Source organism: Schistocerca cancellata, chromosome 8 (genome assembly GCF_023864275.1).
Source record: "Schistocerca cancellata isolate TAMUIC-IGC-003103 chromosome 8, iqSchCanc2.1, whole genome shotgun sequence".
Taxonomy (NCBI): Eukaryota; Metazoa; Arthropoda; class Insecta; order Orthoptera; family Acrididae; genus Schistocerca; species Schistocerca cancellata.
In genome coordinates, this window is record NC_064633.1 from 347,522,486 (window position 1) to 347,594,574 (window position 72,089).

General features: G+C 41.2%; 1 protein-coding gene across 1 annotated transcript; it reads left to right on the forward strand.

Moving 5' to 3' along the window:
- Positions 1-2,166: 2,166 nt before the first annotated feature.
- LOC126095568 (uncharacterized) lies at positions 2,167-46,563 on the forward strand. Its single transcript, XM_049910345.1, has 4 exons — positions 2,167-2,202; positions 7,473-7,598; positions 29,143-29,537; positions 45,822-46,563. Exons 1-4 carry the CDS (start codon positions 2,167-2,169, stop codon positions 46,561-46,563), a joined length of 1,299 nt encoding a protein of 432 aa, XP_049766302.1.
- The last annotated feature ends 25,526 nt before the right edge of the window (positions 46,564-72,089 follow it).

The following is a 72,089-nucleotide window of genomic DNA, read 5'->3' on the forward strand; positions in this document are numbered from 1 at the left end:
TGCGCATCAAAAACGTGTAGATGCTGATCATTTTATTAAAAGGATTACATATGTGAATAAGTTTTTGAGTTCACAAAACATGGCACTTCGTGGAAAGATTAAAAAATTATATGATCAGAACAATGGCAATTTTTTTTGAAATGCATTGGAATTGGTAGGAAAATTCAATCAACTATTACCAAAAACATAAGACTTGTGTTGAATGAGACAAGTCTCACGACTGTGATGACATATCTCGGAGACTAAATAGAAAATGAAATATTTCCTGTACTTGCAACCCAAATCCAAAACCACATTTCGAAATTATGCCTAACCAACAAACGGTTTCCAGTTATACTTTACTGTATTCCTGATTATTCACATGTCGAAAAAATTAGTGTTATTATTGGAGTCATTAATCTCAACAAAAAATTACGACACTTGGAAATAAGGGAGCACTTCTTAGCTTTTGTCCAACTTTTGATGCTACTGGCGCCGGTTTTGACTTCTTTTATTACAGAAGAACTACCAAAACACAATTCTTATGCACATAATATAAGTGGACAGGTGTATGACAATGATTCACACATGTGTGGTAAAAACTATAGTTTGCAGAAGCGATTGTTGAAGCTAAATCCTACCATTTTAACTTTAAAAACCATTTTCTGGGACATTATAGACAAGTAGATAGATCTGTAAGAACGTTGCATAATAATTCACCACAGATTTATGATGCTTTATGCGAAATAACCAACATTTATTGTTTTGATCAAAACAAAATATGATACACAATGTCCAACAGACAAAATATGTACATTGTCATCTATCTGCTCAATTTATGTATAAAATGATATATTGAGAGATGTAAACTTTGTAAGTGAAATTTTTGAGTCTCTTAATGTGAACGTAGAGGTGGCATTGGATGCTTTAACAGATTTTTTAAAAAATTTGGTCAGCTGTCGAACTGATGATATTTAGAAACAGCTGTAAATAATGCCAAAGAAACTGCTGCCCCATAAAAAGTTTGTAGACCCCATAAGGTATGAAGTTTGTAGACCCCGTTTTGATTTTGAACATAACGACCAGGCACTTCATATGTACTTGAAAACCTCTTTCAAGGTTAATGTCAATATTTACACTTTAGACCAGGCTCTAATGTCAGTAAAAGAAAGATTTGATTTGTTATTTAGTCACAACAACGTTTTTAGTTTTCTGTTTAAACTCAGCGATGTTCAAGATAAAAGCCAGCTTATGATTAATTGAAAGACTTTCTAGGAATGCTGAGTTGGTAGATGTAGATGCTAAAGATTTGTGGGAAGAAATTTTGTCATGTCAGTCTCTTTTTAAAGAATTAGACAATAACATGACAAAAATTCTGAAATTTGTACGTCAAACTAATTTAACAGTCATATACCCCAATCTCACAGTTTTATTACGTATTTTAATAACGGTGACTGTCACAGTAGCAAGCGCAGAAAAATCGTTTTCATAATTAAAATTACTAGAAAATTACTTGCGCTCAACAATTTGTCAGGAAAGATTATCCAACATGGCTGTAATATCGATAGAATTGAAGATTTCAGATAACATAAATACAACATTATGAAGGACTTTCAGAAAGAAAATCTAGTAGGGTTGATATTGTATAACTGTGTTGTGTTCTGATTTTGTAACAGCGTGACATTTTTCAATCTTACCTTTTACTTATTTTAAATATTAAAATCTAGATACGCAGTGATAAACCACAAAGGTAAAAACGCGAGAAATATAGTAAGAAATATTTTGCTACTCACACATAAGAATACAACTTTTTATTTTTTATATTAAAAAGTAGTTGAAATAAGTAATATTTGTCATGATCTTATTAATATGTAACATTGTGAAACATTATGGCTAAAAAACCCAACACACAAAAAATAAAATCCTACATCTGTTACAATTTGTATTTAAAATATGTTCGTAAGTACACCTCTGTGTATAAAAGGCAGTGTACTGACTGACTGACTGTCTTATCCTCGTCCAGCCCAAACCGTTAAGTATAGAAACTTGACATTACAAGAAGGTGTGAAACTTATACTGTAGGCGTCGTTTAACTATCGCCCGTAGTTCTACGCTTGAAGCTGCCAGTGGTCCATCAACTGGCGGAGGGAAGAGAGAGATACTTCAAAGTCGAAAACGAGATGGGCAATGTTTATTGGTAGACTTCATGAAAACTACAATCAGGTGAGAAGATCGTTAGTAGTTTATAATTTGTTCAACTACATTAGCTGCTGACAGCATGAAGCCTTACAAGTTAAAGAGAGATCTTGAAACCAAACATCCTGAATTAACGGGAAAACGAAAACAATTTTTGTCAGTAATCAAATGTTTTATTGTCTCCCCACAAGAATTCTGCTAAAACTACGAATATGACTTCTAAGGCCCTTTTAGTCTCTTAACAGATTTAGCATAGGATTGCTAAATGCAAGAAACCACACACGGTTGCAGAAACTCTGGTTTTAATAGCAGTGATTGATTCATTTGCTCAAAAGTTGAAAAGTATTCCAATGCCTAATTAAACAATGCTTAGAAGAATTTTAGACTTCTGATGATGCACTCGGGCAGTTAATCAATAAAATGCGTAACAACTGCTTCGCACTTCAAGTCGACGAAGCGACTGATATTCATTAAATGATAAAAGATACTCATTTGATTGCTTACGCTCGTTTCGTTAATGAGTTTAACGTTGGAGAGTAATTGCTTTTCTGTGAGCTGATACTGAAAACAACTACAGCTCGAAGACTTTTTGGCATGATCAATACTTTTTTTAAATGTTCAAATGTGTGTGAATTCCTAAGGGACCAGACTGCTGAGGTCATCGGTCCCACTACTTTTCTTAATCAAAACGGAACATCATACAATAAGTGCATTGGAGTATACACAGATGGATTTCGCTCAGTGACTGGAATTCGTGGTGGATTGCAAGCGAGAGTTGAAGCAGTAGCTCGTGATGCAGCACGGACTCACTGCATAATACATCGTGAGGTTCTGCCCGCTAAAGAACTTAGCCCACTCCTTCATGAAATGCTGCAAACGGTTATAGAAACAGTTAATATTATAGCACCCTACGCATCAGCCGCCACGCGCTCGCGCGATGTGCAGTGCTATGTAATGACGGTGTAGTGTCGTATGTGAATAGGAAGTGAATCGCTATCGAGTAGTTCCTCACTTGGCCACCAGGACCGTTGCGTTGCACGTGCAATTCGTTTCTCCAACCCCACGTTTACTCTTACATTTAAAATAGATTTTCTGTTGTTCTATTCGACAACTCTCTGACGCCGTGCTACGAAGTTATCCAACGTCCTTTCTTATTACAAACTGTAATTCTGTAAGGAAGCTAACGCTTCAATTGAATCCTTGAGCTGTAAGTGGAGAGTAGCCTAATGTGTTGAAATTAATAAAACCTGTTTTTCTGTTCATGAATTTATTATTGCTACTTAAAGAACACTCCAAAGGATCGGGCAGCATTTCCCCTGTAAGGTCAGACAATATTACTAAGGAAAACACTATGAATTCAACACTCTTTAAATTGCTATGTGAGGAGATAGGTGGTGAACACACTTACTTGATCTTTTTTAGTAGTACTCGATGGCCTTCAAGGGATAAAGAACTAAAAGGAATATTTGAACTGAAGGATGAGGAATTCTGTGTCTTAAACGAGAAAAGATACTATCTAGCAGACTGCTTCAGCGACGGTTATTTTCTATTGAAAATGGCTCATCTGACTTATATTTTCGAGAAACCAAATATTAAGTGATAAGGACACTTCACTTAAGGTAATCAGGCAACTGTACTATCTTGGAATAAAAAAGTTCATAAAGCATTCGAGCTGTGACAAAACCGAATGCAATGTAGAATGCTAGATATGTTTCCCACTCTAGTGTCACTATTAGAGGACACGGATAATCCGATATTCCCAACGAAGATAAAAGCCTGCCTTCTACATCACCTTGAGACACTAAAAGTTCATTTCGAAAAGTATTTCAAAAACGATTTTCATACATTCCGTTGTATTAGAAATCCATTCAGAAATTCTCCAGGACTGTCACGTCTAAATATAAAAGAGCGAGTACAGGATACTGATCTCACTTGTGATACTTCGTTGACAGTAAATTTAATGAAGTGTTTTTATTAGAGTTTTAGATACGTGTTGGCAAAGAATTCCCAAAGATGAGCCAGACTGCAAGGAAGATCCTTATTCCTTCCGCAACAACATACTCGTGTGAGAGTGGCTTTTCAGCTTTGGTAGTTATTAGGTCGAATTACCGTTCAAAGCTAAATGTAAGCCAAGAAATTCGAGTGGCTCTTTCTCCTATTACACCATGTGTTAAGAAACTTCCGTCTCAAAACCAGGTTCATCCAACACACTGAACTTTGTGATGTAAATTTTTAAGCAGCTTTTGATCCTTGTTCGCTGAATTGTAACCATTGTTCATTTCATAGTTCCTGGAGAAATGAAAACATAATAAAGATTGACAGTTTGTTCCGTATCTTCCGTATAATAATTCATGTAGTTTTGGTTGCTGTTGCGTAAAATCCTTCTGAACTCAATTTGGTAAAACAGAGAATAAGGCAAAGGAAATATGGAAAAATTATTTTTGTTGATAAATTAGGCAGGCGGGCCTGATACTATTTTTCCTCATGAAGGGGACCCCAGAGGAAAAACGTTTGAGGCTACAGGTCTTTGCGCAACTGAATAAAACCAATTTTATCATGCCATACGCGTTATGCTGAAATTTTTTTGAAAAGTATCATCAGTAGCATCCAGTATATTCATTTTTATGGGTGTAGTGTTTTGCTTTGTGTACTAGACACTGTTGTTTCAAGTTAGAAAGAATTTTTACATTTTCTGATTTTAAATAACGTAATGATAGTCCAAATTTTATCTTACAAGATTTGTGATTGCTGCTCTACATGTGTGCTTGCTTTGCTAGTCTTTACTGCTATTCTTCTGCATCCAGACTTCGAATTTCACTGCACAGTACTGAGAATATGAACACACCTTATCTTCTGTTCCTTCTTGAATTTTGTTGCAAAATAGTAACTGTTGTTCCAATTGTCGAATGGGTGTGATATTTGTTCTTTGTATATGTATAAATGTGTGTGTGTGCGTTGCTTTCGTTCGTTGCACGTATTGGCATCTTTTCCTCGCTATGTATGAGCATTGTGTTCTGAGTATAAATGTGTCGTCTGTTGTATTTATTCGTATGTGTTGTTGGTCATAGTGCAATTGAGAACAGAGAATTTAGCCCTGGAGCCGACGCTTAGCCTGCTGCCAGCCAATAGCATTAGTGAAACTGCTGAGCTGAATAATCGTATCCAAACATCGCATAGTGATTTCCAATGTCAGGAGGCTTTCAGTATGCGTCCTAACATGAATTTACCCTGAAGAGCGAAAGCAACTGGTACACCTGCCTAATACAGTGTAGGGCCCCCTGGAGCACGCAGAAGTGTGGCAACACGACGTGGCATGAACTTGATTAATGTGTATTGCAGTGCTGGAGGGAACTGACACCATGAATCCTGCAGGGCTGCCCACAAATCCGTAAGAGTACGAGGGGATGAAGATTACTTCTGAACAGTACGTTGCAAGGCATCCCAGATATGCTCAACAGTGTTCATATCTGGGGAGTTTGGTGGTCAGCAGAAGTGTTTAAACTCAGAAGATTGTTCCTGGAGCCACTCAGTACCTATTCCGGAGGTGTGGGGTGTCGCTTTATCCTGCTGAAATGTCCCAAGTCCGTGGGAATGAACAACGGGCATGAATGGATGCAGGTGATCAGACACGATGCTTACGTACGTTTAACTTGTCAAAGTCGTGTCTAGAGGTATCAGGGGTCCCACATCAGTCCAACCGCACACGCCCCATACCACTACAGAGCCTCCAACAGCTTGAACAGTCCCCTGCTGACATGCAGGATCCATGGATTCATGAAGCTGTGTCCATTCCAGTACACGTCCATCCGCTCAAAAATGGTTGAAATGGCTCTGAGCACTATGAAACTTCATATCTGACGTCATCAGTCCCCTAAAACTTAGAACTACTTAAGCCTAACTAACCTAAGGACATCACACACATCAATGCCCGAGGCAGGATTCGAACCTGCGACCGTAGCGGTCACGCGGTTACAAACTGAAGCGCCTAGAACCGCTCGGCCACAAGGGTCGGCTCTCCATCCACTCAACACAATATGAAACGAGACACATCCGACCAGGTAACATGTTTCCAGTCATCAACAGTCCAATGTCGGTGCTGACGGGCCCAGGTTAGGCGTAAGGCTTTGTGTCGTGCAGTCATCAAGGGTACACGAGTGGTCCGGCTCCGAAAGCCCATATCAATGATGTTTCGTTGAATGGTTCGCAAGCTGATACTTGTTGATGCTGCAACATTGAAATCTGCGGCAATTTGCGGAAGGGTTGCACTTCCGTCACGTTGATCGATTGTCCTCAGTCGTCATTGATCCCGTTATTCCTGGATGTTTTTCCAGCCGCCACGATGTCGGAGATTTGATGTTTTACGGGATTCCTGATATTCACGGTACACTCGTGAAATGGTCGTACGGGAAAAACCCCATTTCATTGCTACCTCAGAAATGCTGTGTCCCATCGCTCGTGCGCCCACGTTTAAACTCACTTAAATGTTGATAACCTGCCACTGTAGCAGCAGTAACCGATCTAAGAACTGCGCCAGACACTTGCTGTCTTATATAGGCGTTGTAGACCACAGCGCCATATTCTGCCTGTTTACGTATCTCTGTATTTGAATACGCTTGCCTATACCAGTTTCTTTGGCGCTCCAGTGTATAATTTCCAAGTTTTCGGTCGAGTACAATCCATAATTTTGTTCTAAGCCATGGTTAGACGTTTTCTAACAGTTCTAGTAATGAGAAATTCATGAACAGTTTTATTCATATACGAACAGAAGGTAAAGGCAACGACAGACACCTCTCATGTGTCATGTCAAACGGTGTCCTTATACAATTAGCTTTCACTCTGTCTTTCCCATTTGTTGGTCAGTGGCGCAGTTCGTAGAATGTTTACACAGCTACATCGTTTGACTTTTGACGTTCACCACTACTCTACTGGCGCTCGAGCACTACAGAGAATTTAATATATGGTTCATGAGACTGGATTCAATGTCCTACCTTGTTTACTGCTCAATATTCTCTGGATCAGAATTCGTTTATCGTAGTGGGTGAACTGACTTCCTTGGCGAACACCCGAAGCTCGCAACATGCTGGAGTTTTCTCTCTATTGAGGACGGCGCGCTATGCTGTGTTTGCTGGCAGCTCTTTGAGAGTGGGTGCTCGCTGTATTGCAGGCTGGTGGCGGCGCTGCTGGCGGCGTGGGTGTGCGCGGCTGCCGGCGCCGGCCGCTGCCCGCCGGGCTGCCGCTGCTCGCCGGACGGGCTGTCCGCGTCCTGCGCCGACCTGCTGGCGGACCGCCTGCCCCAGGGGCTGGCGCCCACGCTCTCCACGCTCGACGTCTCCCACCACCGGCTGCGCGCCATCGACGGCCGCACCTTCGCCGACCTGCCGCAGCTGCAGACGCTCGACGTTTCGCGCGGACGCATCACGCAGGTACCTCGCCTTAAAACCTCACTGTTCACACTTATTTGTCCATGTCTGACAGAATCGTTACCATTCCCTATCTCATTCCTCCATACAATAGCACATTTCATTAAGGGGGGGGGGGGGGAGGGGGGTAGGACGTCAAACGGGCCGACTTGGAGCAGGAGAGGCACCACAGGACATTTTAATTTCCACTGTCTATACTTTTACAAATAAATTCATAAAACTTTGTCAGCATGACCAGGAAGCATTCGGGATTCACACTCATAGCAGTGGAAGCTCAAACACATAACAAAATAAACTTTTTTACATGTGTAATTTCATCATTTTTTCGCTTACTATTGGCTGCATTTGTTGTTATAGGTACATTGTTCTTCACAAGTAAGAGAGATTCTTTGATGAATTTTGCACAGCATACAAACCATACTTACAGGTGTATGAAACTCTAGAATTTTCCAAATCTATTAAAAACTGTGGTAAAAACTGAGATAATAACTACAAAATTTAATTTTTTTCTAAACATAAAGGTTAATACGTAACAGCTCATTCATTTTTTCATAAATTAAATAGATTCTAGAGTTTCAGACACCTGTAAGTATGGTTTGTATGCTGTGCAAAATTCATCGAACAGTTTCTCTTACTTATGAAGAAAAGTGTACGTATAGCAACAAATGCAGCCAATAGTAAGTGAAAAAATGATGAAATTTCACATGTAAAAAAAAAATTTGTTCTGTTTTTGAACTTCCGCTGCTACGAGTGTGAATTCTGAATCCTTCCTGGTCATGCTGACAAAGTTTTATGAATTTACTTGTAAAAGTATAGACAGTGGAAATTAAAATGTCCTGTGGTGCCTCTCCTGCTCCAAGTCGGCCCGTTTGACGTCCTACCCCCCTTTACTTACGAACCACCCTCGTGCCGAGACTTACAGATTTGCGAAAACTAAGGACTGATCTTTCCTACACAGGACATGTTTCCCACCGTGTATAAACTCTAGTGATTGATCGATAAGAGGATATGGAACAAAAAAGGTCTAATGAACTTATGACCAGATATCCATAGTTTCCTTGCAAGAGAACGTTTATTCAGTCATAATTTGTTACAGAGACTGCGGTCTAATTCACGCTGTACCATGCAGCCATAGTTACACTATGCATGGTTTCCTCCTAGAGGATGGTACTGTTCCTCAAACGTCATGCCCTAGCAACCTTTCCTGCCGTAGTAATTCGTAATGTTATGTCTGAGTCATTTCTCTTGCTGACACACCTTGTAGTGGATGTGATATAGCGTTGTACACAGTGGTTCAGTAACCCAATCGAAAGTATGCCGACATGGTGTTTACTTAATGGAAAGGCAAATGACAACAGGCGGCGGTTAGCAAGGTTGTATCAGCAGACCTATCGCCGCCGAAGACAACCCCAGCATTTAATGTTTGCATCAGTGTTTCGCCGTTTCAGACAGGGTTGTTTCAGTAAGCAGAAAATCCCGAAGGACATACCCGAAATGTTCGCAGCACAAGACCTGGAGGAAAATGTGGCTAACACTGTGGAAGGCGACCACCGTGTCAGTATGATGCAGTTGGCCAGACAGTGCAGGGTAAGCCAGACGACCGTGTGGAACATTGCCATGACGTCTGTTATTACCCTTATCGCTTACACTTTGTGGAGGGCTTACCAGCGACAGACTTTCCACATCGGGAACAGTTTTATCACTGGTTTCTTCACCAGACAACCACGATATCAATGTAGACAAGTGTAATGCGCTGCGAATACACAGAAAGATAGATCCTTTATCATTTAGCTACAGAATAGCAGGTCAGCAACTGGAAACAGTTAATACCATAAATTATCTGGGAGTACGCATTAGGAGTGATTTAAAATGGAATGATCATATAATGTTGATCGTCGGTAAAGCAGATGCCAGACTGAGATTCATTGGAAGAATCCTAAGGAAATGCAATCCGAAAACAAAGGAAGTAGGTTACAGTACGCTTGTTCGCCCACTGCTTCAATACTGCTCAGCAGTGTGGGATCCGTACCAGATAGGGTTGATACAAGACATAGAGAAGATCCAACGGAGAGCAGCGCGCTTCGTTAGAGGATAATTTAGTAATCGCGAAAGCGTTACGGAGATGATAGATAAACTCCAGTGGAAGACTCTGCAGGAGAGACGCTCAGTAGCTCGGTACGGGCTTTTGTCAAAGTTTCGAGAACATACCTTCACCGAAGAGTCAAGCAGTATATTGCTCCCTCCGACGTATATCTCGCGAAGAGACCATGAGGATAAAATCAGAGAGATTAGAGCCCACACAGAGGCATACCGACAATCCTTCTTTCCACGAACAATACGAGACTGGAATAGAAGGGAGAACCGATAGAGGTACTGAAGGTACCCTCCGCCACACACCGTCAGATGGCTTGCGGAGTATGGATGTAGGTGTAGATGTAGATGTAGATTCTGTGATTTGTGTCATCCATCCTGTTCACACATGAGGCCACCCTTACATGGACTAGTATCTTCAACTTTCATATGTGGGATAGTATACAGAACTCCCACGGTACGGTGACAGCAGACCATCAGTATCGGTGCAACCGGAATGTGTGGACAGGGATAATTAACAACGGTATTTTGGGACCAGTCTTCCTTCCACGTCGTCCAACAGGCCGGAACTATCGGCGTTTCTTGCAGGTGACTTTGCCTTCCCTGTTGGAAGAAGTGCCATTGATGATGGGCTATGTGGCTGCAACATGCTGACGCCCCAGACCACTTTGCCGTTAACGTCCAGACACATCTCAGTCGTGTCCTCCCTGATGAGTGGACCGGACGAGGGGTCTAGTTGCATGGCCTCCTCGTTCACCAGATCTCAACCCGTGCGATTTGTGGTTATGGCGCCATCTCAAAAAGTATAGCGTAAGCAGAGCCCATTCCAGATGTGGAGACGCTGGAGCAGTGTATTAATGCTACCTTTGACACTGTTTGGATACAGCCTGGCTGATGTGAATGTGTGAGACTAAACATTCCATGGTATGTACACGCATGCATTGAGGCACATGGAAAACATTTTCAACATCTGCTGTAACTGTGGCTGCATTGTACAGCGCAGTTTCTGTAACAATGTATGATTGAATAGACCTTCATTAGACCTCTTTTCTTCTGTGTCTTCTCATTGATGAATCCCTAGAGTTTTTAGCAGTGGAAAAAATCACGCTCTGTATTTGTTGTGGTCTCCACTCCGAAGACTAGTTTGATGCAGCTCTCTAAGATACTGTATCCTGTCCGAGCCTCTTTATTTCTGAATAACCACTGCAACTTACATCCATTTGAATCTGCTAACTGTATTCGTATCTAGGTCTCCCTCTACAAATTTCTCCCTCATACACTCCCTTCCATCAACAAAATTACTATTCCTATGCTCCAGGATGCATCCTATCAACCGAGCCTTTCTTTTAGTCCAGTTATGTCATAACTGTATTTTCCCTCAATTACAGGTTGTAAATAATTAAAATTTCACTACCCAAGCCACCTTAGACAGAAAACTGTTTATAGTATGGGTACCCATCGTTATAGGAATGATGTTCAGCTAGTGCGCTGCAGAAGTTGTCTTGTTAGTATTGTTAGTGTCATGACTTGCCCTTGCCGTGCGGCGACGAAAGGTTGAAACACAATCATCTATGTGCACTACAGTTGCAGACAGCCAACATGAGTCTGAATAAAGCGTTCGGAGCTTTCTTCATAAAGATGTTTTATCAAAAATACGGCAATACTGCTGCTGCACCTCGCGAGTATCAGCGCATTAAAGGAACATGAGAAGGTCCTCTTTCGGCACCGGAAATAAAGAATATGATTAGAAAGTTCGAATTAACTGCTAATTTAGGAACTGCCCCTGAAAGGTCGACGGCCAATGGCGCCACAAGTTGTTGAGGAAGTTACGGTTGCCATGGGTGAGAACGCTGGAGGCAATGTGCGATGTTAAGGCAGTCCACGGGCTGTGTTACGACAGATGATAGTCCACCGTTGTTTCGGGTAGCAGTACAGCAATCGCTAGTGCAATTACAGGCTGTTGTGGATGCAGATGGTCGTCGCATTGAGCAAGTTTGTAACCTGGAACGTGAACATCGTACGTAATTAGCAAATGTTTCCTTCCCATGTGGAAATTGAAATGTATTTCTTTCAATGCTTTATTCGTTATTTCTTATCCCAATGTACATAAAAATGTTTCCACGAAATTTCATTGTCCTACGATCACTCGTATTTCAAGGAGGCTCTCTCAAGTAGCGAGTCAGTGCCTCCTCATTAATTACTCGATCTATTCATCTAATCCTCAGCAAACTTCTAGAGCATAACATTTCAAAAGCTTCTATTATCTTCTTCCCCAAACCGATTATCGTTAGGCTGCTGTACATAGGGCCAGTAGTGGTAGTCAGTTCTGGCGCTCAGTAGTGGATGCCACCAATTTTACCGGCCACTTACCTTGTACATGTAGCCAATAATAGCACTCAATTTTTTTCTCATCTGTGGCCGCCAGTGTGTCGTTAGATGTAGTAGAGTATACAGTGTTAAATGTTGCTTGGTGAAAAATATGGAATGTGATAGTGATAGTCAGTCTGAAGAGGCTTTTGATGAAGCGGTGGCTGAAATTATTGTAGTTTTAAGTGAGGAGGCTAGAACCATTTTAAACCAACATAGAGTGTGGGTAAATGACTGGGTAGGTCGTAGAGAAGCCCTTTGTGCATCAACCACTTTGTTCCATGAACTATCAATGGGGGACCTTTCAGAATATAAGAGGCAACTGCAAATGACTGTTGAAAAATTTAATGAGTTTCTGAGCATAACTGAGCCACAGGTATCCAAGAGAGACACTATTATAAGAAATGCAATAACTCCCAAACCAAAACTAGAGGTTACGCTGCGGTATTTACCAAGTGGTGAGAGATTTCAGTCTCTAGCATTATTATTTCACTTAGCAGCCACCAAAATTTCAATATTCTTCCCCGAAGTTCTCCAAACAATTATAAGTGGATTAGAACACTACTTAATGGTAAGTTTTGTTGACATTATGATCTTCAGTCCGAAGACTGGTTTTTATGCAGCTCTATCCTGCGTGAGCCTCTTCAACTCCGAACAACTACTGCAACCTATATTTTCCTAAATCTGCTTATTGTATTCATCTCTTGGCCTGCCACTACGATATCTAGCCCCCCCCCCCCCCCCCACACGCCCCCCCTGCCCAACGCTAAATTTGTGATCCCTTGATGTCTCAGAATGTGTCCGATCAACCGATCCCTTCTTTTGATCAGATTGTGCCACAAATTTCTTGCCCCCGCAAGTACTTATTCATTAGTTATGTGATCGATCCATCTAATCTTCAGCATTCTTCTGTATCACCACATTTCGGAGGCTTCTATTCTCTTCTTTTCTGAACTGTTGGTCGTCCATGTATCACTTTCATACATGGCTATACTCCGCACAAATACCTCCAGAAAAAACTTCCTAACACTTGAATCTATATTCGATGTTAAAAAAATTCTCTTCTTCAGAAATTCTTTTATTGCCATTGCCAGTCTACAGTTTATATCCTGTCTACTTCTGACATCATCAGTTATTTTGCAAAACTCATCTATTATTTTAAGTGTCTCGTTTCCTAATGTGAGTCCCTTAGCATTGCCTGATTTAATTCGATTACATTCCGTTATCCTTGTTTTGCTTTTGTTGATATTTATGTTATATCCTCCTTTCAGATCACTGTTCATTTCGCTCAACTGCTCTTCCAAGTTTTTTGCTGTCTCTGAGAGAATTACACTGTCATCGGCAAACCTCAATGTTTTTGTTTCTTCTTTCTGAACTTCAATTGCTACTCCAAATTTGTCTTTGGTTCCCTTTACTGCTTGTTCAATGTACATATTGAATAACATTGGGGAAAGTCTACAATCCTGTCTCACTCCCTTTTCAACCACTGCCCCCTTTCATGCCCCTCGACACTTATAACTGGCATCCGATGTTTCTGTACATGTCGTAAATAACTTTTCGTATTCCAATCAACATGTCAAAAACTTTTTCTAAGTCTACAAATGCTATAAAAGTAGGTGTGCGTTTCGTTAACATATCGCGTGTTCTTACATTTCTCCAGAATCCAAATTGACCTTTGAGGTCTCCTTCAATCAGTTTTTCCGTTCTTCTGTAAAGAATTCGTTTTCGTATTTTGCAACCATGTCTTATGAAACTGATAGTTCGGCAGTTTTCGCATCTTCAGCAAGTGCTTTCTTCGGAAGCGGAATTACTGCAATCTTCTTGAAGTATGACGGAATTTCGCCTGTGTCATACATCTTGTACACCAGATGGAAGAGTTTTGTCGTGGCGGTTTCTCCCAAGGCTCTCAGTACTTCTGACGGAATGTCTTTCAGAACCTTGTCAAATTCTTCTCGCCGTATCATATCTCCCCTCTCATCTTCATCCACGTCCACTTACCCTTCTATAATGTTGCTTTAAGTTCATCTTCCTTGTATAGGCCCTCTATATACTCCTTCCACCTTTCAGATTTCTCTTCGTTGCTTTGGACTAGTTTTCCATCTGAGCTCGCTTCTTTTCTTCAAAGGCCTCTTAAATTTTCCTGTGGGCACTAGGTATCTTTCCTTTAGTGATATATGCTTCTATATCCTTTCATTTGCTCCCTTGTTATTTCTGATTAGCCATTTTGCAGTTCCTGTCAATCTCGTTTCTTAGACGCTTGTATTCCCTTCCGCCTGCTTTATGTGCTGCATGTTTATATTTCCTCGTTTCATCAATTAAGTTCAGTATCTCTTGTATTATTTAAGGATTTCTACTAGTCCTTGTCATTTTACCTATTTGATGCTCTGCTGCCTTCGCTGTTTCATATCTTGAAGCTACCCAATTAATTATGTAATTTTTAGCTGATTATTTAATCACTATTATTTAGAAACAAAAACTCTTTATCCATAACCTACTATTATGAAACCTGGACAAGGCAAATAAAGGATTCGTCAGATTTTCTTTTGGTTTTCATAACTGACTCAGAGTTTTCTGCAAACGAAACATTACTTGCTATAAACCTTAACTCTGTCTTTATTTCTGGAGAAGCTACTGTAGTTGTCTGTATACCATATCATCAATCGCGAATAGGTCCGGGGTCAAACTGGTAAGATCTTCCACTTCATCTACAGGTGCGAAGATGTACCTCCGTACGCTGATGCACAAGTAACAGGTGAAGCCGGCGGCAACTGCTGTAGCTTTTCTTTGGTGGTAACACTCTGGCATTTTTCTTGCAAGTTTGCAGAGCTTCTGGCAGGAAGCGTTCTCAGTCGGCGAGCAATATGTTTTCCATTCAGCTCATGCTTGTCCGTTACTTTTTTTGAAGACAATGATCTATCCATAGCAATTTTTTGTTATTTCTTAATTTCACTCTCAGCTTTGAAAAGTTTTCAAATACGTCTTTTCTTTGCTGTTGGCGTCGCAAACTGGTTCTCTTGCGCTGACATTCCTGTTGCTTTTATTGTGCTCTTAGCAGTAAGAAGGCTGTCATCATCCATGTCATGAGTACCTTGTTCTTCATTTTCTCGACATTCAGTAAGGATACTAATGACTTCCTGTTGTCCAACACTGTCTTCTTCAGTGGGGCATTTCTGAAAAATACAAACGCGGCGTTATAGAGCTTGTACTAGGATTTGAAGATTTAAATAGTATAGCGTTTGGTTTTTATATAGATTAACAAGGTTCCTCAAACTTTCAATAAGTGGAGACAAATACAAGATAATTTTGAGATCAAATGGAACTTCCCATTGTAAGTAGGCTGTTTAGGTTTTTATGTTGGTAACGCCACATAACGCTCTGTATGAAAATCGCTGACTGTGCTGTGTGCAGTCTGTGGCTGGTTGGACTCATTGTTGGAATATTCGCTAGTGTAGTGTTGGGTGGTTGGATGTGAACAGCGCGTAGCGTTGGGCAGTTGGAAGCTAGTCGCCGGCAGTGATGGAAGTACTGGGCAGTTGGAGGTGAGCCACCAGCAGTGGTGGATGTGGGGAGAGAGATGCCAGAGTTTTGAGAGGTTACTAAGAGCGGACAATCTGGACGTGCGTCCGTCAGAAAAAGGAAATTTGTAAAACTGGATGTCACGAACTGATATATATATATGACTTTTGAACACTGTTAATGTAAATACATTGTTTGTTCTCTATCAAAAAAAAAAAAAAAAATGTTCAAATTTGTGTGAAATCTTATGGGACTTAACTGCTAAGGTCATCAGTCCCTAAGCTTACACACTACTTAGCCTAAATTATACTAAGGACAAACACACACACACGCATGCCCGAGGGAGGACTCGAACCTCCGCCGGGACCAGCCGCACAGTCCATGACTGCAGCGTCCTAGACCGGTCGGCAGTTCTCTATCAAAATCTTTCATTTGTTAACTGTGCCTATCAGTAGTTAATGCCTTCAGTAGTTAGAATCTTTTATTTAGCTGGCAGTATTGGCGCTCGCTGTATTGCAGTAGTTCGAGTAACGAAGATTTTTGTGAGGTAAATGATTCATGAAAGATATAGGTTATGGTTAGTCAGGGCTATTCTTTTGTAGAGATTATTGAAAGTCGGATTGCGTTGCGCTAAAATATTGTGTGTCAGTTTAGTGATGATCAGAATAAGTAAAGAGAAAACTGTCTGAGTACGTTGACTTTTGCTCAGCTGTTTGAAAATAAAATAACGTAAAAGTTTTTCCAGCACTGTCATTCTTTACATACAAAGGGGAAGTTTCACCATCCTTTTGTGGTGCATTGGATGGTAAACATATAGCCATTAAACGCCACCTGGAAGTCGTGCAGAAATTTACAGTTACAGAGGGGGTTACGGCATAAGAGTGTTGGCTTTAGTTGACGCCGATTGTAAATTCATTTATGCAGATGTGGGCACAAATGGAAGGGCTAATGATGGAAGTGTGTAGAGGCTATCTACTTTGTAAACAGCCATTGGCGAAAACAGCCTGAATTTCCATCTTGAATATATTGTTGTAGCAGATGGCGCGTTTCCCCTGTATAGAGATTTGATGAAATCATTCTCAAGAAGAAACTTGTCCTTAGAAGAACACATATTCAGCTACTGGTTGTCAAGCAAGAGCGCAAAGAGTTGTTGACAGCGTATTCGACATATTAGCAACTAGATTTAGAGTATTACGAAAAAGACATTTAAGTCAATTTATGCGCAATTGATCTAACTATGCAAGCTGCATGTTCGATTCGCAACTGGTTACGTACAGGATCGCCATGTATGTACTTTGAAAGTTATCGGCCGAAGACACAGAAACAGGAGTGCTGCTACCAGACTTATGGCGCACACCTGAAATCGAGCGGCATCAGAAAGAAGGAATAAAAGGGCTGCTGCCTTCAACAAAGAAGAACAAGTTCCTTGGCGAATGAAGGCCATCGGATTGTAAATTTGGAGGAAGAAGATGAGTAATTCAAACTTATGATCTTATCTACCTTTGAACAACGATTTAGCTATTTTACTCTTGTAAAATCGGAATTTTAACGATTTCTAATAAACGGATCAATCTCGAGATATAGAAGCTTGTAAATAATTTTTAGTAAATAATCAATAAAAATTAGTTATCAAATTATTAAATTTTTTTTCATTTTGTCATTATTTTGCTTGCTTTGGGAAATACAATTAAACATTTCCATGTGTTAACAATTCTAAAATTCTAAAAAGCCAATTTTTAGCTGTCTTCATATTTAGTCATTTTTAAGACATGTACTTACAATAGGATACGTTAACTTACCAAATATGATTGAGAGTCTGACAACATAGAAACACATTACACAATAAAACATCTGTTTAGATATGCTGGAGACAGGTATTTGTCTAGCATACGTAAACAGATATGCTGTTGTGTAACGTGTTTGTATGATGTAACAAGCATCTGTGAGCAATATGTTTATGGACATGGCCTTTTGAATAAGATGCTTTATGTTTTTAAATACTTTACGAACCATAAACGTTTATAATGTGCTGAATTTTATCCACTTGACATATTGTACGTGATGTTCAGCGTAAAATGAACGTCTTTTACAGCAGAAAGATTGAAATGCTTTGCGCTGAAGGATGAACATGTAGAGAAGATTGCAACATGATTTTTGGGAGGTGATGATTAAAATTGTATGGCTACCCGTGGTCTAAGGGCCCCTGGCCTCCACCTCTTCCCTGGCACGTAGAGCATGCCGGGAACCCCCGAGGGGTCCATGCTTCAGATTCCAGGTGGGCCACACTAGCAAACTACAAAACACAGCCTTATTAATTTAAAAAAAAGGGGTAGCGTCTTTGATTAGTAACCAAAACATCCTCGGTCCAGTGTTCGAATCCCACCACTGCTTAAACTTTGATTAATAATCAACATTGGTGGCCAAAGACTTCCGGCATAAGAACTTACCCTCGTTCTGCCAACGGTCTTGTCAAAAAGGGCGGAGGAGCAGACAGAGATTCAGGGCAGTTTCTTGTCCTAGGGGTGGGAAACTAAAGGCGGAAGAATCAGCAGTGATCAACGGCATGAGGATGCAGAAGCGAATGGAAACCACTGCATTAAAGACACGTAACGTGTATCCACAGGACATGTGGCCTGTAATTGAAAAGTGTCATGATGATCTCTCCATTGGCGAAAGATTTCGGAATAGTCCTCCATTCGGAACTCCCGGAGGGGACTGCCAAGGGGGAGCTGACCATGAGAAAAAGACTGAATAATCAACGAAAGGATAACGTTCTACGAACTGGGGCATGGAATGTCACAAGCTTGAACGTAGCCGAGAAACTAGAAAATCAGAAAAGGGAAATACAAAGGCTCAATCTAGATATAGTAGGGGTCATTGAAGTGACATGGAAAGAAGACAAGGATTTCTGCTGAGATGAGTATAGGGTAATATCAACAGCAGCAGAAAGTGGTATAACGGGAGTAGGATTCGTTATGAGTAGGAAGGCAGGGCAGAGAGTGTGTTACTGTGAACAGTTCAGTGATAGGGTTGTTCTTTTCAGAATCGACAACAAACCAACACCGACAACGATAGTTCAGGTATATATGCCGACGTCGCAAGCTGAAGATGAAGAGAATGAGAAAGTATATGAGGATATTGAAAGGGTAATACAGTACGTAAAGGGAGACGAAAATCTAATAGTCATGGAAGAGTGGAATGAAGTTGTAGGGGAAGGAGTAGAAAAAAAGGTTACAGGAGAATATGGGCTTGGGACAAGGAATGAGAAAGGAGAAAGACTAATTGAGTTCTGTAACAAGTTTCAGCTAGTAATAGCGAGTACTCTGTTCAAGAATCACAAGATGAGGAGGTATACTTGTAAAAGGCCGGGTAATACGGGAAGATGTCAGTTAGATTACATCATGTCAAGAGAGAGATTCCGAAATCAGATGCTGGATTTAAGGCGTACCCAGGAGAAGATATAGACTCCGATCACAATGCACTAGTGATGAAGAGTAGGCTGAAGTTCAATAGATTAGTCAGGAAGAATCCATGCTCAAAGAAGTGGGATGCGAAGATACTAACGAATGACGAGATCCGCTTGAAGTTATCTAAGGCTGTAGGTACAGAAATAAAGAATAGTCCAATAGACAGTACAGATGAAGAGGAACTAACATCTCTAAAAAGGGCCATCACAGAAGTTGGAAAGGGAAACATCGGTACAAAGAAGGAAACTGCGAAGAAACCACACTGAGTGAGTCACTCTGAAGATGGCTGGACGATACGCGGCCGAAATATCAGTGGAGGAAATTTTATTTGAGCAGCTGCATGCCCGAAATTTAATGGACTATTCATTACGTCGGGAGAAGTTGAAAATGCACAACAGAAGAAATACTTAATTTGATCGATGAAAGGAGGAAGTACAAAAATGTTACGAGAAATTCAGGAATACAGAAATACAAGCTGCTGAGGAATGAAATAAATAGGAAATGCAGCGAAGCTAAGATGAAATGGCTGCATGAAAAATGTGAAGAAATTGAAAAAGAATTTACTGTCGGAAGGACAGACTCAGCATACAGGAAAGTCAAAACAACCTTCGGTGACATTAAAAGCAAGTGTGGTAACATTAAGAGTGCAATGGGAATTCCAATGCTAAATGCAGAGGAGAGAGCGGATAGATGGAAAGAATACATTGAAAACCTCTATGAGGTGGAAGATTTGTATGATGTGATAGAACAGGAAACAGGAGTCGATTTAGAAGAAATAGGGGACCCAGTACTGGAATCAGAATTTAAAAGGGCTTTGGAGGGCTTAAGATCAAATAAGGCAGAAGGGATAGATAACATTCCATCAAAATTTCTAAAATCATTGGGGTTAGTGGCAACAAAACGACTATTCACGTTGGTGTGTAGAATGTATGAGTCTGGCGACATACCATCTGACTTTCAGAAAAATATCATCCACAGAATTCCGAAGACTGAAAGAGCTGACAAGTACGAGAATTATCGCACAATCAGCTTAACAGCTCATGCATCCAAGTTACTGACAATAATAATGTACAGAAGAATGGAAAAGAAAATTGAGGATGTGCTAGATGACGATAAGTTTGGGTTTGGAAAAGGTAAAGCTCTAGAAAGGCAATTCTGACGTTGCGATTGATAATGGAAGCAAGACTAAAGAAAAATCAAAACGCTTTCACAGGATTGTCGACAATGACAATGTAAAATGGTGCAAGATGTTCGAATTTCTTGGAAAACTAGGGGTAAGATATAGGGAGAGACGGGTAATATACAGTATGTACAAGAGCCAAGAGAGAATAATAAGAGTGGACGACCAAAAACAAAGTGCTCGGATTAAAAAGGGTGTAAGGCAGGAATGTAGTCCTCCCCTCTACTGTTCAATCTATACATCGAAGAAGCAGTGATGGAAATAAAAGAAAGTTTAGGGAGTGGAATTAAAATTCAAGGTGAAACGATATTAATGATACGATTCGCCGACGACATTGCTATCCTGAATGAAAGTGAAGAAGAGTTGCATGATCTGCAGAACAGGATGAAAAATCTAATGAGTACAGAATATGAACTGAGAGTAAATCGAAGAAAGACGAAAGTAATGAGATACAGCAGAAATAACAGCGAGAAACTTAACGTCAGGATGTCAGGATTGATGATCACGAAGTAGATGAAGTTAAGGAATTCTGCTAACTAGGCAGTAAAAAAAAAAAAATAAAAAAAGAATGACGGGACGGGACGGAGCAAGGAGGACATCAAAAGCGGACAAGCAATGGCATAAAGGGCATTCCTGGCCAAGAGAAGTCTACTAGTATCAAATACAAGCCTTAATTTGAGGAAGAAATTTCTAAGAATGTACGTATGGAGTACAGTGGTGAAACATGGACTGTGGGAAAGCCGGAGCAGAAGAGAATCGAAGCATTTGAGATGTGGTGCTACAGAGGAATGTTGAAAATTAGGTGGACTGAAAAGGTAAGGAATGAGGAGGTTCTAAGCAGAATCTGAGAGGGATGGAATATGTGGAAAACACTGATAAGGAGAAGGTTAGGATGATAGAACATCTGTTTAAAGACATGAGTGAATGACTTCCATGAAACTAGAGGGAACTGTAGAAAGTAAAAACTGTAGAGGAAGACAGAGATTGGAATACATGCACGAAATAATTTAGGACTTAGGTTACAAGTACTCCTCTGAGATGAAGAGGTTGGCACAGGAGAGGAATTCGTGGCGGGCAGCATCAAACCAGTCACAAGACTGATAAAAAAAATAAAAAAATTGCTGCCCTTCGTCCTCATTATATTGAGGATTAGTTTTGTTGGGAATTTCAGATCCTCACCAACCTATTATACTTTTCCGCATACTCACCATTCAGCTCCTTGTACAACTGCACTATTCTCAGCAACCCATATGCATATAGGTTCCCCATCTGGAAAGTGAACCAATTGATAACTGTGGTTTTGAGATCCTCATGGTCCACAAGCCATTGTTGTCATATCAGCGTCTCGTCACCTGTAACAATGTCGTAAAAGAAATCAGCTTCATATATTCGATATCAGTCCAGAGACGCTCATCCGCTTGACATTATTTCCTCTTTCCTATGGTTGAAAAACATTTCCGGTGCCCATCTTGCAAGCAGTTTTCAGTACCCTAGCATTTCCGTGACGCGTCGACATGAAGAAATTCAGTAGCCACAGGACCCATCGTAAATCTTCGATCAGGTAGCATATTATATTCGACATGTTGCATGAGATGATTCTGAGGTTATTGCAATCTCTACTGATGTATAAATATCGAGACATCAAAATTGTAGCAGTCTTCCCAATAGTTACGATAGTAGAAACCCGTCTCTGGCTTTGTTCGACGTCTTCGTGTTGTGGAGATTTGAGATGGACTCCAAGAGTCTAGCAGCAGTACGCTCAATTAGTAGCCCTAGCGTCGTCTAACTAGGTTACTTTACAGATGCACTGCACTTTCTCCCAACAAATTAAATTCTTCTGAGTTCAAGTGTACATGCCGTTACTAGACCTAGATTTTAAAAGGACATAATATACTCCAGAATTTACAACTAATGTTGAAAAGAGACACTTTGAGGTTATTTCTCTTCATTATTGGCGCTAACTTCAATATGACTGTATTAAAAGAAATACTGCTCATTTCTGCATTTACTTACAGTCCTTCAACGAATATACTTTCTGACACAATTGCAAAACTAAGCAAACAATGTTGACATTACACCGATCCTACGTAATTTTTCATGAATATTAAGAACATTAGTGCTTCTATCAGACTTCCATGGGCTACACTTGATGTAATATGCTTTTGCAAAAATACATGCGTGGTTATGCAGTTTATACGACGACGTCGTGGAAAGTAATCCTTCCGAATTTCTTATATGAATACTCTTAAAGCTTTTTAATTAAAAAGCGTAATTAACATTTTACACCTTTATTCTTTAACTCTACATATTTATTTCTCAACATAGTCATCCTGTTGACGAACACACCTCTCCCAGCGATTGACCAGTTTGTTGATACCGTGACTGGAGAATGTTTGTCGACGGAGCCACAACTTCCCCTCCGCTTGCACCGCTTCATCACTATCAAAGAGAAGTCCTCTAAAGTGTTATTTAAGCTTTGTAAACTGATGAAAATGAGATGGGGGCAAGTCGGGATTATAAGGAGGAAGATCAAAGACAGGGAACTCAGGGGATCAGATGGCTGCAGACGTCGCAGCACTCGTGTGTGGTCTGGCATTGTCACGCTGAAGAAGAAGCTACTCCATGTGTGGACGAACTCTTCGAATTCGGAACTCGATTACGTTACATGCCGGCATGTTATTCGCTACAATTCGGAACCCTCCAGTGACAGAAGGCTGCAAATATGTAGACACGAAGAATAAAGAGGGATACTGTTAATAAAGTTTGTGTTATTTAAAGAGCTATAAGACTTTTCACGTGAAAAATTCTGAGGCACTACTTTTCAGCATGCCCTCGTACTTGCATAAACGTGCCATCCATTAGGAATGTATGCAGGATTCCATCAATTTATCAGCTACGGAAATATTTAAACTTAATATCTCAGTGCGATCCCTAGAATCAGAAAATAAATAGACTTGCAGTTTCTGTAAGAAACTAAAATCAGTTTCTGTATAGATCCTGAGGCAGTTTAAGGAGAAAATCAAAGCTTATAATATTATTTTTAACTGTTATGTGCTTATGTATGTCTTTTCCGTTTTCATCATGTTGCAAGGCCAACGTATACTACAATTGTAGCTGTAAAGTAAGAGTAGTAAAACAGTACACATTAAAAGTGGAGTTACATTGTAATGATTGTATTGTGAATAAACCTACTCCTTTTTTTTGCTCTGCTGAATTTCTCTTTGCAAGAGTGTAAACGAAGATTTGTCATAAATAGTCAAAAATAAACTTGCGTAATTAATTTTTTGCAGGTACACATTAAAACCCTCGCGGCACAGTCCCGTAGCACACTGCTAAAGGAGGCAGAACAAGATGGTGCAGCCCATCGTTAAAGATGAGTATCGTGTGGTGATCTGTTTTGTGGATTTCAGGGAGAACAGCGCTGCAACAGTCCATGCTGAGTAGGTGTAAGTGTAGGACAACAATGCACCATTACATGACACAGCGGTTACGTGGCGGAGACTTCCATTGTGGTCAAACAACTCTGAATGATAAAGAACGAAGTGCTGAATCATTCGTCTGTCAAGAACAGAGAATCGCAAGAGAAGTGGAGGCCTCGGTGGTCGAAGACCAGCTTATCACAACCGTATCGGTAGTGTAGAAAGTGAAAATGGAGTGGTGAAGCAATTTTCAACATCTTGCTGGATATTCAAAAGAAGATGTAAGTCACCGCCCGCTGGGGGCCGCTACTTCTCACACCCATTCAAAAGGCCCAGCGAACCAACGTAGCAGCAGAAATGTTGTAGCTGCGTCAGACCAGTCAAGTTGACATCTCCAGCGGACTAATCACGATGGAAGAATACTGAGGGTGTATCAGTCTGATCGTGAGATAAAGGAGCAGACCAGTCAGTCGGTGTATCTTCTGGGTAATTTTTGTGATTGCCGACAGAATATGATCTTAAGGGACAAATCGTCACAGGAGCGTACTATTGTAAACTCATAATGAGATTGTGAGAGGCTGCCAGGACGGAGCATCGTGGGAAGCTGTCCAAGGGGGCCCTTCTGCTCCACAAAAACGCCCCGGCTTATTTCGCATGGAACGTAGTCACACATGCTGCATATTTGGGCTATAAAATTTTTCTTCAGCTCCTTTTTCTCTTGACATGGCTTCCAGTTACTTCTACTTCTTTCCTGGGATGAAGAAACCATGTCGTGGCAGGCATTTCCAGAATAAAAGTAAGATTATTTTCATGCACGGACAAAAAAATAGTTCAAATGGCTCTAAGCACTATGGGATGTAACATCTGAGGTCATCTGTGCCCTAGCCTTGGAACTACTTAAACCTAACTAACCTAAGGACATCACACACATCAATGCCCGAGGCAGGATTCGAACCTACGAATGTAGCAGTCGCGCGGTTCCGGACTGAAGCGCCTAGAACCGCTCGGTCACACGGGCCGGCTGCACAGCCGAAATTCAGACTCTGCCAAGTCATCCATCTTTGAGAAATGTGTCCCAATGAATGGTGAATATGTACAAAAGGATTAACTTCATCATCCACTCTAATGATAGGAACCCGATTTTTCTGAGGTGATCATTAAAACTTCACAACTAGCCAGCGTAGAACAGGAAAGAAAGAATTGTTCGTGGCACACTGTCCAGCAGCTTCCGCGGCAAGTGCATAACGTAAGTTCGAGGAAGGTGGGGTTTATACATCCCAACGTCGAATGGGTCGTTAGAGAAAACGCTACAGTAAGAAAATTTTAGACACCCGACTACAGGCAAGATTGGCAACGCATGCGGACACGACCCGGTAGTTGCTAGTTTGAATTCCAGAGCTAATACCAATTTTCATCGTCAACATTTCACCGACAAGAGGAGAGTCAATTTCAGTTCATATGCCATAAATAACCGAACGACTTCAGACTGGGGACACAGGTGAGGTTATACCACCTGTTTCATCGCTTTGAGTGACGCAGAAATATCCAAACATCTATTGAGAAATTCACATGCCCCTCGGCACTTATGAATGACACGAGCGTGAAAGATTCTTAGAGGTGAAGACTACGTCCCATTGCTAGCATTATCCAGACGTATGTCACGTCTGTCTTAAATCTCAGTAGACGACGAAAGCTGTGCCACATAACTTACTCGAATAGCGCCAGTAGAATAAAAATACATATATTACACATTTTAATGGTCTTGATCACAATATAATCTAGTAACTAGATACCAGCCCCCGTAGCCAAGGTCACTAACGCGTGATTGTGCGACAGCGCAGGAGTCGGAGATAAGGCGAGTCCAATGAAATTTTCATTCCAATATTTAGCCGGCAAAGGGAGGAGAGCTGACGGCGGAAAGTTCCTCGTCAACAGTCTTAGCGCCAGTACCCAGGGTTAAATTTCAAGTCTTTTTTGCAGTGTCACATGAAGTGAGGGCTTGTGAAACTGTTTATGGTGATCCAACCATAGGATGCAGCCGTTAGGTCCTGCAGCCTCCTTGTTGTTATTCGAGAGGAGTAGGATATGTGCCGGCAGTGGGTTTCACCCTACTCCTTCTTTAATCATTACACCGCACAAAACATAACTCTACGCTATACACACATCCAGTACACTCGCCTACACTATTCCAATAGACATGCGACACAACTCTCACGTATCCCCAGGGAATGGGGCCAATGTGCGCTGAGGAAGAACACCCTTTACGACAGGCGGCTGAACTCACCCTTTGGGATATGCCAGCCAACAATGTCATACGGTAGTTGTATTTTACTAAATGATACTAATCCAGTGCAGCCTCGTTCGTTTCATCCCTAGTAAAATGCTGTTTCACGAAGAAGTTAATTAACTAAGGTACGAAGCTAATCAGACTCGGTTCGTTCGATTCTTAATGCCGATCACTGCATACACTACACACCATGATGTAACACTACATACATTATCAGCTGACGTCAGGACATTGACAACAATATTTTGCTTACTGCAACTTTCATTTGCTACTCCGAAAATGTGAATCAACACACCTCCATGACGAGTGAGGTTTGGAGATCAAAAAAATAGTTCAAATGGCTCTGAGCACTATGGGACTTAATTTCTGAGGTCATCAGTCCCCTAGAACTTAGAACTACTTAAACCTAACTAACCTAAGGACATCGCACACACACCCATGCCCGAGGCAGGATTCGAACCTGCGACAGTAGCGGTCGCGCGGTACTAGACTGTAGCGCCTAGAACCGCTCGGCCACCCCAGCCGGCTTTGGAAGATGGTAAGATGTTAGTATTATCCACTGAAGTAAAGGTTTCCAGAAAAGAAAAGAAAATTATAGTTCGAAAACGTGATGTGACATGAAACAGATACTTCAAACAGCGACATACTTACAAAAAGCATTTCATCCCTTATTTCATACCTTTAGGAGTGGAATTTCAGACAATTCCTTATTGAACGATGCCTACAGTATAAGGTCCACACCTTCTCCAAACTTCAGTTGCTATCCTTAGCGGTTTGGGCTGGGCGATGAAGAGTCAGAGAATCAGTCTGACCCTCTTTCACCCCATTGGGGTTCAATTTTGGAAAACAATGAGACGCCAAACACCAAGATTTAGTTTTAAAAATGCTTTCGCAATGAAATATTTTCATAAAACGTTTCACCCTCTATTTCACACCCTTAGGGGTTGAGTTTCCAAAAAAAGTAACTTGCGTATGTTTTGTTTCTAACAGAGAAACCAAATACAAATTTTCGTAGATTTAGCTTCAAAAGTGCTTGCACAATGAAATATTTTGATAAAAGCTTTCATCCCTCGTTTCACCCCCAGAGTGGTTGACACATGTATTTTTTATTTAAGTTTTCTAGATTTAGCTTTAAAATACTTTTATAATAAAATATTTTCGCATAAAATTTCATCCCCTATTTCTCCCCCCTAGATGTTCAATTTCCAAAAACACTGAAACAAGATTTTTTTCATTTGTAACAGAGAAGTCAAACAGCAACGTTCATGAACGAAGCTTTAAAAATACCTTAGTAGTTCTTTAATAATGACATATCTTCAAAAAATCATTTCACCCCTCTCTTGCCCCTACAAGATTATATTTCCAAAAATGCTGAAACACGAGTTTCTTTATTTCTGACCAAGAAACCAAATACCAATTTTCTTAGTTCTAGCTTCAAAATTTCCTTAATAGCGACATTTAAAAAAGCACCTTCTTCCCTTGTTTCACTCCCTTGCTTGGAATTCCGAAAAATCCCTTTCTAAATGACTCCTATAGTATAAGATCCCCACCTACTCCAAATTTCAGGTTTCTATCGTAAGCGGTTTGGGCTGGGCTAAGATGAGTCAGTCAGTCAGTCAGTCAGCCAGGACATGACCTTTTAGAAACAGAGATTGACCAACTGTAAATATATTTGACGATTCATTTGCTTTCTCTAGAAGAAGTTTTCCAGTTCTGTCTGTGAATACAGTATTGCTGTTAGAAGCGAAGAGATATTTTCGCTGATTGACACTATTTGGGAAGTCACTGATGTATATCAAGAACAGCACTGGTCCCAAGATGCTATCCTGAGGAAACCCTATATTAATGTATTTTGAATTTTGTAAATAAAACAGTCTTAATCGCTTAATGACTTTTAGTAAGCGATCCAAACTACTTCATTTGCGAAATATTCACAATGATAATGGACTGATATACACAATTTATTTTCTTTATTAATATTTTGGTTCTGATAATATTGTACGAGAGGTGTTCCGTAAATAATGCAATACTTTTTGTCGACCAGTTTCGCTTGAAAAAATGCAGAATTTGTTGTGGGATATCGTAGAATATTCCCGCTTCAAATATTCAAATGTGTGTGAATTCCTATGGGACCAAACTGCTGAGGTCATCGGTCGCTAGACTTACATACTATTTAAACTAACTTACGCGAAGTACAACACACACGCCAATGCCCGAGGGAGGACTCGAACCTCCGGCGGGAGTTATTCCCGCTTCAAATCCTAAAGTTCCAAGAAGTTCCGACAGGTGGTGTCGCTGTCCATAGCCTTCAAAATGTTTGTAATGGAGGTATGTTCCAAGCAGGAAGCTGCCATCGAGTTTCTTTTGGTGGAAAACCAGGGCATCGCAGATATTAATAGGCGCTTGTAAAATGTCTGCTGAGACCTGGTAGTGAACAAAAGCACGGTCAGTCGTTGGGCGAGGAATCTGTCATTATCGCAACGAGTCGCGCAAACGCTTCCAATCTGCCGCGTGCCGACCGGCCGCAAACAGCTGTGTTACCATCGGTAACTTGAAGAACCGTCTTCACCGTGTTCGTCGTCAAGAAAATGCAAACGAACTTCTTGTCCATAACACCGCAAGGCCACGCACAAGCCTGCGCACCAGAGACAAGCTCAAAAAAATCATTGGGCTGTTATTCCTCACCCACCCTACAGCTCGGATCTGTCATCTTCCGACTTCCATCTGTCTGGCCCAATGAAAGATGCACTCACCAGGAAGCAGAACGTGGATGATGGTGAGATTATTGATGCCGCAAGACGATGGCTCCGACTCCGACCATTACAGTGGTACCATGCGAGCATACAGGCCCTCCTAGTAAGGTGTCGTAAGGTCGCCGCAACGAACGGAGATTATGTTGGAAAAAAGGTTTTTTCGCCAGAATGTGGAGAATAATATGGTGTATTGGAATCCTGAATAAAACCAATCTGCTTTCTGAAAAAAAAAAAAATTAAAAGTGTTGCATTACTTATTGAACGCCGTTCGTACAGTCATGTCTCCAGTGTCACCCTACTGTACCTGATACTTGTGACATTTTGCGTATTGTCATGCTGTCGCCATCCTTTCATGACTCAATACATGTGGTCAGGACATGCCCTTCATTTGAGAATGAACCCTTCATTTACCACGCTTGCTTATTATGTAGCGTGACAGACCAGTTAAGTGTGGCGAGGTGATGCAGGTTTCAGATGGCGCATTCCATGGGCTGGCGCGACTCCACCACCTTGTGCTGTCGGACAACTGGCTGACTTCTGTGCCGGTGGACGCGTTCCCAGCCAGCCTGCTGGAGCTGGACCTGTCGAGCAACCCACTGTCGCTGCCCACGGCTGGGCCCTTCCTGAGGGCGGAGGGCATCACCACGCTCAACCTGTCGCACTGTGCCGTCACCTCTGTGGGCGGCGACGTCTTCTCACAGATGCCGTCGCTCGTCCAGCTCGATCTAAGGGGGAACCCCCTGAACCAGCTGTCGCCGTTGGCCTTCCTTGGGCTGCGCCAGCTCTTTGTGGACGAGGGCTCTTTGGGCGTCCATGCATATGCTGTCAAGCAGGTCGTCCAGGATGTGGTCGAAGTTCCCAGGTAACGCCCTTAGCTGATCATTGAGTATGTTTTTTTTTTTTTTTTTGCCCTTTTGGACCATATATTATACACATTACCTTGCGCACCAAGGACTTCTTAACTAACAGAACCCAGTCCCTCTCCCTCGACGGCGAGCATTCATCAAATTCAAAGGTATCATCAGGAATGTCCCAGGGAACTGTGGTAGCAGTTATTCTCTGTACATATAAATAGTGTGGTAGACAGGTTGAGCAACATTATGCGGCTGTTTGCTGACGTTGCTGCAGTGTACTGAAAAGTGTCGTCTTTGAGTGACAGTAAGAGAAGACAAGATGACTTAGAGAAAATTTGTAGTTTGTGCGATGAATGGCAGCTTGCTCTGACTGTAGAAAAATTTAAATTAATGCATAGGGATAGAAGAAACAATCCCATGATGTTTGAATACAACATTAGTAGCGTACTGCTTGACAAAGTTACGCCGATTATTCACATAGGCGCAACGTTGCAAAGCGATGTGAAATGCGACAAGCACGTAAGGATGGTAGTAGGGAAGGCTACGAGTCGACTTCGGTTTATTGTGGGAATTTTCAGTAAGTGTGGTTCGTCTGTATAGGAGACCGCATATGAGACTCTCGTGCGACCCATTCTTGAGTACTGCTCGAGTGTTTGGGATCCCCAGCACTTCAGATTAAAGAAAGACATTGAAGCAATTCAGAGGCGGGCTGCTAGATATGGTACCGGTAGGTTTGATCAAAACGCAAGTATTACGTAAATGCTTCAGAAACTCAAATGGGAATTCCTGCAGGGAAGATGACGCTCTTTACAAGGAATATTACTGAGAGAATTTGAAGCTGGCTGAAGAACGATTCTACTGCCACCAACATACGTTTCGCGTAAAGACCACAAAGCTGAGGTAAGATAGATTAGGGCCCATACGTAGGCATTGACTCTTGGTGGTATGAGATGCCTTCCGCCACGCACCATACGGTGGCATGCAGAGTACGTACGTAGATGTAGATTACTTTATTTAATATCTTTTTCGTAACAGTGCAAAGGTTACGTCACAATTTGGGTTCACGATCTCCTAAAGAGGAATATCGTTTGAAGGACTTTGGGAAAAGTTCCTGCATGTGCCGTACAGCCAAGGAAACCGTCAAAAACCTAGGATGGATCTGCTGTTACTGCTATCTGGCTTCTACAGCTGAAAGACGCCAACTGAGCTTGACATACCTTTTGACAATCGCAGTGATCTGCATCGCATGGACTGACTGACTGGCAGATCACTCACCATGAACTCAGATACTGAGATGAACATGATGCCCAATGGAACAACGATATGAATAGCGTGGCTCTAGTAAATGAGTCCTGGGTGTTGGTTCTTTCAAAGAGCATTAAACTTTAACAATTGGGAAAGGGATTTTCTACTTATTAAAATGAAATATCGGTCCAAATTGACCCGATTTTATTAAAATATTCTCTGTGAGTACACATGTGAATAATAACAAAAAATAGCACATTATCATGGTCAATGAATCACAGTGAAAGAAAAACTGTGTTTCATTGATACAGAACATTTCTAAACTGATGACAGGTATATTGCTGACAAAGTTCTCGAGAATTAGGTGGAAAGGAAATGATCGTCATGTCAGAACTCATTTGCGAGGAGACATAGCCACGGATGGGTGCACAGTGATTGCTATGATCGTACCAGAAAGGCATATGGAAACCATGTGCACTTGTCATAAATTGGTCACTGGTGAACCCTCGTGTAGGTAACATAAATTGGTCACTGATGAACCTTCGGCTGCTTATCCAAATTTTAAAAAAACTCGAAGAACCTAATTAAGTGAAAACCATATTCTACAAGCACCTAAAAACTCGCATTCCTGGATCTCCTGTGCCGCATGCAAGGGCGCCCATGCTCATACGATTGTATGGGAGGGAGGGGGGGGGGGTGTAAGACCTGGGAGCCTGGAATATTTTTAATATTGTCGAACATAAATGGCGACTTTAAGTAGCATTAAAAAGATCCAGTTCCAACCACGTTAAATAAGTGCGTAATACCAGTTTTTCAATTATTTTCTTGAATTAAAATCGTCGGACTACACTACTACTTTTTCCTTTCCCTGAGGGCTAGGAGACTTGCCCCAGATGTAGGCACCTTTGGCTGCAAGTTCTCACGGTCATTGAGAGTTAGAGAGTCAAACACTGCGTGCAGGATGGTCAGCTGACCAGCAGCAAAAGGCAGATTTCTCGTCCCAATCCAAAGTCTACCATGAAGAGCAGACAGATCTGAAGTAAAGCCGAAATGTAAGTGCTCTAAAATTTGCTACCTCCTCTCTGTTCTCCGCAAAATCCATGTTAAACCAGTTTCGTCAATCAGAAGGCTACGCTAAGCGTTGTCGAATGAGGTTATACAGGGTGAGACAAGTAAAAGTGGCCCGGACGAGTGGATTCGACTGGTCATGAAGCTATGCATATTACCACACGCTACAGTTACTTCGAACAGGATGCAGCAACTGCCCATACAGCTGGCCGAACCTTGGAGCTCATTTACACAATTTTCACGTATGAGAAAGTTGTTAGCAGACGTCAGTCTGGTCGCTGTCCTAACCGGCCACCCAGGTCACTTATCTGTCAGGGTGAGATTACTTTGTATGGGAGCCCTCGAATCTAAAGTACAGTATATCGCAATAACGCTCATAGTCTTCAATAACTGCAGCAGAACATTTCATACGGGACTGCAGCGATTTCAGCGGTCAGAAACTTGCAACGAGGTCCAAAAAGTGCCGAGAGATGAATGGTGACTACTTTCAACATCTGCTATAGTCACATTAGTACTGTATTTCCTTTCCACTGCTGTGTTTCTTTGTACTCTTGGACTCTATTCTCCGGGCCACTTTTATTTGCCACAACCCGTATTTGCAAAACTGGTAAAGTCCCGTCCTAGGAAAAGTTTAATACAGTACTGCAGCCAATGGACTGCCTTGCACCTGTACAACTGTGAGAAACCGCCAGCCTGACTCGCATTCTCTCCTAGTTTCTTAAGAACAACCAATAAGTTACTTTCCCGCTCTGCTGAAAAACGACTATCCTGACTCCCCATTGAGTGTCCCCTGGATGACGGAACTGCACATCCACAGAGGAGGGAAATTTTTTTTTTACATTGCAAACCCACGCAGCTTCCTACGAGAAGAATATGGGTTACATTTTTTACTATATTTTTGTGTATTTCTTGTTTACAATTCATATTTCTGCTTTCACCCCATTATGGAATACAATGCCAAAAGCAGGAATATGCAAATAGTAAGAGACATAGTAAAAATTCGAAATTAAAAAAAAAAACATTAGATGCAAGCTGATACGAAATTATGAGATATGCTCTTACTTCTTAGACCATTAACATCAGTTTGCTGTGTACTGTGCAGGATGACAAATACATAGTTCAACACATTTGCTTAACATCGTATAAAAAGCACAAATTTAACGTCTTGTAGGAATGCAGCACATTATCGCAGAAGCACATCACATCAGGAAAAGTCAGCCCAAACCAGGTAAACACGAGACTAACATATGCCTGTAAGACGTAACTATGAAAGTGATGTCAAAGAATGTAGACTCTAGAAGACCTGACGTAGTAAAATCCAGAAGCCTATAGTGTGGGCTACGACGGCTGTTACTGAGACTAGTTAAAGATGCGGCACGTCTCATGGGATCTACAAAATATTTTGTGAATGTGACCACTCGCACGTCAGACAACCAGTGTGCACAGTAGAACAATTTAGGAAGGAGCGTAAAATGTTTTCTCGCCTAGGCTACCCCGAAGAATTCGCTTTAGCCTAGCGCACTCCAGAAAACCGTATCAAATTTGACGAAACCTCTGACGTGTCTCGCATTCACGGCTTCGGGCCAGTGTAATTAAAGAAGTCATGGAAATGAAAATCACTGAAAACACCCTTAACAGAGACAGCGGCCTAAAGCTCAGCGCAGTGTAGGATCCAGCGATCAGAAGGATGAAGTGGGTGCATCGAACACAGAGTCAACGTACGCCCAAACGTGACGATACGATGAGCACTAATGATGTCACAGGCGGCAGCTAGAATCTACAAGGGCGTATCAGCAGCCCAGTAGCAGTCATTCCGTTTCACGATAGATAAGAAGTACTTTGTAAAAAGATGGAGGCAGTCGGTGAATATTTTATTCAGTGCTACAGCACGATAATCTGCATTTTTACTCTGTTCTTGTTCTTATAGTCTTCAGTCCGAAGGATGTTTTGATGCAACTCTCGATGTTAGTCGACCCTATGCAAGCCTCTTCATCTCCGAGTAACTACTGCATTTCAATATCTTTACTGTATTCATCTGAATTTTTACAACAAATTTAGCGCCCCCCCCTCCCCGCCCCCCTTACCAAATACACTTTCACACTTCCCTCCAATACCAAAGTGACGATTCCATGATACCTCAGAATATGTCCTATCAACCGATCCCTGCTTTTAGTCAAGTTGTGCCATAAATATATTTTCTCCCCGCATCGATTCGGTAGATTCTTATTAGTTACGCGATCTATCCATCTAATCTTCAGCATTCTTGTAAACCACCTCACTTTAAAAGCATCTATTTCTCTTTGTCTGAACCACTTATCATCCACGTTTCAATTTTGTACAAGGCTGCACTCCATACCTTCAGAAAATATTTCCTAACATTTCAGTCTATATTCCAATTTAACAGTTTCTTCTTTTGCAGAAATGATTTCCTTGCTCTAACCAGTCTGCATCCTATCTACTTCGCCCAACATCAGTTATTTACCTACTCAAATAGCAAAACTAATCTGATACGTTTAGTGTCTCATTTTCTATCTAATTCCCTCAATATAGCGTGAGTTAATTCGACTGTATTCCATTATCCTTCTTTTTTAATGTTCATCTTACATCCTCCTTGCAGGACACTGCCCATTCCGTTAAACTGCTCTTCCAAGTCCTTTGCTGTCTCAGAATTACAATGTCTTTAACTATTCTCCCTGAAGTTTAATGCCATTTCCTTTGTACTCCCTGGATTCCGTTACTGCTTGCTCAATATACTGATTGAACAACAACTGGGAGGGGTTAGAACACTGTCTCACTCTACTCTCAACTACTTCATCTCTTTCATGTCCTTCGTCTCTTGTAACTGCAGTATGGTTTCTGTACAAGCTGTATATAACCTTTAGCTTCATGTCTTTTACGCCTGCTACCTTCAAAATTTCAAAGAGGGTATTTGAGTCAAAGCTGTGAGAAAGTTCCTCTAAGTCTACAAATATTATAAACGTAGGTTACACTTTCTTTAACCTATCTTCTAAGATAAGTCGTAAGGCCTTAATTGTTACTATGTGTCACCGAAACCAAAACTGACCTGACCCTACGTTGGCTTCTAAGAGTTTCGTCATTCATCTGTAATTAATCAGTGTCAGTATTTTCCTACTTATTGAACTGATAGTTCGATAATGTTCACACCTACTTCCATTGGAAATGTAATTATAACAGTGTGCATTAAGTCTGAAGCTATTTTGTCTGTCTCATATTAGCTTTGTCATGGCTGGCTCCCCCAAGGATCTCCATGATTATGAAGATATGTCGTCCATTCCAGGGATCTGTTTTCTTTAGGTCTTCTAGTGCTCTGTCAGACTCTTCTAGCAGTATCTTACAGGGGTTGGACAAAAATACGGGGTTGGACAAAAATACGGAAAACCAAAAACACATCACATTACCATGAAAATACAGTGTAGGAAACCCATAGGATTTCAAAACGGCTTATAGTCGTTTCAAAATTGATAAATATAGGTCTCGTACGGTTTTCAAGAGAATCCTACACCATTCTTCGTGCAAAATAATGGCACGTTCCGACACGTATCATGGAGTTGGATAGCTATCACACACCCTTCTCTCCAAAGTGGACCACAAAGACACAATAATATTGAGATTTGGTGACTGTGGTGGATAGGGCTGCTGCTACAACTCATCTTGGTGGCAATAAAACCAGTGCTGGACAATGCGAGCCATGTGAAGTGGGGCCCTCGTCTTCGAAGACATCGTCACCATAGGAGAACAAAAATTGTACCATGGGATGGGCCTGATCAGCCAAATGGTCGCGTAATCCTCGGCAATAATGCGAATTTGCAGAGAACTTATGGGGCACATGAAAACCACGATATAGCTGCCAAAATCATAAACGAATCCCCACCATGTTTCATCCTTGGTACATAAGCTCGGACAGAAGTTGCAAACAGTGTGAAGCAAAATGTGTCCGACCAAATTACTTTCTCCATTGCTCCATAGCCAGATTTACTGTTACTGTTGCTGTGCATTTGCATCACTGGTGACTGGTGAGTGATTTTGAAATTCCAGTTCGCCCTGGAATTCCGGCTGACAGGGTTCGCGAGTGCGACATTGAATTCTGCTGTGACTTTTGGAACTATCATCCTCTTATTTTTCGTCACAATCCTCTTCAGTGATCGTCCGTCACGATGGCTCCACTCACACTTTAATCCACGTTGTGACTTAGTGATGACATTTTCCCACTTTCCTTGTATGCGTTATAAACCTTCGATAGCTGCCTCCTGAGACGCCAAACACTTCGGCCACCTTTGTTTCGGAAGCACTCGCCATATGTGTACCAACAATTTGCCCACGTTGGAGTTCACTTATCTCCGGTATAATTCACTCACAACTACACAGAATACTGTTCTGACCCCGACTGAAACTTGCAACATATTGAGAACTTTGCAGAAGTGCTGGTCGTGGTCAAATACAACAGCTTAGTTTGCAGGCTTTGATAGCTTCTACATTTACGTTCAAGCATGTACGAGGGCTATTCGGAAAGTAAGGAACGATCGGTCGCGAAATGGAAACCACAGTGAAAATCCGATGAAGTTTTGCACAGGTGTGTTGGGCAGTGTCTCTAGTATGCCCGTCGATTGCATTACGTCGTTCTTCTTAGTTCTGAGCACACAGGGATCACATAAAGATACCTAGAACAGTAGTGTCTCCCACCAAGTATGAGGGCCTGGTGAGAAATTTCGCCTGAAGCTATGCAGCTAACATTACATAACTGTCTTGCGTTTTCCTCTTCAAGACAATTCTCAGCCGCATTCTGCAGGGGCAATGAAGATTTTTGATTACCAGCAATATAGCCAGTAATTGTCTCCCTCTGAGTTTCATCTCTGCTCACATGAACCGCTGGCTATGAAGACAACATTTTGGCACAGGCAGCGAGCTGTAGTCCAGTGTGGAGAATTGGTGGAAAACACTGGCGGCTGCCTTCTAAAATGAGGTTATTGAAAAGTTGTACAACGCTACGACAAACGTCTAAGTCGGATCGGCGACTGTGGAGGTAAGTAGCTGGAAGTTGCAGCTAACTGTTGCAACTAAAACAGTTTTGAGTTTCATTGTGGTTTCCATTTCGCGACCTAACGTTCCTTCCTTTCCGAAAAGCCCTCGTATTTCTCGCTTTGTTTCCATATTTTCGTCAAACTCCTGTATTTCTCATCTAACCTTCATGCACTTCCTCTTCCCGTCTTACACATTGACGGAAAAAATCGCAATACCAAGAAGGAGTTAAGTGACGCAAATTAAAGTTGGTAGACGTGTTTCTACATCTGGAAGATGATGTCTATTCAAACTTCGGGCCAGTCGCATGTGAGTGGCGCTGGCAGTGCCACTGTGAGGATGCAAATTAGGTTTGCTTTAAATATGTGCTGTAATGGTCGTGAGCGTTAGTTACATTTGAGATTGGACTTGGTGAGTTGATGTTATTCAAGACTGCCTGTAAGGTGACAAAGACGCCAATATCAGCAACTCAGTGAATTTGAATGGGGTCGTGCACTAGGCTATGAGAAAATGGATATTCCGTTGGTGACTCTGCAGAAAAACTTGGCAGGAATGTAGCCACTGTACATGACTGCTGGCAGCGGTGGTCACTGGGATATACAATAGCAAGAAGATCGGGTCCGGGACAGCCACATGGTACTACCGAGAGTGAAGACCATCGTGTTTGGCTTATGACTCTGGCACATCATACTGCATCTGCAGCAGTAATTTGAGCAGCAGTTGGTACAACAACGACACAACGAACTGTTACAAATCTGTTACTTCATGGACAGCTCCTAGCCATACGCCCTGTAGCGTGGATTCCACTGACCCCAAACCACCACCATTTGCTACTTCAATGGTGTCAATTGAGAGCTCATTGCAGGTCAGGGTGGAGGTGTGTTCTGTTTTCTGACAAAAGCTCGTACTGACTTGGTAGCAGTGATGGTCGTTTGTTGGCTAGAAGGAGGCCAGCTGAGGTCCTGCAGCTGCCATGTCTGCGTGCTAGACTGCGAGTCTCTACCGCTTCCTCACATTCCTTGTTCCACCACCAGTGCTTCCGTTTCTTTTCTTCCTTTCCCCATAGTTCAGCCTGTTTCATCATATTTCGCTTCATGTCGTCCCATTCATTGAATGATTCAATTCCTTCCTCATATCTGGATCGATTGTGTCTTAATTTGTCTCTGTCTACCTTTATGTTTTCTGTTCTTCTATTCGTCTGTGGCAGTCTGTCCCTGTTTGGAATCCAAATGCACTTAACTTGTGTAAGATAGTGGTCCGATTCTATTCTTGTGTTCTTCCTGACCTTTGTGTTCATGATCTCTTTAGCATTTGTCCAGCTGATTGCTATGTGGTCAATTTGGAATTCCCCAAGGCGGGTGCATGGGTTTGCCTATGTCTTTTCCTTATACGGTTTGACCCTGAAGTGTGTTGTCATCAATCTCATTTTGTGTTCTCGACACAGTTCAATTAGTCTTTCCCCATTTTTGTTTGTCTGCTGGTGTGCGGGGTACTCGCCCACTACTCCTTTATGTTGCTTTTCTCTTCCAATCTGTGCAATATAATCTCCTACGAGTATCTTTACATGTCTATATGGTATGTTTTTCAGTGTATCATCTAGCTCTTCCCAGAAACTATCTGCAAGTTTCTTGTCTTTCCTGTTCTTGTCATTTGTAGGTGCATGTCCATATATTATTGTATACTTTTTGTTCCCTGCTTGAAATGTCAGTGTTGATATCCTTTCTGACCTGCTCTTCATTACAGTTATGCCATCCTCGTACCTCTTGTCTACTATGAACCCTGTACCAAAGCATCCAGGTGCATGTCTTTCTTTTCCCACTTTAACTCCTGGTTTCCCCTTCAGTATTATGAAGCCTTCTGACTCCACTGTATCTTCGTCAGTGTGTCTTGTTTTTGCATCGCTAGTATTCCAATGCTTCTCACTTTCATCTCATCTATTACCTGTTTATGTTTACCAGTCTTAATTAATGTCTGTACATTTATGGTTCCAATTCGGAAAGCCTTCTTTGAGGTTCTTGGGAGCTCCGACTCTTCCCTTATGGACTTTTTGGCAGGTCCCCCAGAATCCGAATGCCTGCTTCCTTCGACCTTGGTCAACGGGGGATTGTCCCCCTGGGGTAACCTCGATTCCATAGTGCGATCCATTCCATGAGCTAAAAAGATTTTTTGATGGGGCAGCTCATGTCCGTCCAGTTGTACGACTGAAGTTGTTAGCCCCAGAAGATGTGTTCAGGCCGCCCGTGACATGGGGACACAGACGCCTTTGGTAGCCGCTCCTAACATGGAGTACAGCTGCTACCTGATATGTTTCAGTGGCTCTTCCGCTCTCTCTGCCGTTGGGAAACGACGTTCCTCTTCGGTCTTCGAGACCGTTGGCCGTTACAGATAACTGTGTAGGTACTAGATTATTTTTGAAATTTCTTGCATGTTCGAGTGCTTACTAGGCACAAGCTTTTATTTTAATAACAGTGTAGCGTACAGTACCGCCGTTGTTATCGACCCTTGCATGGCATAGGCTTTTGTTTGTTTTGGTGAGTGTAGCTCAGTGTCGTTTAGACCGTTAGTGAGAGAGCACTTCGAATCCCGCTGCTAATTAGCTGAGTACACCGTTACATATTTTTACCAGCTTCAAACAGGAGCGACTGCAGTAATGGATAGGAACTGTGATTGCTGTGTACAGATGCGAGCTGAGTTTGCGACCCTTCTCTCACAGCTCTAGGCTGCGTTGGCTTCCGTCACACAGCTTGAGGCTGCTGCCAAGGAGGATCACTGTGGGGGGTCAGACGTGGGGATGCGAGGAACGTCGAGCACGTCCCACGTGTCACCCGATCCGTCCACTGCTGTGACTGCCCCAGGTACTGCTTGCACTGAGGTTGACCCTTGCCTGTGGTCAAGTGGGAGATCATTACAAAGCCTGGCCGGCACTGAAAAATTTTCTGAGAGGCCGATCGTTGAGCCTCGTTGGTTCGTTTGACGAACAGGTTTCGGGCGTTATCTGTGGCTGACAATGTCTCTGAGTCGGATGCAGTCGTCCACCCTGTTCCAGAGGAAGGTCTGAGCATTCACAAAGGGTGGGTTTGCTGGTAGTTGGGAGCTCCGCTCCAACGTTAGGCGCACAATGGGGCCCCATAGGAACATGGCTGCCATGGAGGGGAAGGAAGCCAGTGTGCACTCCGTGTGCATATTGGGGGGAGTCATTCCGGATGTGGAAATGGTGCTTCTGGATGCCATGAAGAGTACAGGGTGCAGCCAATTGCACGTGGTGGCTCATATCGGTACCAATGACGTGTGTCGCTTTGGATCGGAGGAGATTCTGTCTGGTTTCAGGCGGATAGCGGAAATGATAAGTTCAAATGGTTCAAATGGCTCTGAGCACTGTGGGACTCAACTGCTGAGGTCATTAGTCCCCTAGAACTTAGAACTAGTTAAACCTAACTAACCTAAGGACATCATATACATCCATGCCCGAGGCAGGATTCGAACCTGCGACCGTAGCGGTCTCGCGGTTCCAGACTGCAGCGCCAGAACCGCGCGGCCACTTCTGCCGGCGGAAATGATAAGGACTGCCAGTCTTGCTTGCGAAATTAAGGTGGAGCTCACCATCTGCAGCATCGTCGATAGAGCCGACTGTGCTCCCTTGGTGCAGAGCCAAGTGGAGGGTCTGAATCAGAGACTCAGGCGGTTCTGTGGCCGTGTAGGCTGCAGGTTCCTTGACTTGCGCCATCGGGCGGTGGGTTTCTGGGTTCCGCTTAGTAGGTCAGGAGTCCACAACCCACAGGAAGCAGCTACACGGGTAGCGCGGACTGTGTGGAAGGGACTGGGAGGTTTTTAAGGTTAGAGAGTCCCAAGGAACCACAGAAAGGGCGTTCGTCTAAAAGGGGACAGGTAAAACACAGTAAAACAGTGAGTATCGTGACGAATACAGGTATTACCGACCACAAGGCAGTTGCTGCTAGGCTGAATGTCGTAACACCTACAACTATCAAAAAGAAGCGCAAAATATATGTATTTAAAAAAGCTGATAAAAAATCTCCTAACGCCGTTTTAAGAGACAGTCTTCACTCCTTCCGATCTAATCATGTAAGCGTAGAAAAGTTGTGGAGTGATTTCAAAGAGATAGTATCGACAGAAATTGAGAGATATATACCACATAAATTAATAAGTGATGGTACTGACCCCCCATGGCACACAAAACGGGTCAGATCGCTGTTGCAGAAGCAGCTAAAAAAGCATGTCAAATTTAAAAGAACGCAAAATCCACGTGACTGGCATAGTATTACAGAAGTTCGAAATATAGCGCGTACTTCAATGCGAGATTCTTTTAATAATTTCCATACCGAAACTCTGTCATGGAAATCTGTCAGAAAATCCAGAGAGATTCTGGTCATATATAAAGCACATCAGTGGCAAGACGCAATCAATACCTTCACTGCGCGATAACAACGGTGAAGTCACTGATGGCAGTGCCACTAAAGCAGAATTATTAAACACAGTTTTCCGAAACTTCTTCATCAAAGAAGATGAAGAAAATATTCCTGAATTCCAATCAAGAACAACTACCAGGATGAAAAACATAGAAGTATATATCCTCGGTGTCGCAAAGCAGTTTAAATAACTTCATAAAGGCAAGGCTTCTGGTCCAGATTGTATACCGGTCAGGTTCCTCTCGGAGTATGCTGATACAATAGCTCCATATTTAGCAATTATATGCAACCGCTCGCTCACAGGAAGATCCGTACCTAAAGACTGGAAAATTAAAACAAAGACTTTTTCGTTGCGACGGGATCTTCTCATGAAATTTCAATCACAGTTTTCTCCTCCAATTGCGAAAACATTATGTTGGCACCCACCTTCGTAGAGAGAAATGATCATCACGATAAAATAAGAGAAATCAGGGTTCGCACAGAAAAATTTAAGTGCTCGTTTTTCCCGCTCGCCTTTCGATAATGGAACGGTAGAGAGCTTGAAGGTGGTTTATTGAACACTCTGCCAGGCACTTTATTATTAATAGCAGAGTAACCACGTAGATGTAGATGTAGACAACATGCATCCTAACTGTGACTTTGTACGTCAGTCTGGTGATTCGACCTGTTGTTCTACAATTCATGAGCAGCGTTACAGTGGGTGTTCTTCGACAGGATAGCGCTCGCCCACATATCGCTGTTGTATACGAACGTGCTTTATAGAGTGTCGACATGTTGCAGTGGCCTATCCGATCACCAGATCTCTCGGTAATCGATCCCATATGGGACATCATCGGACGACAACTCTGGCATCATCCACGATCAGCATTAATCGTCGCTGTATTGTCCGACGAAATGCAACAAACATTCAGCTTTGTTTTTTCGTCATTCTTCTGACTTGTTTATGGTTTGATGAGGCCCGCCACGAATTACTCTCCTCTTCATCGCAGAGCAGGACTTGTAATCTACGTCTTCAATTATTTGCTGGATGTATTCCAGTCTCTATCTTCCTCTACGGTTTTCACCTTGTGCAGCTCCCTCCCTGTCCCTTCTTCTTGTCAGTGTTTTGCTGATCTCCTTTTCCTCGCCGATTCTCCGGAGAACATCCTCATTCCTTACCCTATCAGTCTAATTTTCGACAGTCTTCTGTACCATCACATCTCAAATGTTTCGATTTTCTTCTTTTCCGGTTTTCCCATAGTCCACATTTCACTGCCATACAATGCTGTCATCCAAACGTACATTCTCAGAAATTTCTTCCTCAAATTAACATCTATATTTGATACTTGTAGTCTTCTCTTGGCCATGAATGCCCTTTTTGCCATTGCTAATCTGCTTTTAATGTTCTCCTTGCTCCGTGCGTCATTGGTTATTTTGCTGCCTAGGTAGCAGAATTCCTTAACTTCATCAACTTCGTGATCTCTAACTCTGATGTTAAGTTTCTTGCTGTTCTCATTTCTGCTACTTCTCATTACTTTCCTTTTTCTTCGATTGATTCTCAAACCATATATTGTATTTATTAGAATGTTCATTCCAACCTGCAAATCCTGTAATTCTTCTTTTCTTTCTTTGAGGATAGCAATGTTATCAGCGAATCGTATCAGTGATATCCTTTCACCTTGAATTTTAATCCCACTCCTGAACCTCTGTTTCCGTCATTGCTTCTTCGACGTATATATTGAACTGTAGGGACGAAAGCCGGCCAGAGTGGCCGAGCGGTTCTAGGCGCTTCAGTGTGGAACCGCGGACCGCTACGGTCGCAGGTTCGAATCCTGCCTCGGGCATGGATGTATGTGATGTCCTTACGTTAGTTAGGTTTAAGTAGTTCTAAGTTCTAGGGGACTCATGACCTCAGATGTTAAGTCCCATAGTGCTCAGTGCCATTTGAACCATTTTGTAGGGACGAAAGACTAAATCGCTTTTTAATCCGAGTACTTCGTTCTTGGTCTTCCACTCTTATTCTTTCCTCTTGGTTCTTGTACATTTTCTATATTACCCGTCTTTCCCTATAACGTACCCCTACTTCTCTCAGAATTTTGAACATCTTGCACCATTTGACATTGTCGAACGCCCTTTCCAGGTCGAGAAATCCTGTGGATGTGTCTCGATTTTTCTCTAGTCTTATTTCCATTATCAGCCGCGACGTCAGAACTGCCTCTATTGTGCGTTTACTTTTCCTTTCCTTTATCTTAATATCGGTTAATAATGTGCCAGTATTTCATATTTGCAATGGCTTACCTGGCGTTTACATTAATTTTTGAGCTTTCAGTTTTAACCACTTAAATACAGGGTGGCGCACGAAATGTGTTACCATTTTGTTTTTGAATATAAACTTTATTGTCAATACAATCTGAAAGGAACATATACTGCAATAAAGAGCCGTCCATGGAGATTTGTTCTAATTCAGCACATGCTCAATATGTCCACCATTTCGTTTCCTAACTTGCTTCAAACGAACACTGAAGTTAGTGATTCCCCTATGGCACATGTCTTCCGTAATTTCACTGCAAGCTTGAAGAATAAGTCTTCTGAGTTCCATTAAATCATGTGGACGTTTCGCGAAATTTTTTTCCTTTTGGTACCCCTAAAGAAAAAAGTCACATGGATTGAGGTCTGGACTATTGGGGGGCCAATTTTGTCCGTCATTGAAGCGACCTGGAAACCTAAGTGAAATGATCCACATGTCGAAATGCTCGTGTAAAAACTCCAACACAGTGTTTGCAGTATGTAGCCTTGCTCCATCTTGCATGAACCACTGCGTGTTGAGAGGCAAGGCAGTGGCAAGAAGCTGTGGAATGAAGCTATTGCGAAGCATGCTCAAATAACGCTCGCTGTTCACAGCTTCTTCAAAGAAAAAGGGTCCAGTAAGTCTGTGACTGGAAATTGCTGCCCGCGCTGTAATCCTCGGAGCATAATGTTGTCGTTCATGAAGCACTTGTGGGTTTTCAGTGGCCCAAAAGCGTACATTTTATTTATTAACCACACCGTCTAAATTAAAATGCGCCTCGTCTGAAAACCAAACGTTGTTGAGAGTTTCTTCCCTATCCTCCGCCCACTGAGCAAACAGTAGTGTCTGCTGCTTGTGTTCTTTAGTGAGCTTCTATGCACAGGTCATCTTGTGTGGGTACATATGGAGGTCACTTTTAAGAATGCGTTGAACGGTGCGTCTGGATATTCCCAGTTGCACTGCTGCCTTTCTACACGATTTCCCGGGACTTCTCTGTACAGCAACTCGTACCGCTTCAATATTCTGCGGCGAACAGACAGGCTTAGGCCGAGGTCGCTTCGCTTCCAATACTGCTCCTTCCTGTATAAATTTATCGCACAACCTGTGGTGTGCGTACTGTAAGACCTTCGGTACACACACCATCAGATTATTTGACTTGTCGCTCTAACGAAGTAGGTGAGTATCAGCAATATGTCTCGTGGTCTTATCGTGGCGTGTTTATCTTCTGCCGTTAGGTCAGACGATAGCAATGCCACTTGCACGTTTAGAGGAGCAGATTGACAGTGACCAACTTTAAATAGAACTTGATTAATTTTCACATACATTTATTAAAATAATAAAAAGCATAAAATTACTTGACTCTGGTTGCTATTTACAATTGACAATTTGAAGTTCCTTTGGTCTTGGTACGTTAATCTTATTCTCACATATCTCTGATACTTGAGAAAGTATCTATACATTTATCTTCATGGCTATGGACAGGAATATGGTAATCTTATCAGGCGCAGACTGAAACTTGACTATAGACTGGTGCAGACAAATGCAGACTGACTAATCGGAGGTCTGTACACTCGTTATAATACATCGCGCGTTGAGGCATCACTGCGCGAGTGTGATCCGTGAGGAGAAAAGGTTCTACGTTAGCAGCAATCTCATTGGCTGCGTTACATATTAATACGCGGATCGGCGGAAGCAGAATTTGGTCCGTCTCTAAAGCAGCCCCATCTCGTAGTGCGGAGACGGACGAGCGCTGCGCCTGCGCTGTTGTGCTTAGCGGGGCGCACTCTAGTGGGAAAGTTGTGTACGCGCTGACTACGCGGAACTATGTACACAACACAATCTGTGGATGGTCATCTTGCAAGGGACCCATCGTGTGTTAAACTGTTTTCAAAAACGCCTCTGAGTCACAGCAAGGCTTTTCGTTTCATGAAAAAGTAACACAATTGCCGATCGTTGCTGTGTCGTCAGTCTTCCGTTGTCAGCCATTGCTGCTTACTAGTCTCCTAGCGGCAGTATCGTGAATTACACGTCATTTCGTAACTCATTTGTTTTTCCAAGCTCTGCTGGTACTGCTGTAGAGATCCCAGCGGGATATCTAATGTGCGTCGTAAATTGTGAAAGAAACAATTGGTAACACATTTCGTGCGCCACCCTGTCACATAGACCAATGTATTCCCGAAATTTCAAAAGTATATATGAATTATTTTTTGGTATTGTGATTTTTTTTCATGAGTGTACTATGCTTTCTTCAGGATAGGTGTGACCACGCTAGAAGACTTCACGCCAGAGCAGCAGCTACATCAAGGTGATCTCCTTGTGGAAGATCCTCCCTCTGTGTATGACGATCCGGAAACCGACGCCTTCACCGATAGGGCTTCAAATGGCGCAGTGGGCTGGCAGAAAGACACCCCGGTCTTCAACGATTTCTCGTCTCTGTTCGGACCGGTGCCGCAAGACGCGGCCGACTCTAACCTCTTCAAAGGGGCTCCGTTCCAGGCGACGGGCGAGGTGACCGTGGTGTACGCGGCGGACCTGAAGAACCTGAAGGACACGCTGCTGGTGCTGGCGGCGCTCGCCGTGCTGTGCTTCCTGCTGGCGGCCGTGCAGAGGGCGGTGGACGGCGCGCGCGCTCGCGCCGGCGCCAGGGCAGCTCGTGGCCGGCGGCGCTGCCTGCTCAACGCCTGCTTCAGGGCGGGTCGCGACCGCCAGCGCCCGCCCCAGCAGAGCCCGGACGACGGCGACTTCTTCTGGTGGGACACGGAGACCTCCTGGTCGGAGGCGGGGAAGCCCCGCAGCGGCGACCTGCCGCCCCCGTACCCCTACCCACCTACCTACGAGGACAGTCTCACCGTCACCGTCACTCCCAACTCCAACAGTGACGGGCAGGCAGACAGCGCGACCCACGTCTGGCACCAGCCCGCCAGCGTTCACCAGGCGAGAAGGCAACCTGACGCGGTCGACAACCCACGCGTGTCGCGCTCTGCTGACGCGTGACGCGTCTGTCCTAGTAGTCTTATTTAAAGTAGTTGGCATTCGACAGGCAGCGTGCTGGACTGCTTCCACCATAAATACACCAATCGTGCCTGGTCAAAAATAACTGCCTGTTATTCAGTGTGCGCCAGCGGGAATGGAATGGTCAACATCTGAGGATACGACAAGAACGATCATTAGGAGCAAAAACCTTCTTACGTTTCTGAGATAGAAGACATTTAATGCACAGGTTGACCCACAAGCCCGTTAAGGGGGGTAGGACGTCAAACGGGCCGACTTGGAGCAGGAGAGGACCACAGAACATTTTAATTTCCACTGTCTATACTTCTACAAATAAATTCATAAAACTTTAACAGCATGACCAAGAAGGATTCAGGATTCATACTCGTAGCAGTGGAAGCTCAAAAACGTAACAAAAGACATTCTTTTTACATGTGAAATTTCATCGTTTTTTTCACTTACTACTGGCTGCATTTGTTGCTATAGGTACACTTTTCTTCCTAACTAAGAGAGATTCTTCGATGACTTTTCCACAGCATACAAACCATAGTTACAGGTGTATGAAACTCTAGAAGTTATTTAATTTATGAAAAAATGAATGAACTGTTACATTTTAAACTTCATGTTTAGAAAAAACTCAAGTTTCATAGTTAATTATCTCAATTTTTCCACAGTTTTTAATAGATTTTGAAAATTCTATAGATTAATACACCTGTAACTACTGTTTGTATGCTGTGAAAAATTCATCGAAGAATCTCTCTTACTTAGGAAGAAAAGTGTACCTATAGCAACAAATGCAGCCAGTAATAAGTGGAAAAATGATGAAATTTCACATGTAAAAAAATGTGTTTTGCTACGTTTTTCAACTTCCACAGCGATGAGTGTGAGTCCTCAATCCTTCCTGGTCATGGTCACAAAGTTTTATGAATTTATTTGTAAAAGTATAGACAGTACAAATTAAAATGTCCTGTGGTGACTCTCCTGCTCCAAGTCGGCCCGTTTGACGTCCTACCCCCCTTAACATTTGAAAATTCAATACTTACTGAATAATGTAGGTAGAGAGACACACATTCATGAAATGACATGGGGTGTTATTGAAACCAAAGAAGTGCACAAAGTGACCAACAGATGGCCCTTCATATGAAACAAACGCCATAATTAGCATAAAAATTGATTTTTTACCAAAGGCGATGTTTCTTGTAACAAATACTCAGCATGGTGGTTGTTATTTATCAACAATACCTGTAGATGAGGGACAATGTTGTAAACAGTATTGCACAGCTTGCCAGTACTTATCTTGAGAAATTTACCTCAGTTGTTGTCTTTTAGCATTGCTAATGAGGTCGGACTGTTGCGGCAGACCTGAGACTTCAGACAGCCCCACAACCAGCAGTCACGTGGACTGAGGTCTGGGGACCTGGGAGGCCAAGCACGACGCAAGTGCGACTCTATTACCAGATGATGTGCGCAAGAGATCTTTTACACGTGTAGCGATATGCGGTGCAGCGCCACCTTGCATAAAAGTCGTAACGTCCAGAAGGTGTTTATTGGGCAGGCTAGGGACGGTGCGATTCTGAAGCATATCGTCGTTCCTCGCACCCGTCTCTCTGACACTTTGAAAAGCAACACCCCGCATTTTCTCGAAGAAAAAGGGCTCGAACACGAATGATGTGGTAAATCCACACCGCATTGCGTCTCTGTCGGCATGTAGGTGAGAGTTCATGACAGTTCTAGGGTTTTCGGTAACTCAAATTCTGCACTTGTGGGTGTTGACAGACCCCCAGAGTGTGAAATGATCTTGTCGGTCCACAACACGTTAGACAACCAATCGTCATCTTCCTCTGTTTTACCGATCGAGGTGACGCAGTGGTTAGCACACTGGACTCGCATTCGGGAGGACGACGGTTCAATCCCGCGTCCGGCCATCCTGATTTAGGTTTTCCGTGATTTCCCTAAATCGGTCCAGGCAAATGCCGGGATGGTTCCTCTGAAAGGGCACGGCCGACTTCCTTCCCCGTCCTTCCCTGATCCGACGAGACCGATGACCTCGCAGTTTGGTCTCTTCCCACAAACAACCCAACCCAACCCTCCGTTTTTTTAAGTGCCCACATCTCAAATGCTCTCCACGTCACTAATTCGATGGCTAAACGTTCATGATGACGCTGGATCTTGTACGGATGGCATTGGAGGGTATGCTTTTGTGTTCTCCAAACAATAGTGCTAGGAATGATGGTGCGACGTGCGACTTCAAGAGTGCTGATTTCACCATCTGGAGATGAACTCGCTAAAGGCTCCATTTCTTCCCGGGCTGTCCCAGCAGCAGTATCACTTGTGTCTGGTCAAACACTATGGAGCCAATCGTCTAAACAAACGTGACTTTGAACTTCGTGATCACTTTCTTCACAGCGAGACTTGTCACAGGACCCTTATCTGTTTGAATACGCTTCTTATGGCGACAGGATCGTAAAGCTGGTGTACCGGATTCTCCATTCTGATAGTAAAGCTTCACTAATAATGCCTGTTATCGTAACGTCAACATGCCGCGATCGCTAGAGCAACTAACTTCCTGTCTCGCTACTGCTCATTTTATACACGTTTCTCACTGACGTGTTGTTGTCCAGCGCCATCTGTTAGCCTGTTTTAGATTCACTTTTCGTTTCAATAAAAATCCTATGCCAGTTCATTTACCTCTCTACCTATGTTATTCCGTGAATTAGTGTATTTTCCAAGGTCAACAGACTTCTGGGTCACGTGTGCATTCTTATCGTACACGCCACATTACAGCTGTGCCAGTTTTAAAATATGTTATTTTTCCACCACAGTTGTTGAACTAAATGTTCAGAAGAAAAATGACAACTTCGAAGAATACCTGCTTCACGCAGTGTGGTGAAACTCTGGTAAACAATCTACTATTCGTAAGGTGTGAACTGTATTCTTTGATAACAGCTGGAGCACTGCCATCGCAGAAGCCATAAGGATACACCATATCTACGTATTCTTTTTTAACGTAGGTGTGTGGCATTTCAGCTGTCTGATACACTCAGTTCCTCTCACTAATTCACTCACAACACACTATGGACAAATGCGAATTAAGCGGACTACTTTATGGTACAAGGACATCCCGAGAAAAGAGGTTCAAAGCAACGAGTCAGCTTCAGGAAAAATAAAACGTCAAAGAGGTTGGGTGGGTAAGACACACATATGTGCATCACTAGCCCAAAATCATATGTACACTGAATGTATTCTATTTTGAACCCATTCAGAATAGGGTACATGTCAAGTTTTATGTTTCAAATGAGCGTTCGTGTTATATCCCTAAATACTAACTATTCCACTTGTGTCACCCTACATGCGTATTAAACATATGTAAAGGTACGCAAAATCCATCATTTTAGGTCGATGTCATCTATGGAAATGTCAGAAATTAGCATGCTGGTCATGCAGTGAAATTCCACAGAGACATTAACTAGCAATCAAAATGACATGGAAATTTTTAATGCAGTTACAAAAATGCTCAATTTTGTCAACAGAAGACTTTTATATTTCATGCTGTGAGAGTAAACATTTCTGACCGTACTATACGTTTCTATAACTCTAGAGTATTGCATAAGAGTATACATATTTATTTATTTATCAGAAACCATGGGAGTCCGCTTCAAACCTCTTACCTGCTTATTGACACAGGAAGACAGCCAACTGCTTCCTACTTTCCATATATAAAATGAAACATTGTTTAGTCTTATCCCTAACCCCATAGTGTTCCAGCTTCTGCAAAAATATTGTATTATCAACTAAATAAAATTCTTTCGTTAAATCAAAGAATGCGCCTACCTACTGTCCTGCTCCTATTTTAATGCTAGTGACTCACATGCAAACAAATAAGTAGCATTTTCTGTCGGAAATCTCTTCCTGAAGCGAAACTGGGAGACTGAGAGCAAATTATGTTATTTAGTTTTTCCACTACTCTCCTATACATTACTTTCTCAAAAACGTTTGAAAACATTGGTAGCAAAGAAATTCGCTGGTAGTGAACTATGTTATCTCTCTCGCCCCTTTTATTAAGTGGTTTCACTAACGAGTGTTTCAAACCCTCAATAAACTCAACACAACTGAAAGATACGTTGCATAAGTGATATGGTTAGTAGACAACTAATTTATGGTGCACATATCATAATCTTACTCGAAATCTAATCATAGCCATGGGCACCCTTACTCTTTGCTGATGTAATAATTGATGTAAGTTCATCTTTGTTTATTTTCTGTAGCTGCAAGTGATGTAGTTGTCTCAGAATACCATCTGTCTAGAATTCCACATATTTGCCTGTACCAACAGAACTTTCATTTAACTTACCGACTGATGACAAGAAGTGGTTATTAAGTATTTTGAACGACACTAGTGCATCACTAACAGTTTCATTCTCACACAAGACTGGTGTAGTACGTTGAGCACTAACATTCTGGCGTGATACCTCTTTCACAATGGATCAAATAATTTTAATTTTGATCTTAAATCTTTCTATTCTCTTGTTTCGGCGTTTTTGATGACATTCGTCAGCACTTTGCATTATCTGTAGTTCATTTCTGTTACCGGGTTCTGCCTTTTCCTTTACATTATGATGCAGCTCCCGCTTCCACCTACATGATATTCTAAAGCCATTAGTTATTCAGGTACTTGATTTATTAGTACTGCATCTGTGTCTGAACTTTTTCTGTGCTGGGAAAGAGGTATTAAAGGAAGTGAGAAAGATCTGAACGGAACTGTTACATTTGTCGTTCAAGTCGTCTCTATTACAGACTTCTTCTCAAGTTAGTCCTTTGCGATCGACTTCAAATGTGGACTTGCGAGTAGACTCATATATCTAAATCTGTGTTGAAACGTTCACACAAACCAATTTCGAACATGTTACTGTGATTTCGAACTTTAAAATTCGAACAGGTACATCACTGCGCGCATATGCTCATGATTTGTTACCGATATAAAAGAGGTCTACCTAGAATCGAAAACTTGTTGATTAAGTACATCGAAGACGCTATCAGTTTTAACGGCCACGTTCGTTGTCTAAATACCCACAATTTGTGCTTGTCATACCGCTTCGTCAGACAACCTTCTCTCAAATCATATCTATAGCTTATCAAGAGTTCGTGTTATGAAACCGAGGAGTAAAATTACTGCGCAGAGCTCTCAACTAAACGTCACGTAGAATCCTCGGAAAGACCACGGCGTACTGTACTACAACCGAACAGAAATGACATTTACTAATATTCATTGCTACGAAATGTAAGAGGGTTGACACAGAGTAATGCTAGACAAGATGATTATGGGAGAGTCAGGGCCTTAGACTAGGGCCTTTTATTCCGACACAAAAATCAACAAGCTGCTGTATTCATAAAAAAACTTAGTATCCACATAAACGTTAAAAAAATGAATGACAACGTTTTCTAGTTTGATTGCATCCTTCTTTACGACGATGAAATGAATCAACAAACGGCTGCCACTCAGTTTCCTTATGCAGCAGCAAGTTTGGAGAACTGAAGAGAAAACAGCGAATATTCACACTACGGCTATTCCCATAGAAATACAGTATACAGGGTGTTACAAAAAGGTACGGCCAAACTTTCAGGAAACATTCCTCACACACAAAGAAAGAAAATACGTTATGTGGACATGCGTCCGGAAACGCTTACTTTCCATGTTAGAGCTCATTTTATTACTTCTCTTCAAATCACATTAATCATGGAATGGAAACACACAGCAACAGAACGTACCAGCTTGACTTCAAACACTTTGTTAGGGGAAATGTTCAAAATGCCCTCCGTTAGTGAGGATACATGCATCCACCCTCCGTCGCATGGAATCCCTGATGCGCTGATGCAGCCCTGGAGAATGGCGTATTGTATCACAGCCGTCCACAATACGAGCACGAAGAGTCTCTACATTTGGTACTGGGGTTGCGTAGACAAGAACTTTCAAATGCCCCCATAAATGAAAGACAAGAGGGCTGAGGCCAGGAGAGCGTGGAGGCCATGGAATTGGTCCGCCTCTACCAATCCATCGGTCACCGAATCTGTTGTTGAGAAGCGCACGAACACTTCGACTGAAATGTGCAGGAGCTCCATCGTGCATGAACCACATGTTGTATCGTACTTGTAAAGGCACATGTTCTAGCAGCACAGGTAGAGTATCCCGTATGAAATCATGGTGGTGAATCGAGGAAGTACAGTACATACTGACGAAACTAAAATGAGCTCTAACATGGAAATTAAGCGTTTCCGGACACATGTCCACATAACATCTTTTCTTTATTTGTGTGTGAGGAATGTTTCCTGAAAGTTTGGCCGTACCTTTTTGTAACACCCTGTATATGTATCCAGGTCAAATCCCTCACGAACACTGGAAAAGAGCTTCAGGAATCATTTATTTTTAATTTTTTTTATTTATTTTTTACTTAGGTGTTGTCACAGGATATCACACTCGTTCCGCCGATGAAGCTCTCTTTCATTGTGTTATTTTAAATTTCATTCTCTTCAAACATTATCATACATTTTTTGTAATTATTCTGTACAAGATTAGAATATGGTAAAAACTTATTAACTAATAAATATAATCCTTACGAACGTGTTAGTACCATATACTCGTACTGTATTTAGTATTTGTGGGCACTTTCAATTCAAGTCTTGAATTTGTATATTACTTTTGCAAAGTCCGTCATAGGACTGGGTCATTGTAGTAACTAACAGTTTGCTTCTAGTTTTGTTACGCTTTGTCGACGGATTTGTAATTTGGACTATCAAATTAGCAAACACTGTAACTTTAGAAAATCTGATTGCGTATCAGACAACGGAGAGTGCATCACTTTACAGTGAATATCAAGCTTTCACAACGACGGTACCAATCACAATATTAGCATGAGAGTGATTACTTCACGATTAGCTGAAGCTCGAAGCATTGGTGATACGTTTTCTCTAAGCATAAAATATTCGTGTCATAAATGCCTGTTTTGTGACACTTGCCTGCATTGTGAGAGTCTGACTCGAACTTCACATTGATAGCAAACCCTGAACGAAGACACATACCGCAGAGTCTGCCGTAACTGCGAAGTCCATTAATATATTTCGTGCTACGGTGTGCGTGAGCTTGGAAGCGGTTCTGCATGTTTATTTTATTTTTCTCAGCTCTGGACATAGGTCTGACTGAGTAAATGTCAGTAGAAAGCAACTACAATGCATCTGTGGACAATGGTATATTCCGCGTATTGCTCACGTAGTCGAGGCAAAGGAGCCATCCCTACATCTAGGCCGCATATTTGTACTACAATGCGAGATATTCACTAAAACGGTAGCAGTTCGTAAGGTATTAGATACTGCAAGACATTAATACCAAGGGGCTTGTATTCCACGCCAAGATACTAGCTCAACAAAAATCTTCCTCCCTTATTGTCGACTCTATGGAAAATAGTCTATTTAACAACAGAAATTTGGCAGCACAAAAGCTGTTCTACTAGGATTCAGATTACCAGATTCGTGTATTAGAGCCACAAGTAGTATTGGACCCAAAGTTAGGCTTTCGCTACCTAAACGAAACCCAAGGCATATCTATAGTCATTCTTCAAAGAAAAATGATGGTTGTTCTTATTGGAATAACTGCTGTCACAGGTGTGAGAAGTTCATGCTGCCCAAGCAAGTAACGGATATGACAGCTGAGCTTAGGGTCACATAACAAACGCTTCAGTATGCAGAGAAACATCTTAACGGTCAGATCATTATTCTCTCTTATTCCAGTTTAGCGCTTGAATTACTAAGAAGCCTCTTCAGAGGACGAAACAATCATCCAGTGGCACACGACATAATGAACTTGATATTAAATCTCAAAACTCGGAATCAGAGTTTTAACATGTGCGGGTAAAGCCTTGTGGAAATGAAACAGTGTACAAACGCGTCAAGGAAAGATGGACCAGCTGCAGAATTTTTTCAACGTTCTCAAACTAACAGACAGAAGTGGAACATGGAATGACGAGATTCACCTATATACAAAGCCACATATTGTACCGAAACAGACATAAAAACATCATTGCTCCAGACGATTCATGAACACTACAGCACGTCTCACGTTTAACGACTGCTATACGTACGAGGAAACACCTACATCACATTGACTTGGTGCCATCCCTTCTGCGAGAAAGAAAAGAATGGCAAACACATCTTTTGGTTGTCTGAACAGATGCTGTACTGCAACTCGAATACCACAAAATCTGGTCAACAGCTGGTGCTCTCTACCGACTTCTGTAACATTGCTCCTATGCCTGAAAGACCACAGAGCAAGGTTTCCAAAACAAGGGGTCGCGTACGTTTTTGAGCCTCGTTTAATGATCTGGAAAAATGTTTTTCGTGATTTTTAACCTTGTCCCTCATTTTTGACAACAGTGTTAACATTGTTGTGTAGTAGAAGATGAAGAACTGTAACCAATCGCTGTTACCAGCCACTGGTAACAGTGTTTCACATTTTACTGCATACAGTTACAGTGCTTAGTAAAGATGATTTTTAAAATTCGTTTATTGTGGCGTTCTTAACTCTACTGCTTCTACTCTCGTCAACGTTTAAAAGCCGGCATATTTTATGATGAACTCCGGTCAGGTTCCAACAATCGCGCTTGCGGACTAGTTGTGTTGAAAATGAGAGGAAACGTTGTCGAACGGTTGGCTACAGTTCGTGACCCGTTGCGTTTAGTCAACCTTGTGCAAGTCTCGTCTTCTCTGCGTACCTATGGTGTCATTAAAATTATTTGATAGTTGACACTTCACGCTTTGTGGTAGGTTTCCTCCAATCAGAGCGCTCAGTGTCACACCCAAACCGTTCGCGGTTGCCAAACTGCCACAACAATTAACAGACTTCCAGTTCCCTGTGCGGATTTCTTTCTTGATGTGTTTGGATTCCGAATACTGGGTCTGAACCTTTTATTTCGTCTTTCATCACGTATGATAATTACACACAACGATGCTAACGAAATACAAGCGTTTCATACTCCGTACTAACCAAACACTACTGAATCATTTCACGCAAAACGTGATTCAGCGTCATTTATAGAGTTACCATAATCACAGACGTCGGCTTCGCACGACATTGCCTGAAACATACTTTTCGAACGCTGTCAATTAATTCGTTGTGTCTGAGACATCAGTCATAAAGATAATACGCGAGTGTTTCCCACGGTAATGGCAAAGCATAGTTGTCAGTGAATAAATTGGCGTATAGAAGGTCGAAGGTTAAAATTTCGTCAAATGTAGAAAAACGTTTTATTTTTCTAAATTTAGTCGAAAGAGACTGTTTATTTTTTTAAATTCAGATAATTTGTTTAAAAGTAACTTTTTTATTTCTAATACTTTGTCGCGCCGTATTCATCATCGTATCGGCTATTATTATTCTTCCTATCATTCTTTTTTCGTTTGGAATTTGCTTGTATCGCCTGTAATCAGTAGCCAAGTGCCAACCAGGACTGCTGATGCGTGGGTAACGCGGCACCCCGTGTAGGCAGTGTGAGAATGGTTTCAGGTGACCAATAACAGCAAGATACTAAAATCTGCTTTTACTGCTAGCGACTGAAATCTTGCTGCGGAAGATGGCTATGCAAACAGACGTAATACGAAATGTTTCTGTATTGAGTTTGCTCATAGAGGCTAGCCTTAACGCTGTGAACAAAGTGGTCGTGATTTTAGTTCTGCTGCAGATTGCTGATCGCCGTTTTCTCGGATACATTGCATATGACGATGTTTTGGTTGGGTTACGAAATGTGACGTTACGCGTATTTATACGAGCTGCTCTGTTTCCCAGTATTGACACGAGGTAATATGAATTTGTTGCATGGCTGAACGCTATGGGGCTGAGGTCCCAGAGAGCTGTCGTTCGCATGGCCTCTGTGCAGCGAGACAATGCTCAAAGACACAGTGGAGTGTCAGACAAGCTGAAATAGACTGAGGATAGATAAAATATGAGTTACTATTCTTTGTATCACGTGTGTTAGTTTGTGAATCATTATGCTGAAGTCTGAAGTGATTTGAGTTGAAGTCTGAACTGTTTTGAGTTGAAGTCTGAACTATTCTAAGCTGGTGAATATTTCATGTATTGTGATCACAAAATGGACTCAGTTTCCACATATCTTTGATAATTATTTAGTTTGGAGATTTTGCTACAATTCTCGTAATACTCTCAACGTTAACTTTACTGCATATGTTAAGAATATTTTCTGTCTGTATTTTAACTGAATGTTGTAGACCACTTTTAGTTTATTCGAGATGTTCTTCCTTGATAAACGATATTCAACATAATTCTCTGTAATCTAACATCAATTACAGACGTTAGAATAGAAACCTTTTTATTAAGTATTCATTTATCTTTTATTTTATATTTCTGTGTACTTTATTAATTTGCAAATCTAGGCAATGCATAGACGATTTGACAGCAGAATCACAGCTACGGTCACCATTTGGAGCGAATTAGCTGCAGGGAAGGAAGCAGATGTGCGCGGCTCGACCTTATGTTAGCATCGAGCTATTCTTTTTAAACAGAGCCGTGAACAGTCCAAGTACCTAAAGGACGACTAACCACAGGTAAAGTCGCAACTGATTTGTTCGTATGGGTTGCTGTTTAGAAGAGTTACTCAGCAGCAGTAACGCTTGGGTAGTGTCGCAGACGCGAGTTTAAATTCAGAGCTACTGCTGTTCAGTAATTGGTCAATAGAAATCAGCTGTGGACACAGTATCTCCAACTTCCGGCACATCTCACGACATCCGTTACCAAGATTGCTCTGCGTTTCACATGAACAGCATTTGTGAAAGTGACTCGCTGTGTTTGTGTATCGCCTATAACCGAGCAGCAGCAGCCAGCGGATGTGACAGCACTCCAGCGGCAAGGGACAGACCTCAACTATCAAGTAATTTTAATCGGACTATACTCCTACTTACACCCATTTGAACCAGCTTACTGTAGTCAAGTCTTAGTCTCCTTCTACAGACCCCCCTTCATCCTCTACACTTCCCCACATTACCATAATGATAATTCCTTTATGCCTCTGGATGTGTCCTTTCAACTGATTCTTTCTATTAGTCAGGTTGTGTCATAAATTTCTTTTCTCCCAAAGGGAACTCAGTACCTCCTCATCAGTTATCGGTCTACTCATCTAATCTTCATAATTACTCTGCAGCATCACTTTTTCAAAACTTCTGCTGTCTTCTAGTCTGAGATGTACGTCGAAAATGTAAACTTTTATGGCTGGGGATGTCACAATTAATAAAATATTCCGGCCCATAATGCCGTGGTCGAATGGATTTCACATTAAAACCCAAGGTTTCGTCCCCACCCGCGGAGGACATTTTCAAGCTTGATCGTAGCTTCTTTGAATGTCGATTCACTCCCTGGCTCGCTACTGACTGTAGCAAAATTCTGTGTATGCGTGTTCTATACAGCACAGTGGTGTGACGTCATATGCTTTGAGTACCAGAGTGTAACTGTCAGTTGCCGTCGTCCACTGTTGCTATCACTCCATGGTGGAAACTAGTACACGTTTTCTTCATCCCCGGCATCCGGATGTCATTCAGTTTCACGCCCACTTCCTTCCTATTGAAATTCCTGAGGTGTTTAACAATCTCTGTGGCCTCTCTTATGTAGCCTTTCATGGTATCCGCTTTGGCCGCCAATTCTTGGGTACTGTCACAATAAATGTGGTGATCTAGATGCAAAGCATGTTCCGCAACTGCTGATCCCCTCCCTTCTACAATCTTCCAGAGAGCCAGAAGACAACCAAGATCATTTTGATAGGAAGCAAGTACTGACATCGACAAGCGCGTACAATGAAAGGGTATACAGAGAGGCCATAGAGATTTTTAAACGTCCCAGGACTTTTCCGGAGGAGGGAGAAGGGCGTGAAGCTGAATGACATCTGTGTTGAAGAAGATGTGTACTGGTCTTCTACCATGGGGTGATGGTAGAATTGCGCCATCGATCCCGATATATCAGGACCATCACCGTTATGGGTCTTCTTGTCCCGACATCCCAACAACACCCAATTTTGTTCCAATTTCACAAAATACTGTTACGAGCTTGGCTCAAGTACTGAAGTAACACCAGTTATTATCGAACATGTAAATTCAGCCTCAGTTAGTTTTAGTTATGTCAACGTCTATGTTGACAAGGTCGTCTCACAGATGGCGCTGCATGTTGCATATCATGTATCGACGATGAAGCACGTTCTAGTCTTCTTCAGTAGTACGGGGCTTGGGGCTGGAACCATTTAAGAAGCGCCACGCAAAAGAATTGGGCAGTTCGCATTTGAAAGAAAGACTTGCTGAAAAAGGTGAAATCTTCCGAAAAATATAATTACCAACTACTTCTGCCACAACAAGTTCCATGTAATTGTGCTCTAAATAAAAAGTAATTCTATTAAATAAAGTATTTACTTAATTTCTACACCTCCATCTCAGAGCGATAAGGCAACGTTAGTTGATACCAACATCGGACGACGGCATCCGACAACGGCCCGTCGCACCCGGGTATTCAAAGCATGTAACGTCACGCTGCTGCACAGGAGTAAGTGTAAACGGAGTTTTGTTTCAGTCAGTACTGAGCCATGGTGTGAATCGGACACTTCAAAAAGCTACGATCCGTCTTGAAAATGTCCTCCGTACGTGGGGACGAAACGTTACGTTTTAACTTGAAATCAATTCGACCGTGGCATTATAGTTCGGATTATTTTAATAACTGTGAAGTGTATTTAACATCCACGTTATCACATCCATAGGTTTACGCTCCAGACAAATGCCTTCCGAAAGAGGTCTAATCTTACGCTAGGAGTTTAACACAATAAGTCGAGTATCACAGTAAACCTCTGAGGATAATGGGTGCAGTTAGTCCTCAGCTGGTTTGCCCATAGTCTGCAGTTTGTTAACTAAATGCACAATTTGAGTTATGTAATTCTGAATACTTCCTTCAAATCTGAATAACATGGTGTCCAGGACATCCTAGAGATTCATCACCTAATTTTATTCTTAACAATGAGCTCGTTTTCCAGGATATCCAAAGCTTCCTTCGCATTTGTTATGTTTTCCACATGCTCATAAAGAAATTTATTCACATTCAAAATAATAAGTAGCATTTATATCCTTTGCATTCATAGCAGCACTTCCACCCATAATATTTCATCCTCTAGAACAAATTTCATCACTAACTTTCATGTGTTGTAATCACTTTTGCTCTTTAGTTTTTCAAACACTGGGGTTGTAATTTTCATTGAACTTACATTTAAAGGCTTTTTAAAAACTGGTATTACAGGCACTGAATCATATAACTTATACTTTAAAAAAGATTCAAATAATAATGAATTGGATGAAACACTAAACTATAAGAAGCATCACAAACAATAAGGCCACATAACATAATATGCTAGTTCAGACACTTATATTGCTGCCTGTTCGACATACATAGTTCCCTGCACAAACTGATTTTATAAAAAGCACGATTTGTGACTGAAGGCAATTGTTCTTTATTATTATGAAAGTAATACAGTCACAGAAGAAGCACTGCAAACAATGGATAAAATTAAGCATTGCAACATGTTTTTTCAATGTACTCATTTACTCATTAAATAAGTAGAATGAGATTACAGCAAGTGGAATGAGATTACAGCAAGTGGAATGCATGCTTGAAAAATGTGCAACATCTTGAAAGGATCATTCTAATGTATGAATTATGTAAGGCCCAATTAGTGACCATTTAACATGTCTGAATATCTTTGACAACTATGCAATACCTGCTTTTAATAATAGACACTGACATATATTGTAGAAGCAAGTCACCATAGCTACAACCTCATGTATTACTTGTATGTGTACATTGACTAATTCTTCATCTCTGATTGTTCTCCCTTATCATAGAATTCACAGAACACATTATGTAACTAACAGAAAAAATGAATGTGACACTTCAGTTATATTAAGAGATTCATCTTGTATATTCCTTGTCCTTCCTTTCTTTTGTCAGTGAAGTACTGATTCTAGTCATTATTGCAGTAACTGGCAAAGTATAAAAGTGTTGTCAGTAAAAATGTAAGGTGATACAGCATTCACATTGTGATCAAGGGCTTTCCCAGCATATGTGTTGTTTCCAGTGCTCTCAGGTGTCCAGCCAGATGCGAACGTTGAAGTCCCACATTATTTCAGTTACGGTAATAACCTTTCTACCATCATCAGGCAGTTCTGATCTGGGCACCCGAGAGCCCTGGAAACAGTATTCACATTGGTAATGTAATATTTGTACCAAGCTAGTGTACCAATGGAGAGTACTGAAGTATACAGTTGAAGCTGAAGAAATCTGCCATCCTCATGCCTTCATTGCAGTTACAGGTGTCTCTTGTTAGTATTATAATGGTACGTTAGTTTTTGCCATTACAATATTTATGATAAACAGATCTCATATGAAATGAGTAGTTAGAATTGTTCAGAGAATAGAAAATGTGTTGCAATCTAACATTCCACCCTTCCTTCCTACCTAAGTAGTTTAATCCACAGATGGAAATTTATTTACAGTATGATTGAAAATGTGTGAAATTCTTGTGAAACAGCTGTCATGATAAGCAGGAAATTCACTTTTTGACAATGATCTGACACAGATTTTCAACTGCCACTGAATATGCTTTTTTATTATTTTTTTTCCATACAAGTTCAGTGTCATTTGATTCATTTGAAACCGAAATCAACTAAGGATAAAACGAACCCAGTAAGTACTCACAAAATACATATGTGTATATTGCATCACTGATGATGACATCAATGGACACAGAGCACTAGCTTGAATTGGAAGTGGATGTGGAAGGAAACTGGCTGGGGCTTTTTTTTTCAAAGAACCAATCCTGAAATTTGCTTTAAACGATTTAGGTAACCTGTAGACAAGATTAATCTGTATATTAAGTCAGGGATTGGAACAACTGTTCTTGTGAATGTACATCTCATGTCTTATCACTGTGCCATCTTGCTCTCTTGAAGGAAATACAACTAGTAAGGAAGTAAGTATAAAATTCACTTCAGATATTTTGTTATGGAAGACCCAGGGTGGCAGGGAAGAAGGCTTTCTGCTAGTCCATGAATTTCACAGTGGAATGTGTAGTAATAAAAATGGAAAAAATAAAATATATAGGAATGAAAATCATCAACAAACTAAAAAGATTAGACTGCACTACTCTGAGATAGAAATGTTACTATTCATTAAAAGAGTTCGTGGAAGGTGTACTAACACTTACTATTCTTTTTCTGTAAACATAACTCTTCATTCCCAGGAAACAAAGTACTAATCTTAGAATATTGGTCCTTCTCATTAGCTGCAGTTTTACACAAGTGAACTATATTACAAATTTTTTTATACATCTCATGTACCGTAAGCAGTAGACTAATAAGTGTATTTTATGATATGAACGAATCACTGTTCACTATTAGGGTTTATGTATAATATTTAGAAGAAAACATATGATACTGAGTATGTTAGTGTGAATTGTGAAAGGGCTGATCTATCTTCCAGGCCAGACAGGTACTAAAATAAAATGAAAGAAATGATGAGGTGGACAGCAATCTTTATCACTGAAAGGGCATATACGAGAGTCACTCCAAAAGAAATGCACACTATTTTTGTAAAAATACAGTTTTCATTCTGCATGTGCATATGTTTTACAGTGTGTGGATACATCCTTCCCGCTTGTTTTCAAACTGAGTTCAACCTGCTCCCGTGAGTGCCGCCATCACAGCATGTCTCCAAGATGGCTGCTACACTTGACATTTGCCAGAAGCAACGTGCTGTCATAGAATTCCTGTGTTGTGAAAATGAGACAGTGGGAAACATCCACAAGAGGTTGAAAAAGGTGTATGGAGATGCTGCTGTCGATCGCAGTACAGTTAGTTGGTGGGCAAGCAGGTTACGTCATGAAAGCGGGCACGGCAATATTGAGGATTGTCCTTGCAGCAGCAGGCCTCATACTGTACACACTCCAAACAATGTGCAGAGAGTTAACAAATTGGTGACTGCTGACAGACGCTACATTGGGATAGGGGAAGGAAGTGTTTGCAGAATTCTGAAAGTGTTGGTGTTATAAAAGGTCTGTGCCAGGTGGGTTCCCAGGATGTTGACAGTGGCTCACAAAGAAACAAGAAAAACAGTATACAGGTAACTTTTGGAACAGTACAAGAATGGTGGAGATGAATTTCTTGGAAGAATTGTGACAGGTGATGAAACATGGCTTCATCATTTTTCACCAGAGATGAAGAGGCAGTCAGTGGAGTGGCATCATGCAAATTCACCCAAGGAAAAAAATTCAAAACCACATCTTCTGCTGGAAAAGTTATGGCTATGGTGTTTTTTGATTCCGAAGGTCTCGTGGTTGTGGTCATCATGCCAAGTGGAACCACCATAAATTCTGATGCATATGTGACGACACTGAAGAAACTTAAAGGTCGACTGAGTCATGTTCGACCATATCGGCAAAAGCAGGATGTTTTGCTGTTGCATGACAATGCACAGCCACATGTCAGTCAAAAAACCATGGAAGTGATCACAAAACTCTGATGGATAGCACTGAAACAGCGTCTTACAGTCCTGACCTGGCTCCATGTAACTCTTTGGGAAACTGAATGACTCTTCATGGAACAAGGTTTGAAGATGATGACTCCCTTGTGGATGCTGCCAAACAGTGGTTCCAACAGGTTGGTCCAGAATTTTACCATGTGCGTATACAGACGCTGGTTCCAAGATGGTGTAAGGTAGTTGAAAGGGATGGAAATTATATGGAGAAATGAAAATATTGTTCCTAAAGGATGTATCTATACACTGTAAAAATTTCAAACATGTAGAATAAAAGATGGATTAAAAAAAATAGTGTGCATTTCTTTTGGAGTCACCCTCATATGTTTATGTTCTTTGTTACTCCAAGAACCAATTTCAAGTTTGGGCATTCAAATGTTGAAAGAGAATGTCGTACCTATAGCCAGTGCCATATTAAATGATCTTTTACATTATATTGTACAAAAATTCTGTCAAGAACAAGTAACTTACAATTTTCAGTATGTTAAAGTTACATGATGATAACCACCCAATTGGTTCTACATACTGTTATTAGATTGTAGGGGCTATGAAATATAAAAGTGAAAGCAATATTTGCAGTAATCAGTGTGTGTGAATGGCAATTGTTGTGTCTCTCAGAGGTCTGCAATTTTTTTCTTGTTGTGTGGTATGTACAAGGTGTTTCAAAAATGACCGGTATATTTGAAACGGCAATAAAAACTAAACGAGCAGCGATAGAAATACACCGTTTGTCGCAATATGCTTGGGACAACAGTACATTTTCAGGCAGACAAACTTTCGAAATTACAGTAGTTACAATTTTCAACAACAGATGGCGCTGCGGTCTGGGAAACTCTATAGTACGATATTTTCCACATATCCACCATGCATAGCAATAATATGGCGTAGTCTCTGAATGAAATTACCCGAAACCTTTGACAACGTGTCTGGCGGAATGGCTTCACATGCAGATGAGATGTACTGCTTCAGCTGTTCAATTGTTTCTGGATTCTGGCAGTACACCTGGTCTTTCAAGTGTCCCCACAGAAAGAAATCACAGGGGTTCATGTCTGGCGAATAGGGAGGCCAATCCACGCCGCCTCCTGTATGTTTCGGATAGCCCAAAGCAATCACACGATCATCAAAATATTCATTCAGGAAATTAAAGACGTCGGCCGTGCGATGTGGCCGGGCACCATCTTGCATAAACCACGAGGTGTTCGCAGTGTCGTCTAAGGCAGTTTGTACCACCACAAATTCACGAAGAATGTCCAGATAGCGTGATGCAGTAATCATTTTGGATATGAAAAATGGGCCAATGATTCCTTTGGAAGAAATGGCGGCCCAGACCAGTACTTTTTGAGGATGCAGGGACGATGGGACTGCAACATGGGGCTTTTCGGTTCCCCATATGCGCCAGTTCTATTTATTGACGAAGCCATCCAGGTAAAAATAAGCTTCGTCAGTAAACCAAATGCTGCCCACATGCATATCGCCGTCATCAATCCTGTGCACTATATCGTTAGCGAATGTCTCTCGTGCAACAATGGTAGCGGCGCTGAGGGGTTGCCGCATTTGAATTTTGTATGGATAGAGGTGTAAACCCTGGCGCATGAGACGATACGTGGACGTTGGTGTCATTTGGACCGCAGCTGCAACATGTCGAACGGAAACCCGAGGCCGCTGTTGGATCACCTGCTGCACTAGCTGCGCGTTGCCCTCTGTGGTTGCCATACGCGGTCGCCCTACCTTTCCAGCACGTTCATCCGTCACATTCCCAGTCCGTTGAAATTTTTCAAACAGATCCTTTATTGTATCGCTTTTCGGTCCTTTGGTTACATTAAACCTCCATTGAAAACTTCGTCTTGTTGCAACAACACTGTGTTCTAGGTGGTGGAATTCCAACACCAGAAAAATCCTCTGTTCTAAGGAATAAACCATGTTGTCTACAGCACACTTGCACGTTGTGAACAGCACACGCTTACAGCAGAAAGACGACGTACAGAATGGCGCACCCACAGACTGCGTTGTCTTCTATGTCTTTCACATCACTTGCAGCGCCATCTGTTGTTGAAAATTGTAACTACTGTAATTTCGAAAGTTTGTCCGCCTGAAAATGTACTGTTGTCCCAAGCATATTGCAACAAACGGTGTATTTCTATCGCTGCTCGTTTAGTTTTTATTGCCGTTTCAAATATACCGGTCATTTTTGAAACACCCTGTATATGTTGAATTATATGTCATAAAAGTCACAGATTCTAAAAATGACTTCCATAAAATTGCATCAGGTACAGGTTTTTTGCAAAATGAAAACAAATTTTTGACAAAAACACTTATTTATTACAGTGAAGTAAACATATTATATTTTATTATAACTAAACAAAGAATTATTACTGAATCATACACAATTTTAGATCTTCTCTTTTTTCTTGTGAAGCTCTTTCTTCATCTCTTTGGTGCTTCTCCAAACTCATTCTTAATTCCTTCTCTAGTTCCTTGATCGAGTGTCCAACAGTAAACAGATAACATCTTAACATCCCATCTTCATTGGTAATGTCTCTTGACATCATGGACACAATGGTGAAATACTTCACCTTGTTCTTCACTGTAAGCCCCCAAGTTCTCAGGAAAATAGTCAGTGTGGCAGTATGAGAAATGAACTTTCAATTTCATCTTGCATCCTTGAGCATTGTACGCTGAAGGTACAATGGTTTTGTTGTCAGGGTCATTAGTATTCCCCAAAAAGTTGTGCACCACATTCTTGAAAGGGTCTCATGCTTCTTTTTGCTTTTCACCCATTGTTTCCAAAAAGAGGGAATCAGATAAAAGATTTCTTGTCAAAGTCACCCAAAACTCCCTCTTTTACTTGACTTCAGATGGTTTTGAGAACTTGGAAAAGAGATGTCTGGAACAACCCCCATCCTTTGCAGTGATTTGACAGATTGCTTTATAAGCCCCAGTTTAATATGAAGAGGTGACAATAAAACTTTTTCTGCTGGAAACATGGTAATATTGATTATGCTTTCTTATTGTGGCCAGTTCATTTTTGTCTAGTACCGTTGTCAGGCTCTACTACGCATAAGCGAACAAATCAAGAAAATTTCATATTACCTCCCTGCTGACCCAACAACATGGTTAGAAGGTTGAAACCCTCACAAACCATCATGCTCTTGATATTCTCAAGAATTTTAGACAAGTCATTACAGTTTTTGTGAATGTGAACCAAGTAACCTGTAGGAAGAGATGCAAATAAATGTCCATTATCCAACAATACTGCTTTGAGGCTAGCTTCCAGGGAATCAATGAATATGTGCCATTCTGATGAATTACATTCTACTTCAGAACACTTCATGAGCCCAAGAACATCATTACAATAAATCAGATATCTCTCTTTGGAGAAAAAACTGAGTAAATTCTCTCTCTCGATGCCTGTACCATGAAAATGAGGTCCTTGATGATAGTAGGTTTTTTGCCTTTTAGCCTTGATTCCAGCAATTTGGTTTTATCTTCTGAAAAACCCAAGTCTCTTACTAGGTGATTGAGCCCCTTCTGAGAAAAAGTCAAGGTCGCTCATCAACAGGAAAAACTGAACTAGATTTGTCCAGGGAAACTAATGTGTCCCGAGTCCTCAGACTAACTCAGAATGTTATCTAAATTAGAAGGTGGCTGTGCAATTGGTATTTGAGAGCCATGTGACACTTGACAAATAGGTGAGTCAAGATTATTGTAAGACACTTTGTTTTTATTTTTTGTATTACATCCTTTCACATCTACTGAACAGAAGCAGCAGTTGGCTGAATGATTTTTCTGTTCACACTATGTGCTAGGAATGCCAAAATGAAATGAGTTTTTCTTACCCTTAAACCACAAAGATCTCCTTTACACCTTCCACACACCTTATGTGGAGCCCATGCTTTGTCTCATTCTCCAGGTTTCAATTTGAAATACACAAAACAAACTTTCCTCACAAACTCACTCACATTTCTTTGTTGATCTTTCACTGTTTATTCACTACAAAAATAACAACAGCAGTCAGAAGAAATTACACAACTTCTGTGAGCAATATTCCAGAAATAAAAAGGTAGGCACAATAGTGTTATAATGCTGGATATAAGCTGAATATGGCATTAGAAGGACAGTGAGCTACTGAGATTATTTAGCTTGTTGAAATGTGATCTGATCCAGCAGCAAGGTGTCTATATTTATTCCTAGTATCACAAATAACATGTTGAAACATGTTCAACCTCACCAATAATATTGCTTACTATAAACTAATGATATGGTTATAATAGAAGGATACATTCCACGTAGGTATATTTTTACTATAAACTAACAATGATGTGTCCTTCCTCCTAACAAAACCTACTTTACCCACCTACCACCACTCTCTTCAACCATTAAAAGTTTTTTTCATTAATTGCCAAGTCCAGTTTTAATTGACAGAATTAATGTGAAAAGTATTAGGTTTAAGGTCATATTTAAATAAAAAAGAGTACTAAATTTTAAGTCAATTAAGAATTTTATGATAAATACAAACAAAAACTTGAGTGTGTCAATAAAATTGATGTGATGGAGTTTTTTTGGTACTTTTTTCCCCAAATTGGAAAACAGAAGATATGTAAAAATCCTATGTAGTTTTTTTTTACATGCACTTCTGTGCTTCCAAATATAAATCAAGAAATGAAGTGTGATACATCGAAATGGTAGTAAGGGAAGACATGTGGAACTGACACTATGTTGACAGATCTACTAAAATGGATGAATCAGCAGTTGTGCATTCTTTGGGCTAAGCTCGATTAGTGCTGAGAGCCCACAACCCATAGTGGTATCTTTCCTTGAAGCAGAAGATCCATCTGAAGAAAGACATAATATAGATGATTCAGCATATTATCTGTAATGGAGAGGTATCGAGTTAAAATACTTCTCAGAAATATTCTATATGAAACAGGCACATGAGATCAATGGGTCACCAAGCATACCACTGTGTACTTGTGAAAAGTGTTTGGTAGAGTACACCATGATCTGTAATTTAGAAACAACAAGCTACTGCAACAGGAGAAAAAGTGATAGCTTGTGGATAGGTGTTCCTGCTGCACAGAGGGTAAGCATAGAGAAGTAACAACCAAATAATAATACAGAACAATGTGCAATTTTTTACAATTTCCATTTCCAATAGGGTACAGCAAAGCTGAAAAATTGAAGTGATTATCCCCAAATTATTAAATAAATTAGAAGACAGAATTGCTGGTCAGTATTTAAGAACCTGAATTTATTAGGTTTTCAATTGAATTTTCCTTTAAGAAAACCAAATTATCAAATCTTGTGACTGAGACATCCTTGTGACATTGTCTCTTTATTCTGTACAAGAGCTCTTTGTTGCAGTTTAGGGAGTTTCGCACTTAAGCATTATTTTACATATTTTAACAAATCTGGATTTTTTCCTGTTTGTTTTTTAGGGTCCTTTGCATTCTTTTGCTGATTTGTTCCATTACCAAGGTGCTTTGGTTCATATGGTCTTATTCAGCCTGAGGATAAAACACAAATTCTTGTCACAAGTGCTGAAGCGTGTTACTGTTGCTTCTTCTGTATATAAATGACTCACTAGTGGTAGTCAGACTAGTATTAGAACTTGAGTTATAACATCAGAGATTAAACTATCTTCTCTCTAACTCAGAGGATAAGCTGTAGGGCAGTGTGCAAACTACATTACCAATACTAAATGTAATGGCTTATCATGGAATTATACTTCTAACTGCAGTGTGTCATGATAGCCTTACTATACCAGAGATGTGTGGGATTGAAAATGAGATTAATGAAATGTGGTAAGGCTATTAGGCTTCTGCAAGTAAAGTTCCAAGGCTGTATTTAACTAAGTTATTGGACCTAGACTGCAAGTCTACACATTCTTGCAGTAGATATAATAGAGGGAAACATTCCACATGGGAAAATAATATCTAACAACAAAAATGATGTGACTTACCAAACGAAAGCGCTGGCAGGTCGATAGACACACAAACAAACACAAACATACACACAAAATTCAAGCTTTCGCAACCAACGGTTGCTTCATCAGGAAAGAGGGAAGGAGAGGGAAAGACGAAAGGATGTGGGTTTTAAGGGAGAGGGTAAGGAGTCATTCCAATCCTGGGAGCGGAAAGACTTACCTTAGTGGGGGAAAAGGACAGGTATACACTCGCACACACACCCATATCCAACCACACATACACAGACACAAGCAGACATTTGTAAAGGCAAAGACTTGTTTGTGTTTGTTTGTGTGTCTATCGACCTGCCAGCGCTTTCGTTTGGTAAGTCACATCATCTTTGTTTTTAGAAACATTCTTGCAGTAGGCTATTTAGGCATGATATTTTGCAGTAAACTATATTGTAGAATTCCTGTCTGGTGAACATACTCTAAATCAAAGAAAGTAATTAAAGATATACAATCATACTCTCCAAACCAATGTGAAGTGCATGGCAGAGGGTACCGCACTTCCCATTGTATCATGTATTAAGGTTTTTCTTCCCATGTGGAGGGTGGAAAGAGTAACTGCTCAAATAGCTCTGTGCACATTGTACTTAGTCTAATCTCGTTTTTCAAGACCATATTAGAGTAACATATAAGGAGCTTTAGTATATTTACAGCTCCCTCACATAATACTGGTTCTTGAACCTTTGTAAGTAGCATCAGCACATCTGTGATTCTCTCCTGTGAGCCAAACAAATCTGTGACCATTTAGTTTGCCTTCCTTTTTATACATTCAACATTCCTTGTTTGTTATGTTTGGTACTGGTCCAACACATTTGAGCAACATTCTAGGATGGGTCACTTGGATGTGTTGTAAGCAATCTTGTTTGTACACTGAATGCATTTTCCCAGTATCTTACCAAAGATCTGCTTTCCATATGCTTGAGCCTATGTGATCCTTCCGTTATGAAATTTGTTACATACAGGTATATAATTTATAGTCTCAGATTTCTGTATATCTAAAGTAAGATTTCTAATTTTGTGCCACTTTGGAGTGCTGTTCAGAACAAATGAAAGAACAACTGCACTGTCACCTGATTAGATATCATCTGGGTTGTTACAGTTCTATGTGGAATCAAGGAGAAATATGTATGATCCATTTACATGCCAAGAATAAAAAGAGCTATGAAATGTTTCAGGAAAATGCCAAGTAAATTACTAATACTGCAGTAGTGTCAATATCAAGTTTAAGGAATTAAGGTAGTCATCATGAGAGACATCAGTGTGCTGGACAAAAAATAACGGGTTAGCAAGTATCTACACTTGTCTTAAAGACATGTATTCAGTGGTTAGTACTGAAGGCATGATATTGGTAATTTAATGTAGAGAAGTGTCTGAGGTTAGAGGAGTTTCATGAAATGGATATACCACCATGTAGGATCTCCTTCACAAGTTAGAAGGTGAGGATATTAATTAGCTACATCTTGCATATTTCATTTGTACAAATGGTGTAATGAAGTGGAATAAGTCATTTTATATTTTAGTATGATGCATCATTCCTTTTTATTTAATTATGATTCCATATAGAGTATTACCTGCTGCCAATTCATAGCTACATTGGTCTATATATAGTGATGAAAAATACTTTGACAGCACATGCATTTTAGTTTACATTATATATGGTATACCGTTTAAAGATAATGGGAAACTGGCTGTCTCAGGGCCTGCAGATTAAGGAGTATTATACTGGATAACTCTTCAAATGTTTACCATAACACTGAATCTGTAAACACACAAGCTAGCAGTAGAGGTGTTGTAAATTTGATCCTAATGTTCTATCAAAAAGTATTGATTGTGGACACCTAAGGTTTTTTATGTTCATCACTGGATTACTTACCACAGTCAAGTTTCCAACAAGGATTGAAAGGAAAAGTGGAATATTGGCAGAATACTTATCTGTATATCATACCGTTAGTGATTTAGATATGAAACTGATTAAAAAAATGTCACTTGAACATGATTGCCATACAGTGACAGTAAAACATGCCAATCAACCTCATAAAAGAAAAGTATTATGTAACAGATTTATGACAAATGGCTCATTAACAATGTTTAAACAAATATGGTACATGAGGGGCTGGTAGGTGGGGAGGAGGGATTGTGAGAACATGCAGCATATATTGTATTCATTCACACTCATAAGCCTTTACCACTTCTACTCCAATGTCTTCACAACAGATGAGAGAGGAATTGGGCAAAAGCAAGGGGGAAACCTTGGATAACACCAGAGATTAAACTATCTTCTCTCTATCTAACTGGATAAGCTATAGCGCAGAGTGAAAACTAGATTACCAAAAATATAATAAAATCCAGAAGTCTGTTTGCAAAAACTGAAAACAAATGTGGGGAAAAAGACTACTTACTTCATATATTACTACTCCCTGTTGTCTTATTGAATTAACTTCTTTGGCAATGCACCTGAAGTAAATAAGAAGTTTATTCAGCAGAAGTGAGTGAATGTTATGTAAAGCAGATAACTGTACATCTTGCGAAAACTTTTTTAAAATTCCCAATACACCTACTCATCAATACCTTGTGCTGCTGGCAATAAAAATAATTTTAAGCTGAACAGAGATCTACACTTTATTTTTGAAAGCATTACTGAAGATATCAGCAATCCAAATACAAACTTTGAAAGTAATTATAACAGGCTAGATCACAAGGCGCATTTAGTGAAAGATGACTGGCTATGATCATCACATGATCATCTTCAGACTTACACCCATTCTGATGGACAATTACTATGTACGGGGCAGGAACTGTTGAATGATGATAGACAACTGCTCCAGGTGAATATTGCCATTCAGTGGTTCCTGCTCCATACACAGCTACACAGCCATTGCCCATCAAAATGGCTGTAGAGCTGAAGATAATCATGTGATAATCGAAACCAGTCACTTTTCAATAAATGTG

Excerpts from the sequence above, each read along its gene's own strand:
- LOC126095568 (XM_049910345.1), top strand. The coding sequence starts at position 2,167 with ATGTTTATTGGTAGACTTCATGAAAACTACAATCAG. Across the intron at positions 7,599-29,142 it reads CGCGCGGACGCATCACGCAG|GTTTCAGATGGCGCATTCCA; the intron begins GTACCTCGCCTT and ends GAGGTGATGCAG. Across the intron at positions 29,538-45,821 it reads GATGTGGTCGAAGTTCCCAG|GATAGGTGTGACCACGCTAG; the intron begins GTAACGCCCTTA and ends TGCTTTCTTCAG.